The 72,089-nt window shown below is 46.2% G+C and overlaps 1 protein-coding gene across 1 annotated transcript; it reads left to right on the top strand.

The window, feature by feature from the left end:
* The first annotated feature begins 16,648 nt into the window (after positions 1–16,648).
* LOC119393660 (uncharacterized) lies at positions 16,649–41,210 on the top strand. The gene is made up of 6 exons (XM_049415027.1): positions 16,649–16,701; positions 16,822–16,943; positions 23,812–24,050; positions 25,067–25,189; positions 27,905–28,095; positions 36,187–41,210. The coding sequence occupies exons 2-6, from the start codon at positions 16,877–16,879 to the stop codon at positions 36,191–36,193; spliced, it is 627 nt and encodes a 208-aa protein (XP_049270984.1). The 5' UTR covers positions 16,649–16,701; positions 16,822–16,876; the 3' UTR covers positions 36,194–41,210.
* Positions 41,211–72,089: the final 30,879 nt, after the last annotated feature.

Here is a 72,089-nt window from a genome sequence, read left to right as displayed (position 1 = left end):
GGGGAGGAGGAAAGACCGCGAGCGCTGGTACAATATACGCAAAAGTTTAATTTACTCGTTTTAGAGCGCAGCTGTAATGCGTCCGTTCATGAGTACTTTATATAGGGCGTGATCGAGCGAACGATTGGCACAGGGGAGGAGGAAAGACCGCGAGCGCTGGTACAATATACGCAAAAGTTTAATTTACTCGTTTTAGAGCGCAGCTGTAATGCGTCCGTTCATGAGTACTTTATATAGGGCGTGATCGAGCGAACGATTGGCACAGGGGAGGAGGAAAGACCGCGAGCGCTGGTACAATATACGCAAAAATTTAATTTACTCGTTTTAGAGCGCAGCTGTAATGCGTCCGTTCATGAGTACTTTATATAGGGCGTGATCGAGCGAACGATTGGAACAGGGGAGGATGAAAGACCGCGAGCGCTGGTACAATATACGCAAAAATTAAATTTACTCGTTTTAGAGCACAACTGTAATGCCCGCGTTCGTCGTACTTTTTATATAGTGCGGGGTTCTCAATCTCACCTCAGCTAGCAGGCCGCAGTTACGAAATTTAGTCCCGCAAGGGCCGGGACAGTGTAGAAGTTAGGATCGGGGGGATGGGGGGAGGCTTGAAAGAAATGTCAACAAATGTTGCCATTTGAACGAACGGATTTCATTCCACAACACATATATGGGCCATTTCTGAAGAGGATTTGGTGTCAGGATTCGAGAAACGTATCATCGATATCGAGTTCCAGAGTGACTGAAATTTGGACGCTGATCTGGAATAGGACCGCCGTCACCAGGTAGAGCCCCTTCTTGCGGTGAGCAGCTCGGCCTTCGGCAACCATGGGCCACTAAGAAGGGACCTCTTGAGCCAAAAACATTCGAACAGAAACCCGTCCGTTGGCCTTGCCACCAAGCTCCTTTCTGGTGCGGACAGCTGTCCATTGCGGGTTGAAGGCTCATGAACATACTAAGAAAAAAATATGGGACGAGGACAATCATGTGCGGGCCGCGGGCCACGGTTGCCAGGTCCAAAAGACAAAAGATACCCATTAAGTTAGAAGAACTAGCCAAAATTTAGCCAACATGAGCCAAGGGCTGTAAAAGTATCTAGAAGTAGCCATGCGTGTGTGAAAACAACTGCGACGTTTTTATTTAACTAACTAAATCCGAGAACCTTTTGGTAGAATTGTAACTAAGTAGAGCAAGAACCCTTCAAAATTATAATTGCTGCGATTAAACAAAAAATTGACTCTAGCAATCATTTCGTGCAGGATGACGAAGATTCCTGCGTTGTTGCAGAAGTGACACTCTCTTCACGCGTATTGCGTGACTTTTCTTAAAAGGACTTAGTACCAGCCTTGCAGCGACAATAAAAATGGGCACCGCATGAATGTGCTCACAATTACAGTTGCTGAGATTGAAGCATAAATTGCAGACATTTTTGCAATCGTTTCTCACGTGATGGCTAAGTCCGAGCAGTTATTATTTCCGAGTTGCATTCCGTACCTTATTCTAAGAAAAAATTGGCCGCGTATCTGCGTGCTTCACTGCAAATGTCGTCTAAAGACGATAGAAGAGGCGCTGCGTGAGATATGGACGCAATCTGGCAATACGTCGGGAAACATGGTGCTGTGTTGCGGGCTGGTAGTCCTGGCGCAGCAGCAGGCGAAGACCGGCGGTGACCAACGCGACCGGCGGCGACGCCAGCCAACCCGAACACGCAGTTTGGCGTGAAGCGCTCAAGCAGAAGAAACGTCCGCACTCAACGAGTACTCTCCACACACTCTTTTATTTACACGTCGCCTGGGTAAAACAGGAATGCCAGAGCGGCGCCCCATGGCATTCGTACAGTGCAATACAGAAGCGAAACCGCAACACAACAATGAGCTCGTGCAGAGGGCACGGAGGAAGGCAAGTTTCAGTGCAGTCGCATTTTCAGCGCAGCTTAAGAAACTAGGGTCTTTAGAATTACGTATGTATGCATTTTCTATTAAAGGAACACACCACCTAATACTTACCTAGTGATGTTGCGCCTCAGATATGCGTAATGTTTGCTTTTTGATCGACAATGTACACAAGTATGAACCTAGTCAGCCGTTCAAGATGGCTGGCCCTTGGGCAAGTGGTTCAACTTTGGCCGAGTGGATGAATCAAGTGACATGCCGACAAACAGAAAGACAGACAGAAAGACAGACCAAAATTTCTCCGTTTAAGTATCCCAAGAAAGACTATCGTCTTTAATAACACGAACCGTTCGTCGGATATCCGATTTCCAATGGCGATCTGTGCAGAGCTTCCTGGGTGCGGAGCGCTTCCGATGACCTGTTCGCTTCCAGTTATAGTTTAAAGTCGCGTTAAGCAACAGGTGGTCTGTAAAATGGGGCCCCGTGCAACAGATTTCCCTGAGTATCGACCTCGTATGCAAAAGTATTTTCTTTTGAATAATGCAAGCGCCAAATTCACTTTCTAGAGCTGGAAACTCTCCTTGGCCGCTTGTTTTTTACACCGCATATACTTGAACTCCGACGGCTGCGACCTCACAAGGTATTGATAATTTATTCCAAATTGAGAGAACAAGAAAGTAGTCATAAAATAGCCAAGTAGCTGAGGTGTTTTTTCTGCCGCCACCGGCCTTAAAAAGTAACCGAATCGGCGCAAAGTAGCCAAACCTGGAAACCCTGCCGCGGGCAGGGTGGTAATCGAGCGAATGATTGGCATATATGGGATGATAAAAGACCGCTAGCGCTGGTACAATTTTTCTTGTGCAGCTCGCGATACTATGGCTTACCCTGGTAAGGTAACGTTTTGCGACTCTTTTCACTTCTGCAAGATCGGCCTCGTACTTTCCCCCATTCAGTTCATCCAAGGTGCAGTCGGCGGAATTTAGCACCTTGGCGCAGTTTGGCCGCAACCGGTGGAAGTGCATCATCTGCCACTGTTGTCTGCCGCTGCTGCTAAAGGAATTGCTCGAGCGGAGCCTCAGCGCCGATGATGCCTGAACCCTGCTGGACTCAAATTTCGCATTAGGGAGTATCGTAATCGCTGGTGATATTTTATTATTTTTTTTGAAGAGTCAACTCGACGAGATGTGAGACTGCCATTGCTCGGGCAGTAAAGAATGAAACAGGCTGATCACTGTATACATGTATACAGTAAGGGAATCAACGTTATGCGAGCTACTTTGCGGGTAGCTAGATAGTCGTGTTTGGGTTTCTGCAAAGTGTTACCCGACGTGTTAGTCTAAGGTAAACTCGCTGAATAAAACTAACACGAAGCCAAGGTTCCAGAGTAAATCTTTTTTTGCAGCGCATATGATCAGAAGAAGTACACACATTCGAACGAATTATCAATATTGCACGAAGCCTAGTGCATATGAAAAAAAAAAAGTCAGTTTCGCCGCAAGGGCGAAGCAATGAATGCCAGAGCACTTAAATTGGAAGGTTATTTGATAATAATAAATGTGGGCGTTTAACGTTCCAATCCACGATATGATTATGAGGGACGCCGAAGTCGAGGGGTCCGGCAATTTCAACCACCTGGGGTTTTTTAACGTGCACCTAAATGCAAGTACACGGGCCTCGAGCATTTTCGCCTCGATCGAAAATGCGTCCGGGATTCGTTCCCGCGAGAATGTTGTTCGAAGTATAGGCTAGCATCTATAGCTTTTTTAGCATCCGACTTGGCGTAACTTAACAAAACGCTGGCGTAAGGAAACGCGGCCGCTGCAGCGAGCGAAGCGACCTTCCTGCTGTCAGTCGCTTCAGTGCATACGGAGCTGTCAGAACAATGCACATGCGAAAGTTACGTATGAGCCGTCTGCTGATCCCTGTCAAGCAGAAAAACACTAATACTTGATGGATAAAAAGTTAGAAGCTGTCTAATTGGACGTTTCGGAAACGGATCTACAACTTTCTCATTGGAATTGTTTTGCCTTCAATGCGTCAAAGGTTCGTTAATTTATCTTGTTTATTTAAGCAATTAGGCAGAACAGAAACAATAGCGTGACCTAATCCATGCAACAGTCCGCAACATGCATTTGGTCGCGACGTCGTAGAGTGCGTTCACATATCCATAATTAAACTCTGGATAGAGTTAGCTGGGGCACCCTGTATGCTTGGCGCAGGGGCGTAGCCAAGGGGGGGGGGGGGGGGGGTGCGCGGGATACAATTCCACCCCCCCCCGACATTTTTCAGTTTTGCTTGCGTATATATACACGCACACATACAAACGCAAGCACGAACATACATAAAGTATGGTTGAACCCCCCCCCCCCCCCCTTGAAAAAAATTTATGGCTACGCCCCTGGCTTGGCGGCGGGACGACACATCGATGTCGTGTCAGCTGTCAGTGTAAATATAGGCTTGGACAGAGGAACTGAAAGCGGGATGTACTAGTCTAGATCACTGCTTAAAAAACAAAACAATGTGAAAAGCACGGCAATGGAGAAAAGTACATCATCACAAGTGCTGAACTCGCTACTAAAACGTCTATTCCAGAACTACCCTACCGTTTTGTTTTTTTAAAAGGCAGGCATGTATGAGAAAGATTTCTCAATTCCTTTTTTTAGTATTTCGGCACATTTGTCGTTTAACTGTTATTTTTACTTTTATTGAAACGGTTCAAGCATAATTATGAAAGATGACCGCGCGCACACTGAATTACCTAACAATCTTTGTGCATGTGACCGATCGAGGTAGACTATGTACAGTACGTATACGTGTCCATTGAATGCCTAATTGCCCCGCCACGGTGGTCTAGTGCAGTGGCGCACCGACGGGGGGGGGGGGGGTTGGGGGTTGTAACCCCCCCCCTGAGGCCGACCTGACCCCCCCCCCCCGTAACTGCTTCACGGTCATTGTCGCCGAGAATCCAGCGTACACGTTCACGGGCCTTTCAGACGTTGTTATTTCAATTCAAGAGGTGGTCTGAGGTCGATTTTCTCTCATTTACTCCAGAAATACGTGGTATTCACCCATCTACTCCTAAATTGAAAGAGCGCAAACCGCGTGCTCTGTGGCTCTGCGTTCACTTCCAGTGAAGCGGCTTTGGACGAAAGAAAAGATGCTTTCACGGGTCGTCAGTTTGACCCCTCTTCTTTTCTTGCCCCCTCTGATTATTGCAATATAGAGCAAGGAGATATTTCGGAATCTTCAGAACAAGCTATTGTTTTTTATTATTTGTTTGATTCTCGGGGGAAGTCTAAAAGGGGCTGTGTACAATGACAATGCGCCGCGTGACTTGACCACAGACGTCTGTGCACAGTGCATGTGACATGAAAAATATTACGTATAGCAGCTCATCCAGCTGTGTACGCAGTGCTACATACATGTTTGTCCAGAACAAGAGTTCGCAGTGTTGTTTACCGTTTGTAACGTTATTATCCGGTTCACACGGGCAAATCTAATGCACTTACCTGCGCACATGCAAATTATACCTGGTTCACTGGGACTCTTCTAATGTAATTAGAGATTAAGATATCAAGTGCCTAAATACCATTAAATTGTCGATGTCACATGGCTTGATTTATTGGCACTAATGGCGCGACGACGAAATTGCGCAATGAATATATGCTGGTTTTGTCTTGAATGTGCAACTTCTTTCAAATTCTACGTCATAAAACTCATTTTATAGAAATAACAAGCGCTTTCATGTACATTCAATGCCTTACTCGCCATGGAAACGAAACTCGCTTAAGCGTGATGAACATTTCCTGTTGCGATGCCGGTGGCATTCTCGTTACTTTTTCTTAAATCCTTGATATTATAGTGAACACGAATTGTGTCCGTCACGGAGCACCTTTGTTTTCCTTTAAATAGTCAATAATGTACGCTCTCCTTCCCGACAAACATTCTTTTTTCATCATATAGATGGGCTCTACAAAACCACGCCCTCTGGATGAAGCTTTTTCATCTAGCGGCCGTGACAAAACACAAAATGAAAATGAAGGCACTCATTCAACGGCAAGCTCTAAAGTATATAGCCACGTGTCACCGCTAAAATGCCCTTTATATTCACGGTGTTACCAATTAGCGCCACTTTTTACGTGCAGACGAGCTCTAACGTAATTCTAATTGGCAGAACCGAACCAAGGTAACTATCGATCCTCCAAAACGAAAAAAAAAAAGGAGAAAAGCATTTGAAGCACTTGGGCCCTTCCAGAGACATATGGTGCGAATCTTCTTTTTCTGCCTTATCACAATGCATTAATTTTGCTAAATATGCAAACTTTCTCATAAACGTTTCACTATTTGGAACCCTGTGCCCATGTCTGTCGCCATAGCAAATATAACAATGAAACACATCGAGGAACAAGCTCTTAATTCATTGCAGCCGCAGTCAAAAATCTTTCACAGATACGTCTCAACGACTGTCATTCGAGCGTCAAGAGGTCATAAGTCACAATTATTCTCTCATCTAAATTTATCCAACGAGTATTCAGTTCACCCTTGAAACAGAAGACTCCCTGTGGTTTTTAGATGCCCTTGTAACTTGCAAATGAAACTGTGCAAGCACACCTACACAAGTCGATATTTTCAGTTCACTTTAGAACCCCACAAAAATCCGCAATACATCAGTAGTAAAGAAGACCCGGAACGCACTGCAGCACACAACTTTAGAAAGAAAAACAAGAAAAACGCGATATATTCAGGAAACGCGCCAGGAACGGCTACCCAAAATCTTTTATTCAGGAAGCATTTCGCTTCCAAAAACACAACGACGCAAGCTGAGAAATCCAGTAACAGGTGTCTCCCAATCAACATCACGACAGAAAAAATTAGGGGACGCTTAAGCTTCGCCTTTAAGAGTTGAACGCGATAGCGATATCCTGCCCCTAGTGCGCACTTCGAACACTACGAGTGTTTAACAGAATGCGCGCACTAAGTTGCGTGCCTTATGTAATGGGTAGCATGCTTTAAACCAGGAGCAATTATGCGCGAGAAATTTAGTTGCGATGCACCCACTACGTGGTCTTAAGGGAATACGCGCAGTAATGTGTGTGCCTTTTGTAATGGGTGGCTGTCTTTAAACAACCAAGTCGTTATGATATTGACATGGTGTCACGCCCGATGGCAATGTACGCTTGTACCACGCAATATTACTGCGATATTACATCACGTACTGTGACACCTGTATACAGGACGCGTATTTTTGGGAAGCATGAAAGTTACTTTCAGTGCATCTCTAAGCAGAGGCGTGGCTGTGTGGTAGAACACCTGCTTGCCACACAGACGGCCTGGGTTCGATTCTCACTCGGACCCAACATTTTTATTATTTATTTTATTTGCAGCTTTTTCGATTTTTCGGTCACGGACAAGATGATGATATTTCGCTCACAACCAACGGCGCCGACGCCGACGGCGGAATTTTTGCGATACGAGCTCTTTAACGCTATCGCGTTAATACATATCTCCGCTATCCGTGGCGCCAGCAAAACCATCGCCCGTTTCCGCGGCCGGCTGAGTAACGTGACAGTAAGAACGCGAATGGCCCGTCGGCTCTTGCGCTTTGCCGCCTTTGTGCCATACACACGTGCAGTCCGAAACGGGAGGGATAAAGACCTGACCGAAGCCAGTTCGAAACCGCTAACGGTGGCGCGCGCGACTTCAAAGCGAAACCACATGTTCGAAAAGCCGCCGGCGTACTAGGCTGCCGAAAAAAGAAGAAAAAAAACGGTCTTGTTGACACCCCACTCCTCCGAGCGCGTGGCCCATAGCCGACGATGGGGACCGGCGGTTCGTGAAAATGTTTGCAGCATTACGAACACAATAGCGCGTTCTATGCCTTCTCCCAAAAACCGGCCACCGGAAGAGCGTACCCAAGCCATCTTCAACAAAACTGATTGTACTGGCTGCGACGCGAGCTGCATCAGCGGAACTGAGAGAGACGGAAAAGACGTCCCCAATCCATCGCAGCTGAAGCCAATTACCGGAAATGAATGCTGGCAGGACTTCGCTTTTCCCCGAGCAAAGCGCAAGAAAAAGAAAAGGAAAAAAAGATGTACGCGTACAGCCTCACAGTCCGGCACTCCAAGTATCCCCCTTTCCCTGTCTCTCATCTAACAGTGCACCTCGACACATCCACACGGCAAAGGTGCTCCCCACCACTTTTTACTCTTCAACTCATTCCCACCGGTCAATCCCTCGCACTCCTCTGTTCTTTGACCGAAGAGCACTGCCGCCGCCTAAAGCCCCTCCATGCGGGCAGTAGACGCGATGGAGGGGCTTTACCGCCGCCTACCTCACCCTTTCATACCCACCAAACAAGAAAAGAAGCCCTGTTCATCCCTCCCTCGACCGCTCAAGAAGGAACCGTATGTATTCCGAAAAGTAGGGAAAAATGTTCACTCAAAGTTCCAAAGATAAGAGGGCGTCGGCGGCGCTTCGAAAATAGTGTTTTTTGTTTTTTTCGGGGCTTGCGTTTTCTACAGGCAAATGGTGTCGCCAGCGGGGTGGCCGCGCACTTTTTTTTTTAACTTTGTTGACAGAGGACGGACGAGCTGTATTGGAGCGGCGAGAAGAAAGGCGACCTCGTACGCGGCTCGTTCGTCAAAGCGACAGCAAACCCGGGAGGCCGTACAGCTCGAGCACATGGCGATATTCGTTTAAGCACATACACTGTGGTTCCTGCATTTATGAGCAAGCCTTGGCGCAACTAGTGTGTGCGTCGACAGCCATGCCGCAGTACCGCGCGCACGCAGGGACACCAAGCAAGCACGAATGCTATGCGAAAATCCATACGTTGCGAAGATGGGAGGAGTAAGACGACGGGGCAGAATGAGTAATTGTTTTCAAGGACGCGTGACAAGAAAAAAGGGCTTTGGAAAGTGCGAGAGTTATATTGGGGTGCCACGTTTTCTTTCTCTTTTTTTCAGACAACTCTCGTTCTCTCTCTTTTCACCACTTCTTTTTTGTATGTTCTACATCGGACGGAAGCTACGAAGTTTGATGTGCCCCTATGCACACGTTCAGTTCGCTCGCTAGTACTTGCTTCTGTGTCTGCTGCGCGAATCTGCGTCGAATGAGCTACCACATCACAGGGATTTCGCTGAAGCGCCAGTCGAACACGATCCTCAACTACTTCCCGAAAAAGATTCCGTGTTCAGATTCAAGAGATGCAGCGACAGCACCGGAATGCCCGATTGCGGCCAAAAAGGAAGCGATGACTCAGCACTTATTGCCTTCAGATGCGTCAATCGATCAGTCACTTATCACTGAGGATACTTCAGTCGCCGAACCTGTGCACCCGAATGACATGGCAAATCGGTAAGCGTGGCTACAGTGCAGTTTATCCGTGAGCTGAGAATTGTACTGTACGTGTGCTGCATTGAGCTGTACGTATATAATGTTTATAATCAATGTCACAAAGCTTATAGTAAATATTTACGATGTACTTCCAGATTTGTAGTTTGGCGAGGCCTGAAGGAAGTATAATATAGGATGTTCTGCTCACATTGTGCACAAAATTCTCAGTTGCAGAGTTCTTTAACTGCTAAAGTTGCCAATGGGGCTTGTTTGTACGACATTTCCTGATTACTGTGGTAATCAGGCACAAGACACAATAAATGGGACACAAGAAAGGCACACGGCGCTGGGTGTCCTCGTGTGCCTTTCTTGCGTCCCATTTGTTTGCGCTAACATAGTAATAATTTTTTTAACAGCACTGCGCGACCGCCAGCAGGCCGGCACGTCAGCACCCTTATCACTACCTGGAGCTGAAGAACTAGCAAAAATAAGTATTTGCCAGGCATCTTTGTTGGAACTATATTACGCGTTGGTTTATACAATTTGCCATTTATTTTCTCCGTGCGCTGCTTCACTGAACAGTTTCTTGGCCCTCTCAAGTTTTTCAAGATCTTGCTGTAAAATGCTGAAAGATCATCATCACATTTGATATTATTATTATTATTATTATTATTATTATTATTATTATTATTATTATTATTATTATTATTATTATTAATATTATTATTATTAGCAGTGTTGTTATTACTATTTGGTATCTCATATTTTCTTTGTCGTTGCAATCCTCCAGCCTAAGCAACGAAATGGCGTTTTATGCAATGTGCCCGCACCCCCCCCCTGAGAGAATTCCTGGGTGCGCTACTGGTCTAGTGGTTATGGCGCTCGACTGCTGACCCGAAGGTCGCGGGATCAAATCCCGGTCGCGGCGGCTGCATTTTCGATGGAGGCGAAAATGTCTGAGGCCCGTGTACTTAGATTTAGGTGCTCGTTAAAGAACCCCTGGTGGTCGAAATTTCCGGAGCCCTCCACTACGGCGTCTCTCATAATCATATATCGTGGTTTTGGGACGTTAAACCCCAGATATTATTATTATATTAATAAATGCCTAATTATTTCATGCCAGTACTCGTCGAGCTCAAATGAGCCGTGGTTAGGCACGCGAAGGAAGAATAGTCGTTGGTTTATAGCATTTCGCGGACAAACGCGTAAACGATAACGCCTCAAGTGTGTCTATCTCGTCAGCCAACGCCACGCACAAAAGGGCACCCATCACACAGAGCAGCGGTGACAGCCATACACGCGTCCGATAAGCAACGATGTACGATAATGCTCATCACAAGTGCAAGCTATGTATACGCTGCAATCCACTCGAAAGTATAAGAAAAGGCTCGTGAACTATAAAAGTCAGCGTGTTTGCGAGATACAAGAAATATTACGAAGTTTAGTTACTCGAAGAAGCATAGGTCAGTGCAGAAGCGACACGCTCAGCCCTGATGAGCATTATTAGAACATTTCGAAAGAAATTGAAAGGCTCTCCCGCCGCGAAAATCTCATTGCCTATTTTTTTCATAGTGAGAGCAGAGCCCTGGACTCTGCAAGGTGCGATAGTGAGCTTGCACGTACAGTAGTGCGCAGCTTCTGAATGCATAGTATTCGCCGTGCATAGGCTTATTATCGGGGGGTCAACCCGCCAATGCTTGCCTCTACTGTGCATTTTCTTTCTTTTCCTTTTATTTTTTGTGGTTGTGTACTTCCGTATAGGTTTCGACCAAAAGTAAGTGCGTCGGCAGGATGTGTAGAAAAAGTCGCGTCACAAAACTGAATCGGAGTGCGAGGGGCTGGAGGAGCAAGGCGGGAGAGAATGTTGGGTTCTTTCGCGTCAAAGCACGCAACTGGCTACGTGTTTGTGGTGTAGCTCCACTCTCGCAGGGAATCACGCGCGCGTCTGGCGTTGAGGAGCAAGGCGAGAGAGGACGCCGGGTTCTTTCGCGTCAAAGCACGCAAATGGCCACGTGTTTGTGGCGTAGCTCCACTCTCGCAGCGAATCACGCGCGCGTCTGACGTCGAGGAGCAAGGCGAGAGAGGATGTCGGGTTATTTCGCGTCAAAGCACGCAAAGAGAGGATGTCGGGTACTTTCGCGTCAAAGCACGCAACTGGCCACATGTTTGTGGTGTAGCTCCACTCTCGCAGGGAATCACGCGCGCGTCTGACGTCGAGGAGCAAGGCGAGAGAGGATGTCGGGTTCTTTCGCGTCAAAGCACGCAAATGGCCACGTGTTTGTGGCGTAGCTCCACTTTCGCAGCGAATCACGCGCGCGTCTGACGTCGAGGAGCAAGGCGAGAGAGGATGTCGGGTTCTTTCGCGTCAAAGCACGCAAAGAGAGGATGTCGGGTTCTTTCGCGTCAAAGCACGCAACTGGACACGTGTTTGTGGTGTAGCTCCACTCGCGCGGGGAATCACGCGCGCGTCTGACGTCGAGGAGCAAGGCGAGAGAGGATGTCGGGTTCTTTCGCGTCAAAGCACGCAAAGAGAGGATGTCGGGTTCTTTCGCGTCAAAGCACGCAACTGGACACGTGTTTGTGGTGTAGCTCCACTCTCGCAGGGAATCACGCGCGCGTCTGGCGTTGAGGAGCAAGGCGAGAGAGGACGCCGGGTTCTTTCGCGTCAAAGCACGCAAATGGCCACGTGTTTGTGGCGTAGCTCCACTCTCGCAGCGAATCACGCGCGCGTCTGACGTTGAGGAGCAAGGCGAGAGAGGATGTCGGGTTCTTTCGCGTCAAAGCACGCAAAGAGAGGATGTCGGTTTCTTTCGCGTCAAAGCACGCAACTGGCCACGTGTTTGTGGCGTAGCTCCACTCTCGCAGCGAATCACGCGCGCGTCTGACGTTGAGGAGCAAGGCGAGAGAGGATGTCGGGTTCTTTCGCGTCAAAGCACGCAAAGAGAGGATGTCGGGTTCTTTCGCGTCAAAGCACGCAACTGGCCACGTGTTTGTGGCGTAGCTCCACTCTCGCAGCGAATCACGCGCGCGTCTGACGTTGAGGAGCAAGGCGAGAGAGAATGTCGGGTTCTTTCGCGTCAAAGCACGCAACTGGCTACGTGTCGTAGCTCCACTCTCGCAGCGAATCACGCGCGCGTCTGACGTTGAGGAGCAAGGCGAGAGAGGATGTCGGGTTCTTTCGCGTCAAAGCACGCAAATGGCCACGTGTTTGTGGCGTAGCTCCACTCTCGCAGCGAATCACGCGCGCGTCTGACGTTGAGGAGCAAGGCGAGAGAGGATGTTGGGTTCTTTCGCGTCAAAGCACGCAAAGAGAGGATGTCGGGTTCTTTCGCGTCAAAGCACGCAAATGGCCACGTGTTTGTGGCGTAGCTCCACTCTCGCAGCGAATCACGCGCGCGTCTGACGTTGAGGAGCAAGGCGAGAGAGAATGTCGGGTTCTTTCGCGTCAAAGCACGCAACTGGCTACGTGTTTGTGGCGTAGCTCCACTCTCGCAGCGAATCACGCGCGCGTCTGACGTTGAGGAGCAAGGCGAGAGAGGATGTCGGGTTCTTTCGCGTCAAAGCACGCAAAGAGAGGATGTCGGGTTCTTTCGCGTCAAAGCACGCAAATGGCCACGTGTTTGTGGCGTAGCTCCACTCTCGCAGCGAATCACGCGCGCGTCTGACGTTGAGGAGCAAGGCGAGAGAGGATGTCGGGTTCTTTCGCGTCAAAGCACGCAAAGAGAGGATGTCGGGTTCTTTCGCGTCAAAGCACGCAAATGGCCACGTGTTTGTGGCGTAGCTCCACTCTCGCAGCGAATCACGCGCGCGTCTGACGTTGAGGAGCAAGGCGAGAGAGGATGTCGGGTTCTTTCGCGTCAAAGCACGCAAAGAGAGGATGTCGGTTTCTTTCGCGTCAAAGCACGCAACTGGCCACGTGTTTGTGGCGTAGCTCCACTCTCGCAGCGAATCACGCGCGCGTCTGACGTTGAGGAGCAAGGCGAGAGAGGATGTCGGGTTCTTTCGCGTCAAAGCACGCAAAGAGAGAATGTCGGGTTCTTTCGCGTCAAAGCACGCAACTGGCTACGTGTTTGTGGTGTAGCTCCACTCTCGCAGGGAATCACGCGCTCGTCTGGCGTTGAGGAGCAAGGCGAGAGAGGACGCCGGGTTCTTTCGCGTCAAAGCACGCAAATGGCCACGTGTTTGTGGCGTAGCTCCACTCTCGCAGCGAATCACGCGCGCGTCTCCGGGGTCATTCAACGTTCCGACGTTGTCATGTGTAATGAGCGGCCGGGGTACGCCCGAGGAACAAAGAGCTTACGAAGAGAGACGGAGAGCAGCTAGAAAGAACACGTCCGAGACACCGAGCGCAAGCGGCGAGACGACGGCGACGACGTTGCCGATCGTTTCGCCGGTGCCAACGCGAGGTTTCGGAGAGACTTCTTCAGCATAAGGGAAGGGGGGAGGGGAGCTTAAAACGACGGTGCGATGCTCCTTGTATGTGATGGTGTAAAACTTCAACGATATCGCCGTTTCGCCCCACGCAGCTTCGCTGGTCGCCCATCTTCACTGGGTGGAATGGCTTAGAATTTTTGAACATACGACCAGCGCTGTAATTTTCCTGCTGAGCGAAAATGCCTTGAGGACAAATGGCTGCCTGCAATAGATGCGCCCTAAAGTGATACAGTGAATCTTCACTATAAGACTTGTTAATTAACAGTGATTCATTTCGCTTTCTTAAGCAAGTATAATATTGGCTTTTTTGAGCTATCCGGCTAGAGGAACGCACGCGCTGCATGACCAGAACAGCGAGGACGTTAATTTCAAAACGACAATTTGGGTGAGTTGGTAACTGAACACATTTTGTGATGTGTGCAACGCGACCCGTACGAAGGACAAAAAAAAAATTAAAGGAAATAACGCCATAAACGAGCACAACGCAAACGCCTGTGGGGTGTTCGTAGTTTTTTTTTTTTTTTTTTTTGTTCTCTGCCCTGGTCGGGATGCCCACATCGCAAAAATATGACATTAATTACTTTATGTTCGCTAGTAAGTTTGGACAATATTTCAGGAGGTTGTGACGGTGAAGAAAGCGGAATCCGGCCAAACAGGATTCGATTCTTTTTTTTTTTTTATTGGGCAAACCTGTGCCCACCAAAACGAAAACCTTACAGTACGATGATCTGATATATTCAGTGAAACGCACGTGCTTTTACGCGTCATTGTACAATTAATGTACATACATCTCTGGTGCTCGCATGTGCTCTGGAATGTACCACTAATCTGATCGTCCGCTTTCGTTCACGAGCGGCCAGCGCTGAACGATAACGTGTTTAAAAATTGTAGACGGTGAAAGCCGGTCGCCATGAAAAATAAGAATAAATACGAGTGTCAATGTCGCTACGTTCCAGCCATATGCAACAAGAACATAGCTCTGCAAATATATGTACTCCGGTTTGGTGATACGAAAAACAGCCGCGTTGTCAAATCGACGAGCGTGGAGGCCTCGCGCACGGCAACATGGTATATGTACATAGAGCCAGGGGCGTAGCCAGAAATTTTTTTCGGGGGGGGGGGGTTCAACCATACTTTTTGTATGTTCGTGCGTGCGTTTGTATGTGTGCGTGTATACGTAAGCAAGCAAAATTCAAAATTTTCGGGGGGGTTTTGAACCCCCCAAACCCCCCTTGGCTACGCCCCTGCATAGAGCGCTAGAGCGCTATACACCACACTGAACAAAAGTGTCCCTTTTTTCCATGGTGCCCATGCGCGGGTGCAAAAGGGACACTTGCCCCCCCCCCCCCCCCCCCCCCCATGCCACCAGCGCTCCGCAGCCTCCTCCCCGCCGCCATAGGGCGCTGGTTGCAACCCGGCTTTCCAGCATACTGCCGCGATTCCAAGTATCAACCGTCGAGGAAACTCTATCTTTCGCCACCAGCTGGACCATAGCATATTACCAACTGGGAATTGAATCTCACGTTCATATGGTAGCCAATTTGAAACTGGTGACTAATTGGTCATCCATTTAAATCGTATTGGAGTTTGCCAACTGCAACAAAACCCCACCAACCAGCTCAACTCTCTAAATTTTCCTCAACCTTTTTGAAAGAAAGACACCGTCTCATCTCGCCACTAAAACCCACTTCATATCCCTGTTTGCCGATGTTGGCCTCGTTATTGGTAAAGTAAAACAAATATAAATATCTAACTGGTGTGTGCTGCGTCGTGTCTCAGAGAGGCTCCTGTAGAAAATGAAGGAGTTTAGTGTTATTAATTTTTCTCACATAGAAACTACGGATGTAATTGTATGACTACATTGAGCGGTAGCACCCGCGCTATTTGGCTCTGCGGCCTTCTCTATTTTTTTTTATTGAAATGATGAACTAGGAGAGGTTGGTGCCTCATTGCCAAGAAATGTTGTCCGCGAGTATAGCCTCGTCTAACTTTTCTTGCGCAACCAAACCACAGAAGTATTCTAGTTCACTGTAGGGCTGGGCAGTATCGCGATAGTATCTTAGAGATACTTCTGAGTATCTATATTTCTGTACCAGATACACTTGAAAAATGCATTTGTATCTCAGTAGTGAAATATTTTTACGATGTATCGAATGTATCGTGATACTGTAAAACACGGGTATCTCGCTACTTTTTCGTTGGAATGGAGCTGATGTGTTTTTAAGAGGGAAAGGCAGACTTTTCTGTGCTAAGCCAAACAAAGGCATCCCGCCGGTCGGCGACACATGGACATCGGCGAAGAGTTCCCCACACGCACAGAATGGCCCATGTGGTAAAATGTCCGACGCCGCGGACCGCAGAAACGAGGAGGCAGTGCTGACGAACGTAGATCTCGCTCAAGGCCAGTGGAGCACCCCAATTTTTTTTTTTTTCGTGCGACAGTTCGGTATTTATTAGTTATAACACGAACTTGTGCTCGTCTACAATGGTAGATAGACTCTTCTATTTCGCGAGTCTTGTGTTGAAGCCGAACCGGCGCTGTCTAGAAGGCAGCAAACAGACGGTACGTGGTAATAAAGGTATACTTTTTTTCTGAATTCACTGGTGTTCATTATATTGATTCGAGCGATATAGTTGACTTGAGTTTTAATCCGCTGCAACATTATTCACCATATTATGCTGCACTTCAAAGAGTACTTGCAGAACATAAGAATCCACGTACCTTAAAAATGTTTCAGAATCTGTATTCTTGTATCTGTATTCCTGTATTTGTATTCCCGGATGCGTTTTTCGTCCTTTTGGAAAAGTATCTTCGAAATATCCCGTTACATCGTTTACAAATGTATCTCAGTGTCTGTATTTATTTTTTCTGGACTTTGGAAAACGCAAGGAACGGGAGTACATATGCTGCGACAATGCGGCTCCTCATCTGTACCAATAAGGTGAGAAGCCAAAGCAAAGCCAAAGACAGCTGTATCCAAAGCCATCGTTCGTTGCCGCCTGTTGCAAATTTTTCAAGTTTTAGGGATCTTTGCTGGTAAGTAACGTCTTTTTCTGCTGTTATGCTTCGTATTGTACTGGAGTAACTACTTCTGATCACATTTCCTGAAAGCACGCAGACTTTAACCGATTCATATTTGTTTTGCTCCGTTTTCAGCGATCTGTGGTCGCGATTGAAGCCTGGCGTCCGCGGCGTGTTGACTACGGTAACAATGGGGCCGGTGGAGATCTTCGTGCTCGAGCATGCCCTCAAATACCAGATGGGCAATGCCGTGAAAGGTGACGCACCGCCAGTTTTCATTCAGCTACGCGTCTGATAGTGTATCAAACTACGTTTTTTTTTCTGTTTGTTTATTTCCGCTTGACAGCACCGGGAGCCGCATGTTGTCGTGTCCCTTGCCATCATATTCCGCGTCTTCCCCGTTGATACATCCCGTTTTACAAAGCGCGCCTTTCCTAAACGTTTAAGCTTACCGTGGCGGAAGCTTCGTGTTGGTACTGTTCATCAATCGAGTGTTCGGAATGCCGTTGTTTTTACAAGCGATTGATGTTCGCGCCGATGCTGTTTTCCTCGGTTTCAGTGCAAGGAGTTTCTTCGGCATTTTGGGCATGCATTGTTTTGACTTGATCACGGTAAGTGCATCGAAAAAACGATGAACAGGGCATTAATGAGGACGCACGTTAAGTAACACCAGTGCCCCAATCAAACAGGTGTCCGCCCACTGACCCGATCACCTCTGCTGCGTTGGAAGTTTAAAAAGAAGAAAAAAAAAAAACAGCGCAGATCTCTCTCGCAGGCGTTGGAGTTACAGTGGAGTATAATACAAAGTTGGTGTAGTTGGTGAGCAGTCATCCAGGGGAAGAAAAAAAAAAAAAGCCGCTTTCACGGGACAGCAAAGCAAATACGGAACCAGCACTGTGTCCGTGTTTGCTTTGCTGCACCATTTTCGCGATATTTTTATTTAATTATGACTGGTGTGTGGCTCGGTGCGCTTGCTCACCTAAAGTTTCGATTCAACTAGCAGGGTTGGTCATTGCTTGCATGCATTGCCTGCACAGAACTATCGCTCTGTTTTGTTCACTTCAGACTACAGTCTCCCGGATTTTTAGTAGTAAGGTCTTTTTAGCAGTGCCGGTTTACCGTAAGGTAAGTACAGTCATGGTCGGCGCGTGGTTGTTGCAATCTGCCAGATCCGTATTAGCCATTAAAATCATCTCATCATGTTACCATACACAACGAGCAACTTGCACAGCTGAAAGGTTTTTTTGATCATGGTACATTTAACATGGAGCGGTCATACCGTGGCATGAATGGTATCGTATTACCGTCACAGTATCGACCATGAAGTATGTTGGCACTTTGAAATGGCGAGAGCGCCAATAATGTACGCGAGCACTTAGGGCACTTTTCGCTATGAGCATTGTCTGCTACGCTTTTTCCTGTCAGGTGGGCAGGTGTCCTGTCATCATTATTTGCACGATTCCATTCACGAGAAACTTGCGGGAGGGCACGTGTATGACTTAGATGCGTCACCAGCAATGCACTTTTGTTTTTGTTTTTCTCATTTGTATTGGTGCCCGCGCATGCACCATTAAACTAAAGATGAACACTGGAGAAAATAAATTTACAGGCGTGTAAGGTATTCAAAAAGAGAAAGCAGTCCATTGACTGAAAATTCTTCCGTGCACATGGCACGCCTATTTGTGGCATTGCACAGTGGGGCCTTGTGGATTAAAAAATGTCTTTGTACACTCATGAAGCCAACAGCACAGCAGGCAACATTCTCACTGGAGTGTACCTTGTGTGCCTGTGATTATTATCGTCTTACCACTACAGTTGAAACCCGCAATAACGAAATCGGCGGGGAAAGCACAAAATTTCGCTCTTGCGGGAATTTCGTTGGCCCGAGAATGAGGCAGAAAAGACATGGAATTTACAAAAAAACACAGTTTATTTCCAAAAGTCAGTAAGTTTGCTTTGGCGGGCCTTACCATGCAGCATTTTCGTGCCTCCCGATCGGGAATCTCGTTTGCCACGGCACAAAGTTCGCCCCCATGAGCTGGTCAGTGACGGCGGCACTGCGCTGTCACCAGTACCGTCATCAAGTGCCTACAGGCGAACCTTCTTCCGGCTCCGCTGGATCAGTGCGGATCAGCGCAGAATCGTGGACAGCGAGCTTCGGCGATGTCCATTTTTTTCCTGCCCTTTTCCACCTCACTGATGATTGCAGCCATATCTTCCAGCGTGATGAACTTCCGCTTTTTCGTTGGAGGAGTATCTTCGCAGGCAGCGAAATCGGATGAAGCAATCGCAACACACAGTTCACGTTGCACCAAGCGACCAAGCAAACTCTCCACAAATGGCTCCACACACGTGACCATGTGCGTGCAAAGCCGACAAAGCCAAGCACAGAGCCAAGCCAATGAACGAAACTCCATGAGGAATATGGATTTGGCTACTTAGTCCGCAAATAACGAGCAGGTGTTTCGGCAAGCCATCATCATCATTGTCGCCAGCTTTGTTTTTTTTGTAAACAATGATGGCAGCTGCTTCTCAAGTGCGCTGTAGCGATAGTTTTGCACAATTTAAGTGTAGCATGAATGCATTTCAGCTGTTTTCGAATGTAGTTAATGTTGCGAGAGTATATTATTTGTGCACTCTTGTTTCAAAAATTTCGTTAATGAGGGACTGCGGTATAAATATCTTTCGTAGTCGCGAGTTACGAAATGCATTGACTCCTATGGGCGTTCGCCGGTGCTCCGAAAATATTTCGTTGCGGTGAGAATTTCGTTCCCTCAGGATTTCGTTACCACGGGTTTCGACTGTACAAGTAGCTGATATTACATGCATATTAACGTTTGTGTGAATGTATACATACCTTCTTTATGGAAAGAAACACTGTATGGTGCGCTTGGCAATCTGTAGCAGCCACTTGTGTGGCCACAAGACTGCTGCATAAGTTTTTACAAATGCTAGCATCAACTTGACCTGCCACTTTGAGCAGTTCTTTACTTGGGCTGTGTTTGACATGTTGTTTACTCAACCGAAGCGAGTCATTCATAGGTGTTTTGATCGCCAATGGCTGACTATCATAATTAACTGTCAAGCTTCGTTAATGAGGGACTGCGGTATAAATATCTTTCGTAGTCGCGAGTTACGAAATGCATTGACTCCTATGGGCGTTCGCCGGTGCTCCGAAAATATTTCGTTGCGGTGAGAATTTCGTTCCCTCAGGATTTCGTTACCACGGGTTTCGACTGTACAAGTAGCTGATATTACATGCATATTAACGTTTGTGTGAATGTATACATACCTTCTTTATGGAAAGAAACACTGTATGGTGCGCTTGGCAATCTGTAGCAGCCACTTGTGTGGCCACAAGACTGCTGCATAAGTTTTTACAAATGCTAGCATCAACTTGACCTGCCACTTTGAGCAGTTCTTTACTTGGGCTGTGTTTGACATGTTGTTTACTCAACCGAAGCGAGTCATTCATAGGTGTTTTGATCGCCAATGGCTGACTATCATAATTAACTGTCAAGCTTTTCCTAGTGGCCGTTGGTGGTGCTACAAGCAGCTGATGTAGTTCACAGGCTATGCACCCATGTGTTTGCTTGGAGGACTTGTGAGGGCTTTTAGCTCACCGTGGCAAGCTGCAAGCAGTCGCCAGCCTATGATTGTGAGCTCCAATTGGCATCAGTGATTGATGTACCTCCAAGCATGTGGCAGCCCAAGTAGCTTCAGCTTGCCTAGACAGCACAGCACATGCCTAGTCCAGAAGTAGGGGCCAACACATCCAAAGCAGAATACAAGAGAAAATGCTCACAGACCTAACTTTTGGGTGAGGCCTTGCACTCTAGCCATCAATCCTTATGTACCTTATGTTCCTATATATAAGGTGCACCTTTTCTTCCTACATGTGCCTGGTACTTATGTGTAATTATCATGCGCACTTGCGCTACCATGTCCACACTTTGTTCTCGAGTATAATAAAATGTTCACAACAGCATTTGTAAAAAGAAATTTAATCTTCCTAAAACGTTCGAGTGACTTTGGCCTCAGATGTCGGCTGCTCGCTGTTTAAAGGGATACTGAACAAAATTTTCGCCGCCGAGATAAATGACTCAATTGAAAGATTGGGTGCTGAAATTTGTTGAAACAACCTTCATTTCAGCCAGAGACTAGCAGAAAATTATGAATTTAATGCATTTTTTGCGAATTGGCGCGTCTAGCGGCCGCGCCGCGAACTAGAGAGGAAGTGACGCGAAACTCCGCGGATAGTGACTCGCCAACCGTGCTCGCAGCAAAATCGCTTACCAATCGACATCGCAAGCCGCCACCCGCTGCCGCGCGTCTCTCCCAAAACGTGTTTTCACGGTCGGGAAGGTGTTCTCCGTGCGTGTTCTCAACCGGCAGCCAACGACGCCATTGCCGCGCTCTCGGCCGTATATTTGTTTTCTCAAGCGGAGCTTGCGCCCACGTCTACGAATTTGCCGTCTGTGTTGTGTGCTGCTACGTAATGTGAACGGTGAAGCACCTGACACAACGCAGAATGCCTCAACGTTGTTCTGCGCTAGGGTGTGCCCTGTCATACCTTTCCAACAGAGCCGAAGCTTCGAAGGATATGGATTCGCGCTGCGCGCCCATCGCAGCCAACGTGGGTGCCTTCAAAGCGTGACTTTTTGTGCTCCGAACACTTCGAGGATAGTGATTATGAGTTACTGTGTAAATTGCTGGTCCCGGCTGCCGACCCACGTTGGGCTACGGCGGCTCGTCTGGCTCGTCGTCCTTGCTGTCGCTTGACACAGCAGAACGGTCACACGCATATGGTTGTATTTGGCGCATCCGTTTTGGAGCCCTGTCGAACTCGGAGTCGCAATGACCGCTCGTGGAACCACTGTCACTCGCACCTTGCATCATTGCGCTCTCGCGACACGCTCGGTAGTTGTAGCGGTTTTTGAGGAATAAGCGCTATTTTGTTTCCTATGTGGGGAAAAGAGGACAAGGCTCAGCGCCACACCAGCCACCCTCGGTTCTTGAGAGGAGAGGTGGAGAAAGGGAAGTGGCAGGGCAGGAGAGAGCGTGCCGGTTGCCCCCCTCTTGCTGGAGCACTCGACGTCACGTCCGCCGACAAGCGCAGTGGCATGCAGCCGCCGCGCTCTCACAATCCACTAAAAATACGGCCAACTGCTCGAAATTACGTGAAATAAACGCTGCGTACAGGAACAGTCGTGTCGTCCGAGTCGAATGTAAGTGTTTTCGTAGCTTTTTCAAATTTTTGTTCAGTATCCCTTTAAGCAGTGCACCGGTTGTGAAGGTTATGGCCACAATAAAGGCCACCATTGTCACACTTACTATTTTGCTATTCATATTGTTTGTTCTTAAACAGAGCATTAAACCCACGGAACTGATGCAATAAATAAGAAGAGGGTATCAGAACGTCTCATTGTTATGTTGTAGCTCCTGTGGTCTACGAGTCACAGGATTGAAAGCACCACTTTATCATCATCAGTTTCCATATAAAATGTCTCTGTAGTCTAGCAGTAGTCACAGCTTCCATCTTCTGGTCGCCATTTATCTCTTATGTACGTGTGTTTAGGTTACTTTAGGTGCGGTGCAATCATTGTTTGTTATTTCCTGCCAAGCACATAATGTCGCAGACGCAACACCAACAATGTGCTTCAAGGTGCTTAAAACGCCATGTAACAGTCACTCGGAGACCAACAACTGCAACCCTGTGATGCTGCCAACGGAAGCAGCAGAACTTTTGACAGTATGCCAGAGGATGTGGCCTTCAGTGGCTTTGGGTGAAATGGAATAAATACAGTAAAAGCTCATTAAATCGAACTCAAAGGGGTGTATAAAATTGTTCGAATTAAGCGGAGTTCCAATTAGTGAGCGGCCGTTAGAATGAACGGACATCGCGCCACACTGCACGGGCAGAACCTGAAGAAGCCACCTCTGGGATCGTTAACGCGAATTAGGCAGTACTACATGTTTGTAGCAGGTGATTTCATAAATTAGGCTCATGGAGCTCTAACAGCGAACAGAATTAATTGATCTGTCAGTGATATGCCAGAAATAAGCACTGACATGTATTCATGTGAGCAGTGAGCTTTAATGTGAAATATATATGCTATTTATGCTCCAAAACACGTTTATTTACATGGCAGAGTTAACGGAATCAAAATTGAATGTAATCAGCAATTTGCATTTGCTTGCATTTCTTCTGTCGTGACTTCATGAGCATCGTTAGCAGCTTGCGCAAGAGCTCCAGTGCAGCATCCGAATTCTCATCTGCTGAAAAATGCTGCTGTTTCGTTGTTTTGCGTCTCTAGTAAATCTGGTTTGGTTTGGTTTTGCAACACGTTGTGATCACTCTGGGCCAACTTCTGCAAGGAGAAATGAAAAGCAAGGGCTCCCATTTTGAATTAATCGTTGTTGATACCGACGTGTTCGAACTATCAGGAGTTTTCCCCCATAGAAATACACAGGACTGTGCCGGGACCAGGGTGTCAGTTCGAATTAATGAGCTCTTACTGTATTGGTTGTGTATGCCTTAGAACAATGCTAACTACAAGTTTTATGCTGTTTATGGATATTCAGTGCCCTGTGTGACTACAACATTTCGCAATGAATGTACTCAGTGTGCATAATTCTGTTTTATCGTGTTGATCGAGCTAAAAATAGGTGCATCTGTACAGACGTGCATCTTATATAAAAAAGTTTTCTGTGAAAGTCTAAATGTGGGGAGAGTGTTCCTTATGCAAAGGTGCGTCTTATACAAAGGAAAATACGGTACCTTCTAACATTTTAGTGGGGATGAAAGGAGTGAGAAGTGTCATCTGAACGTGTGATAGCCACCTATGACTCAGCTTATATTTTAAAAACTCAAAATTTTTATGGCAGAAGATTCGTGCGGCAACCTAGTCCAATACTTGTAAGATAATTCTGTAGGGGCTTTGAAAGGACCCTTTAAAGGTGGTGCATGCAGGTATGTATGCGCTCACGTTGTGAAAAGTGTGGTCGTTCTATTGGTGTGTAGTAGTTTTGCTTCAAGTGTGCTTCCAGGACTAACAAAGATATCATTCGTAAGCTCTTGGTGCTTCTGAAACCATTTGTTCATTTTTAATCTCTCCTCTGCAGCTCTGCGTGGCCGGGGTAACAAGCAGACCATTGTGTACAATTTGAGCTCTCCATACATCTGCCTAATGTACTTGGTGCACATCTTCAGTGGCTACTTGACCTCATCATACCAGACAATCGCCACTTGGGATCCTGCAGTCCTCAAGGTGCTCGTAGATGTTTTCCAGGACATGTACTCTCGACAAAAGTTCACCTCCGAAAAGGTCCTTGTGCCTCTCATCTTGCGTGCCCGGCTGTTGGTACGTGGCATATTCTTCTTGCTCTTTTTTTTCTCCTTGTTTTTTCACTAGATGCCAGTAGCTGACTTTGTCCACAAGGCTTCAGCAGCTACATTTTTATGTAGGGAAATTGTAAAAACACTCCCTTACTGGGTTTTGGGTACACGCTAAAAAACCCAAGGTTGTGACAACTGTTTCGTAGCCCTCCCACCTATTATGCTGTTCCGGAATGTCGAACCCCATAATTTAAACACTTCTTATACCAAAATGTTCTTTGTGCAAAACTGATAACTGTCATTGCCAAATAGTAGAAGCTTCATCACGTTCACAGATACCTTAAACAATGGCCATTTTTCATTACGCTTTTAACTATAGATGTTCTTTATAATATGTAGAAATGTGTTTTTATCTGTATGCACATAAAGTGTTCCCAATGGAATAGCTGGAAGTATTTGGTGGGTGGGGCTGCATGGTAATGACCAGAGAAAAAAGCTGGCCAGGCAGGTGTTGTCATATCGTTTTATGGCACGTATCCTGTGGTAGTTAAAAATTCCATGAAGGGGGGCCATGGGAGTAAGGGGATGTGGGTATGTGTCACTGATTGTGGTTGTTAATGATCTAGGCTTTGGAATTCACTGCTCTGCTTTTGAGGAAAAATCAACGGACATTTTCTGCTGTTCGTTTGCTTTTTCGAAACTTAATGCGTTTTGGTGTACTATATCCTTTATGGAATACAAAAAATGTAATTAGCATTACAAGTCTAAATTAGTGTTGGTAGTGCCTGATGGCAAAATGGTGAAGCGAACAGCAACAAAGCATGTTTTACTTTGGGACGAGCAATGGGTGGATAAAGTACTCTTCATGCATGTAAAACTTTATGTGGATGTATTCATAAAGTTTATTATAGGTAGTTTTCACATATAAACCAGACGTCGCAGGCATGTGCATTGGAGATGTTGACTTCCTTGTTTTTTTTTTTCACATTTGCTGTAGTGTAGCTCTCATCTCTGTTCTTCCCACTTCTTTGCCCTTACCAGGAGATCATTGTCTATGCTGAGAAGGCCCTGCCCCCTGGCTTTGTGCTGGAGAAGTTAGACGCATATTTTCCACAGCCAACTGAAGCCGTCTGGAAGGAGTTTGCTCAGACCTACTCTCTCAGGGTAGGCAGTCATGTACATACTGTGCAGCTGTGCGCATGCTTCAAGCCTGCTTGTTGAAGGTGGCCTGTGGCCATGGAGAAGGAAAAGAAAAGCTTAGAGTTGAGTGTATTATTGATAATAATATACATACTCTAACTTTGAGGACCAATTACGGCGCGCATGACAGCATCAGACTACGTGACAACGTACAGCAAAGTGACCGACTTCATAATCCAGCTTCAAGGCTCTTCCGCAAGGCTGCGCAACATACCAGTTTTTGTTACTTTTAAGCATGATTTAAAAATGTAAGTTCTACTCTCAAAGCGAAAAGGATGCTGTAATCTGTCACTATATTTCACGGTCTTTTCGTTTCTACCAGGATCTAATCACACGTTGTGACCAGTTGTCAGTTCCTTTAACAGAGAACAGAGGTTTACTTACATAGTTACAAAAGGGAGAGAGAGCAGTTTTGTACAGAAGTCTTCGGCTTATATACACTCAAACCTCATTATAACAAAGTCTCATCTGCCACGAAAATAACTTCGTTATATCCGAAAATTCGTTATAAACGTTTATTTTTAACACTGTAGCTATGACAAGGCTATTCTTCATTTACTTCGTTATAACCGATAATTCGTTATATCCGTGTTCGTTATAACGAGGTTTGAGTGTAGCTCCGCGTCTGCTAACACTGAGACACTTGGGAAGCAATGGCAGCAGCTTCCGCCAACCCGGTGTCTTGCCGTCTTAGTGCTTCACCCACCAGAAAGAGTGAAGGGGGCCACTCAATACATTTGGTGAGGAGCATGGTCGAGATCAATGTCCAAATGGGCCACAACTGCACCACACAATGTCAACATACGAGTTCCACACTTTGAGTGACCCGAACCTGAGAACTCCCAATGAGGAGGATGAGTCTGAGTGGGGGTCGTCAACTTCCGAGGAGATGGCAGCAGCTGTCTTGAGCATCTGCAAACGTTTATGTCTGTGTTCAAGTGAAGACATGCCCTCGTTCGATGCGAACCGCTCCACGGTGCCGTCCCACGGTGCGGCCGCCTCACTCGCCCGCCCACAGGTGTCACAGGTGCATAAGCACCTCCCAAAAAAATGCGGGGTTCAGCACCCCTGACCAAGCGCCGATCCCTGGGGAAAACTTTCTGACTGACAGGTCCGGGCACTATGGTGTACACCATGATGAATTCCAGGGCCAGGCGTACCAGTTGTTGTAAATATGCATGCAAATAGACATGGGTCTTCCACCACAGCCCCAACTGTGAAGGAAATTGTGAGCCCCCATGATTTTGTCACGCTGCCATCCAAGATTTAGGGGCAATACAGTAAAAGCTCGTTAATTCGACACCCGGAAATTCGGATAATTCGGACGGCTCTATTGGTCCCGGCCAAAGTGCATGTTAATCTATGGGACCAAACCTTCGTTAATTCGTCAGAATTGGGCTCCGCACCGCTTAATTCGGACAAATTCTGACGGCTGCCGCTACACAAATGTGTGGTAAAGCAGCGCTGGCACCACTGGGGCGAAACCGAAACTTGAGTGACATCGCCATCGTCATCAACTAGTGGGGGCGATCGCGGCGTCACCGAACGTCGGCGTCTTCTTTCTTCGCTCCACTGCGCCTCCGACGCCATTTTCTCTCGTGTTGTGTTGGCGCCGTCTCTTCTTGCGGAGTTCTTGTTTTTCCCGTTGTGACCGTGTTTACATGTGAGGCCCGAGCATGCGGCAGTAGCCGACGGTGGCATCGACGAGGTGTCAGCCGAGTCCACCGACGGTTACTGCCCGACCTTCGATGCTGTCCTTCCCACAGATATGACCCTTCAGGACTACATCGCGATTGATGATTGTCTCGCCACGACTGGTCTCCTGCCCGATCAAGAAATTATTAATGATGTCGCGACCTCATCGCACCTCACGGGAAGTCTCGGAGGCGCTTTTGATATTAGAGGGCGTTTGCCTGAGCACTTCCGACAGTTTGCGTGCTGTTGTCCATTTGGAAAAGTTAAAAAAAAAATTGTAATGTAAGCCGGAATCTGCGTGAAAACGCAGACGACCATTACAAAATACTTCAGCAAATAAAGGTATGCTTCTCCAACTTGATTTTAATGTTGTTTTCCTGTTCATTCGTTAATTCAGCATTCGGTTAATTCGGACATTTTTTCCGGTCCCGTGAAATCCGAATTAACGAGCTTTTACTGTACTGTGCAAGCACCCCCTTCTTTACCCAGGTATGTTTGCAAAAACATCATTGTAGGAGTTTGCTTAGACCTCAGAAAATTAGTCATTGTAAAGAAAAAACAAAGGGGACAGGACGACGCGCTAGCATGTCGTCCTGTCCTCTTTGTTCTTCTGTGCCAATGGGTTTTTTTTTTTCTCTCTTTTTTTTCCCCCGTGCTTTCTTTAACTATGAATATACTCCAGCTGTCCCTGCTAGTTCAGTATTGTAAGGACGCTGCAGAATCTGAAATTGTTCGTTATGGTAGTAATTTTGTTGTAATGCTTGTCATAGGGGGTGTTCAACTGATAAGAAGACTAACTGAAAATTTTTATGGAAACATGCCAGTTTTGAAACATTCCTGCTCACAGCCCTGGATTTTCAAGCTTGCCTGTGATTACCAAAAAAGGAAAATGGTTTGTAGCTTAGTGTGAGCAAGTGGGCATTGCAGGCTTAAGTTTCAATGTTTTGTTGTTTTAATGGCTACAGCCGCCACTGCTCTGTACAGGGCAAGTCCATGTCATGGCTTCTGGACACTTGCAAGAAGTCTCGCCAGTACGTGATGAACCTGGTGATGAAGAAGAAACGCCTGGACAGTGACTCGCGCGACCTTGAAGGGTTTGTGGTGACTGTCAAGCGTCTCGTGGACCAGATCGCTGGTGACCTTCCACGACTATCCCACGGACAGGCCTGGAAAAGGTGCGCAACATGAAAGAGTCATATTTTCTCATAGAGGGTGGTAGGATAAAATAATACTAATTTGAAAAATATTTTGTTTTCTGATGATAATGGACACCATATTTACTCGAATCTAAGGTGCACCTTCTTGTTTTTTCATACTAATTGAGTAAAATTTCCTGCGTGTGGCAATGGACCTTTCCTAAAAGTCGTGCGTGGCACCATGCGTCAGCGCAGCGCATTACGGGAAAAAGAGTGCCGTACCCCTTCGTCTGCTTTAGCTGCGCACTCGGACTTGTGGTAATGCATGTGGTTAGTCGGGTCACACAGTCTCTCTGGACGCCATCATGCTGGTCATCGTAGGCTACGGAGTAAGCCACGTTGCATCTGTCAAGGCATGTCATGTGGTGCAACAGAAGTTAGCAGCAACAATGTAAACAGTCACTTTGCTCGCAGCTTACGCCTTTCATTGTGTAGTGCGAGCCCTTAGCTGCGGAAAACTGCTTGCTCGAACCGCGTTCACGCAGAGCGGGCTTATCCGAACGATTCACTGCTTATATAAATTATGTATCACGCAACAATCCTCCAAACTGTATAAAACTATATTTTCTCTAAACTTTCAATGTCGGACTTCGACTGTATGTTTGGCATTGTAACAATGAACATAAAAAGGAGATTTTTCGTTGTACTTTGTATCGCATTTTCATAATTGGAATGCATTAAACAGAATGCTTAACAGTGGTTATAACCATTAACCCTTTACTGCCGGTTGTCGCGAATTCGCGACATACCGAAAGACGCCGACCAAGTAACACACGAAACGCGTTGCTGCCTTCAACGGCGGCTGTCACGTATTTGCGGTGAACGTAGCTTTCAGCACGAGACATCTAGCGCCATTGCATTAAGGTATTGCAAGCTGGAACCCAGTGTTGTGTATCAGTTGCCGGAGAGCGCGAAGCACGTGCAACAGCTCTCACTTCTTCGTTGTTTTCTGCCCGAGGGACGTAAGTTCCATCTGCTATAAAAATTTTTCGGTGTGCACGCATACAAGAGGTTGCATACGACATGTCACGTTGTTTTCAAGTACGTTATTTCCTGCACGATCCTCGCTTCTGTGGTATGTCGCGAATTCGCGACATCCGGCATTTGAGTCAGTCAGTGAGGACAGCCGGTATGACAAGTTCACAATGAACTTCAGCTCATTTTATGGGAAAAAAGGCTTCGCACGCGCTTGCCACCCGAAGATAAAAGTGACGAGAGCTGTCTCAGTGACAGCGAATACGACAATGTCGATCCCGATCCTCCTGCACAAGCACGAGTGGTGTCTGCATCGAGCAGTGAGGATGAAGACGAAGATGTGGTAGACCAACCAAGCTTGTGCCTCTAAAACATGCAGTGTGATGGAGAATAAAATACTGCCAAGAACAGCGAAACATGCCACAGTGAAAAACTGCTCTTCCTCAATGGGACACTGTCCGAGCTCCTATTGAATATTTCGAGGAATTTTTTATGACACCTTCATGGATCCCATGGTTCAGCAGAGCAATCTGTTTGCGACGCAAAAAAAAAATCCGAACAAAGGACTGTCTCGTGGCGAGCTAGATCTATTTCTCGGTGACGTCACCTTCATGTCATTCTGTCGACTCCCAAGATACTGGGCGGCGGAGTTTAGGGTCCACACGGTGGCCGACACGATGTCACGTGATTGGTAGGAGGCAATAAAGTCAGACTTGCATTGAACGACAATGACGACGCCAGGTTACGTCGCCCTGAGCAGATCCGCTTCATTGATGCGGGGATGCCATAATTGCGTTGCATTGAACATATCCCTATATTGAACCACTATTGGCTTAAGTGCCGGTTGTCGCTAATTTGCGACATACCGCGAAGTATGCATTAAAGTTGCATTTTAGATAATACAACTGCTGATTTAAGTTAAGGTTGCTATTTAAAGCAGAAAAATGAAAAACAAAATTTTTTCTTCGGTGCTTTCATAATTCAGGCATTAAAGGGTTAAAACTTCCTGCAGCATTTCTTGGCCATAGGTACCTGTCTCTACGAGATATGTTGCGGTGCGCCCTCACGGCTTACGTTTTGATGTAACACATTAACACAAGTCACATATATACCGTGCCCTTCTGCGTAAAATGCGGTACCTGCTTGACGATCCTTGTTTTCTCGGATACGTGGCCACCGAAAGCGGAGTTTAAATTTCGGTCGTCGGCGTGCTAGCTTTGACTACGATTTGCGGACACCATATCCAAGCGTACATTCTTCACTTCCTGGAGGTATTAGGCACTACCACCTCCCATACGCAACGCTCGCGCAATAATTGCAAGGGTGTGTACTAGTGCCTCATCTATCTTTTTCTTCTCACTCTCATTTAACAGCTATGCTTAAACATCACACCGAGTACGACGCATGGCTTAGCGAACCTTTCATTTATGTCGCCGTACATTTCATGACTATTTTGTAGGTGTGATATCTCGGCAAGTGCCATTACTCTTTTGTTTCAAAGGGTCCCTAAATGTGCAGTTGAGAGATTTTCCATCGTCATTCTGCGAGGCCAGTGCTACTACCCAGAAAGCCAGACACGGTGCAACCAAACATGCCATTCCAGGCTACAGAAATTTCAAAGCAGACAAACCATCATGCGCAGAGGGTTGGCAAAGTGTAAACCGTCCTCTGTGTCTTTGCCGGTTTATTCACTGCACCCACACCTCTTCCGCTTCTCGTTTTTAGGGAAATAGGGGAACAAAAGGTGTGCATACTTCATTGTGTTATCACAACCTGGAACACAGCACGTCAGCGCGCCTCCTTGTCTTGTGGAAATTATTTCACTAGGACAAGCCACCAGTGATCACGCGGTACAATGATTAACTAGAACACATGAGCACACGCACAAAATTACTCAAGCTCGCGGTAGGAACAACATTGTATGGAGGGCAGCTCGTTCTCCCATGCACTTGCATTCTTTTTTTCCCACAGTGCTTTGCGCGTGCCAGGGGATAGCGCGGCGCTGTGATTTGCGGAAAGGTCCATTGAATACAGAATTGAAACCACGTTTGCTGGATTGCCAACTGCCTACTGTCATAAGTTCAGATGCAGTGTCATTGCCATCACAAAATGGCAACAAAGTATATTTTGTTGTGAGTTCGCGTAGGTTCATTTCATGCTTGAATGCAACCTATGTGGGTCATATCTGTTTCTAATGAAGAACAAATTGTGACACACCACTTTTGTCATGAAAGCCAAGGAAACTTCCGTATTTACTCAATTGTAACGCGACAGGTGACTTTTTGTTGTGTCTGGCAACGAAAGAAGAAAAACCACCAAAGTAACACGAGGCCAGCATAGGCATGAAAAAGTGCATTTATTTTTCAAACGCTGCAACTAAAAGCCATTATCTGTCTTAAAAACGTGGTGTTTTTGCTAGTCGTCACCGTCGGATGAGTTTGCGGAAAGAGAGTCCTTCTGACTCTCATCCTCCCAGAGAATTTAGTCTTCGGTGCAGTTGACCACATTTTATATTGAAGATTTTTTGAAAGCACGAACCGCCATGCTATGTGGGAGAACGTACCAAGTGGCAGACACCCACTAGGCAAGCAGGGAAGTGCTTGGCCACTTGGTTTTTCCCGAGGGTGTCAGGTTTTGATCTTCATAAATCCAATCATTGTAAAACTTGCGTGTTCTGTTCATAAACGGTTTGTTCAAGCACTTATGGAGTAGTTGCAGAAAGTTGCAGAATCATCGTCATCCCATCAAGAATGATGGCCAGGTGCGTTTTAGTCTCTGCCAGCTTGTTGACCTGGGAGGGGAGGTGTCTGCAAAACGAATCCAGTATATAGTACAAGGATTGATAACCGGTAAAGAAGAGCACCTGGTCACCAGCACCACATTGTGTGAATCCGTTCAAAGACTGAAGATACTTCATATGCATCCCTTTTTCTGACAGCGAACACTGGCATTCCTAGGAAAGGTTTCTTTTGGAATAGTCTTGCGATGAGAAATTGTATAACAGCAGGCTGTGGCCATCTGCCAAGTACACCAGCATTACTGTTAACCTGGTCTTTTCGTTCCCAGTGGTCCTAATGCGGACTTCTTGTTCACAGTCCTGGTCAAAGGCAAATCAAGGTACAAAGCAGTCTGATTCGCGTTGCCAATGTGCCCCAATGGCACATTTGAAGAACAGCACAAATCAATCAGAAAGCGCTAAAATTCCTGCAACTTTCCAGTAAACTCTAGTAATTCCAGTGCCACCGAAATCACCACACATGACAACACATGAACAAATACAAAGTGCGCACTGTCTTGAAACAGACTGAAATGAAGGCAATAGTTATTGGCGTGTGGTGGATTAAAATGGCGTTTGGTTGGCACATGTTGCCAACATAGATCACGAAATGGTAAAACTGTAGACTTTGATTAGAATTGGGTGCATCATTGCACTTTTTCGACAACTTGAATTTGTATATTCGATTCTGATGCGAGGGTAAACTTAAGGTAGCAAGAATCTGGAAAAAAGACTTGCGTTACAATTGAGTAAATACGGTTATTCGCATGCTGAAGATAGCTGTGTCGTGTCTTTTCTTACATGCCTGCGACATGTACTTGCCAGTGGCTCAAAAAAAGAAAAATATCATCAGCTGCATGTCGACCAGGAAAAGTTTCTGTGGGCCAAAAATACAAAAATATCCAGATGTTTAAGATTAGATAGCTTGCAGACCTTATTAAGGGGACCGACAACTGATTTTTCTCAACCCATTTTTTTTACGGCGCGACAGAAAGCCCACCTTTCGCAGTGTTTGTAGCTGCAGTAGTTAATCCCAAAAGTACGTAGTAATTTTGCAAGCAGTATTTTTCGATCTGAAAGGCTCTAAACACGGACGCACCTTTCTTCCAGCAACGCTGAGAATTGATAGCGATGCCGCTAGCCCTTCTTGCGATTTGTGAGAACTATCGTTGTTCTGCTTTCGCAGGAGTTCCTGTAACTAAGCTTAACCACCTTTATTTAGAGCTTTTCAGCTACATGTATTTTTTAAAATAACAAGCTGTTACAATGATATGATGTGGCGTTATACACCTTCCCTGTATTTGTACCGCGTTGTGTGCGCATGCGTCCAAGGTTGCCTGCGCCTGTGTCATGGGTGGCTTGTCCCGGCGTCGTTACTCTGTCGATGCACGAGCCTAGCCAAGTCATCAAAAACGTCACTACACATATGCGTGGCTGCACCGAGTAGCAGCACGCGTCATTTCTGAGACAAAGTGTAGGTACAGTCGAACTCTGCTACAACGAACTCCGCTTCAACGAAATTTCCGGTCCAACGAAAAATTCTCGGTTCCCCGTCAACAGTCCATAGGAGTCAATGCATAAATATGCTCGCCACAACAAACACTTTTTCTGCTGCCGTTCCGCTTCAACGAAATTTGACGATGCCATTCCGGGCTCAAAAATTTAATTTACCATGCAATAAACACTATCTCGTACATTTTGATGCATTTTAGAACATAAAAATATGAATTCAAAGTCTGAATCGCGTGTTAGAACCACCAGAAACCGCCGCTGTTGACTGAGCATGGGGGCCGCCATTGCTTGATAGCGACGGTGATCAGACTGCCCTGCTTTCGCAACTGGCTTGAGTTGCTTCTGAGTCGCAGACAATCCGAAGCCAAAGCTCAGTTGTCGACACTGGGGTGCAATCGCGAAACGATAGCTTTTCCGATGCCTTTCCAATACTTTTCGTGCTTTTCGCGCTTCGCTAGTGGTCAGAGCGACGGTACATCCGCCACATCCGCGTTATCAACGCGAGCAGCCGTGGGGTGCAGTCGCGGAATGGTGCCTTTTCCAATGCCAATGCTTTTCGTGCTTTTCGCGCTTGGCCAGTGCGACCGGTTGTCGGAGCAACAATTCGTCCGCGTTATCAACGGGATCAGCCAGCCGCGAGTGGTGGATAAGAATAGCATAGAATAATGCGTAAGTCATCGCTCCGCGATAGCTCGCCTGCATGTCGCCGTTGTCGGCGAATAGCTAGTGTTAGTGTATTGGTGCAACTGTGCAGTTCGTGTTGCGCGCCCGTGCCTGTTTGATTTGTTCGCGGAAGCCATTATTTCTGCGTGCTTTTCAGCGTGGCGTCACTATGCATATATGAGAATCGCGTCATAATGCTGCTGGGGACGCAAAGGAAGCAGCAGACACTTTTTGAATATTGGAAATAAAAGTTTCACTGTTCTACTAGCTCAGGTCAGCCATATTTTTTTCGATTTCACTACAACGAAATGTTCGCTTCAACGAACATTTTTCCGAGCACCGTCAATTTCGTTGTAGCGGGGTTTGACTGTATAGCAAGACTATGTCGCTCCAAGGTCTTAGCGACCTGGAAACTGCGTGCACGGTTGCATGAGCACGGTGAAAAGTTACTCAAGACGCGCTGACGAGCATGGGATCATTACATCACACAAAGGCAGCGCCACTTTAATGCGTTTTACTAACGCAGGCCTATATGTACATTTTTATAGAGTAATACCTTTTAATATAAAGAAACAAACAATATTTCATTACTGACAAAAACATCAACTGCGTACAGCAATCAACGATCACGTGGCCGGGTACATCGGATCGTTCATGTTCATTTTTCGCAACTTTCAATTAAGAAATAAAAATATATATATCCACGTCTCACGAAAAAAAGAGGGTTGATTTGAGTCAATGCGACGGACAATTTTTCCATCAGTGAAGTTATCTCATTTCATGTTCTGGGCAGTTGTCGGTCCCTTTAAAGCAGTTTGACTGGGCTTCTCAGCATAATGGTCCTGTTGCACATCTATACATCTCTCTCAGTAAACAAAACTCCTGTTAAATAGAACATACTTTTTGTGTGTGTGTGTGTGTGTGTGTGTGTGTGTGTGTGTGTGTGTGTGTGTGTGTGTGTGTGTGTGTGTGTGTGTGTGTGTGTGTGTGTGTGTGTTGCTGTCAGGTTCTATTTAGCAACATTCCACTGTATTCCATCATTTTATTAAAGGGGTACTGACACGAATATTTTCAGTTGTCGTTTTCTTGCGTCAAATGAAAGTCCAAGCCCTCAAGAGCCTAGAAAAGGTAGCGCTAAGCGCGAGTGCACCCTGAAAAAGTAATTACAGTATGTTTTTAAAGGCTAGTTTCGGTTCCTACTGTACCCTGACATCACAACACGGTATGAGCTTCTTGTCACGTGCTCGCACAATATATAGTGACGTTTCCACGGCCGCTCCGCACTGTGGCCTTGTTGGTGATGCACAAGTGGCCATCTTGGAAGTTTTGGTACCTAACGTCATCACAACTAGCCAGCCTGCTGCGTGAAGTCACCAGAATTTGTACTGTAGCCTGACGTCAGGCTAGTGTCGATGTCAGTAGGTGTGCCATGGAAAAATTGATTTTAATATCAAAATGAAATATCTTATCAGCATTTGTTGAGCTTCACACTTGCTCAGAGCAGTCTCTGTATACAGGAGACTTGTATGGCAGACCAAACTCGCCTTCGAAAAAAGGTGTCACTACCCCTTTAATAGTCACCACCAGTAAAAGTGGACTAGAAAAAACACCAAATCATTGTGTGTTAACATTGTGGTAACAGGATACTTCTTAGAGAAGAATATGAAATGAAGAAAATGGTCCCATGTCTTGGAATTTTACCCTGAAACCCTAGCACCGCTATTTCAGTGCAGCACTGGGGATTACGAGGCATTTTCTCAAATTTTGGTACTTTTTTCATTGTAATAGGGGGGTAATTTGATGATACAGCACAATTTATTCTTCTCTTTAGCGTCTCTTTAATGTTTACAATGCAAAGAAAAAGTACCTTTTTTTACATTCCTCATCGGATTATGCTTTTTACTTGTTATGCTACCCCTGTGTGATGCAACCTCGAAGTTTAAAATTTATGGAGCGCAGTTGCTTGCACGGTTCTTTGCTCCAATTTTGCAAGATGCTATGATACAAGCCACTTCTCAGATGAAAGCCAGATTCTGAATATTAATTTGATGTACTTTCTATATTGTTTTTGCGTTTTTAACCAAGAAGACTGAATGCAGCTTTTAGCTGTGGCAGCTGCTAACCTTTGGTGTTTTTCCCCGTAGATTCTAGCAGGAGAGAAGCTTCAGCTTGACCTGGACACCGAGCAGATAATTCAGACGGTGATCAACAAAAATCAGCCAATCATGGAGAAACATCTGCTTCATCTGCTTGAGCTTCAGGAGTCGGTGGAGCACCCTGTCGAGCTGAAATCCATCGCAAACGACAACCTCTGAACTCTTCTGCTGCCTGCTTCATCACCTTGAGGGGTCTACACCATTGCACTTCGATGTAAGATGACGTCTGTGCGAATTTGATCAAGCAGACACGAGGGGAAGTTACGAACTGCCATGTGGTTTGGCTTGTAATGTGAAATTGGTGTGTGTGTGAAGGTCCACTGCCACAAGTCTGCCCTAGCAAGTGTGCTGTTGCACCACAAAGAACGAACCATTTGAGGAGTGATGTCTGTCCACCTGCACCAGTAGGCATAGGCAGCCCAGTCATGACACATCTGGCAAACAGAAAATGTAGGGTTTCTGTCAAGAAGTGTGTTAAATTTTAGTCAATGTAAACATGCATCATGCTACTGGACATCCGTACTTTACATTTTTGATGGTAGCTTCAAGCTTCAAAGGTGAAAGTAAGTCTGTTGTTTGCGTGAAAAGTCCAGTTTCATATAGTAGAGCTGCCTTGTAAAACTTGATGATTGAAATGCAAGTGGAAGTGTCACAAAGGCTAGCAAAAGATTGCTGTTTTGATTACCGAAACTGAAAAAAAAAAAACACTGCCATTACCACTTGCTGAAATTGGTGCATGACCTACAATGTGCGGTCCCTCAGCATGCCTTTTGAGATAAGGGGACACTGAAGTATCTTCGAGACAGCATGCCTGGACCTTGTGACAACATGCATTGTTCACTGAGGTGCTCTAAGCTACTAACAAAATTTTGCCATTACGGGCTCTGATGCCTTGCGAAGATTTCTTCATTGGGGTATATTTACTACTGACTGATTACGAATTAAGCCAAAGTGAAATTTCATTGTGGTTGTCCTTTAGGAAAAACTAACTTTGTTGCACTAAATGAGCACATTTCATGCAATACCGCAGATCTCAACTGCTGTTCGTTAGACTTCTTTCGTGTTTTGTTTCTTGTATTTCATTTCTTGTAGTTGCTTCGTGGCTGTTGTGTTCATTTCATGTTGGATGGAAAACAGCGCCAAAGAAATGGCTAGAGCATATTATTAAGTTTGTCCTTTTCTCTTCTTCTTTTCCTCTGTTTTCTTACTTGCATGAAGGTGAACCACCTGAAGCCTACATTTTATTCACGGTGCACTTCTAAAAAAAAAGGTGTCAGGCTGGCTTTCCTGCATTGCACATGGCATGTTCTTGCTCTTGTGCATAAACTATGTGCCAGCTGCAAAGTAATCATTTTAACGGGCTGGCATATTTTGAGCAAAACATGCACTGTATGTAGTCCCCAAAAGCCAGCCTAACACTTTTCATTAGGATCCATTGTCCCAAAAATATGTGTATTATGTAAAGCTACCCTTTGGCTATAAGGGGCACCCTCAACTGAGAGGGTGCATGTGATTCTGCTTCCCTTGCAAAATTTCTACCTCTGCATGGTGGATAACACCTCGATGGCCTGGCAAGGCACTGGGACTCTACTGAGACACAACAGAGAGAGCACTTTTGCAGTCTAGAAAATTCTGGTTTCATGGTTGGCTCTAATTATTTCTCATTATTCCCACCGTTGCATTCCGAGAACTGTTTACTTCCCACCATTAACCCCGGAAAGCCGGGGCGTACCGAAGGCAGGCGGTCGTGAACACCACATCATCGCTTCATTTTCATTTTTGCATTCATTGCAAAGTTTTTGTTTTGTTTGTTTGTTTCGGTCTCGGCCAACGGAAGGGGCAGGGTGCTGCGGTGATGCTTGGCTCTCCCTAATAGAGAACTCTGCGCACGTCTATGAGCAGTAGACCAGGAGTAATCGTACTAAACACGTTTTTTGCGCATGTGTGGAAGAGATGGTATTCCTCAGAATATGTGACAAACATTGATTAGTTGGCATAGCATTGTCTGAAAAGCTGCGTCAAATTTAATTTGTGCCACATTGACAGATGTGTCACTTTGGTGTACATACTGCCAGAATTATCGCATGAAATTGTGAGTGCATTTTAGGGCAGAGTTTTATAGTATAAGTCCTGTGAGTGGGCTCAGCCACGCATCCCACAAGTAACAATGGTCTTCCACATGTGGCACTTGCTCCAAGCAGCCTTTAAAGCCATATTTCACTTTGCTGTAATCGGGTTTTTCACTGTCAAGTGAATTTGTAGTTAATTTTAGGACTGTAGCTTCTTTTACACTCTTTTATACCTATTTGAAATGATGTACTATATATATACCTTATATGAAAGAGGCTGGTCCAAGGGCTTGCAGGTAGTCAAGTAAGGCACCTGCCCTCATGTTTATCAGTGTATCAGTATTTCACGTACAGCTTTGCAAGTTATCCATTGCATTAAGTTGGAAAACATAATATGTACAAGAAGCATCATATTTGTATAGTTATCGTTCACATACCATTTGATCTCAGTTGAGTGTTCCCAAAGCCTTGTAGCCTTGTGGTTTTTTTTTTTTTTTTCCTTGCATGTGTGCGTGGGATGTTCCATGTATTGGAACAATGTATTACCATGACAAAAATTCTAGTGCTGTTTGGTTAGTGCTACATTGAAAGGAAAGGTCTATCTGTGAAACCTTAAGCCACCCCATGTGACTGCCATCAACACAATGTAATGTCAGTTCATCCAGGATGCAGGGGGAGGCTGGTTAAACACTGTTTAACTGTTTTAATGTTTAAAATCTGGGATATTTTTTTCCCCTTGTGTCTTATGGGTCAGCAGCCAAAGACAGCCTGTTTTTATGTGGAGGAAAAGTGCTCCTGTGATGTAGCAGGTGCTGTATACAGTGGATGTCATGATCGTGACGTCTTAACAGCTGCACATGTGTTCATCATGGGCAAACTTGCACACACTCCTTTATCAGACTACATTTCTTACAAACTTCAGAGTTTGTGACCACTCTGACAAATTTTTGTGCTTACTGTTAGGTACCTCCAAAGTGGTTGAAGTTCACCTTTAAGGAATGTCCGGCCTATGATAAGATCTTTGTCTTCCAGCACGACAGCCCAGTGCTCTCTCCATTAGGCTGCAATCACATGCATGATTCTCTCTTGCCAGTGTTGCTCCTCGAATAATCTGACACATGCGTTATGTTCCATTTTCTCGCGTTGTTTCCTCGCGAGAGCTAGTGCCTTGAGATGCTGTGTCATTAATAAGACTGCAGTGCATTTGCGACCTGCCCATACTTTTTTTTTTCAGGGTGATGTGATACCAGAGTGGGTGAAGTTGCATTAAAATAGTGTAAAAATCGTTTCTTTTGTAGGAATTTTATTCTGCATACAAACGGAGATCTCTTTTATGCAAGCTTCTTGTAATACAGTCATGAAACATCATGGCTAGCAAGCAGAATGCACTCATTATACTACAGTTGAAGCATACATAACAAGGTCTCAGCTGCCTCTAAAATTGCTTTTTCATGAAAGCATGCATTAATATAGATCAGGGGTTCTAACACTTACTGGCCTTGAGGAACCCCAACAGCTTTTCTCGAGTGCCGCGGAACCCTTCGCCTCTTATCGCCTGTGTGCTTTTCGCATACAGAGAATGAAGTGGGGGTGGGGACAGAGGCACGGCATTACGTTTAAGTCCGCCTAACCAGATATCACCACCAGGTTATCTTTAATCTCAAGGGCCATCACCTGTGATGGGGACCTCACAATAATACACAAGACAGGCCTTTTTTTTTCCCCCTTCGGCTGCACACTCCGTGTCATACAGCGCCGAACGCATGCGCATACAGCGTCTCTATGCTAAAACATAGTGTCAGGAATACGAAAGATTGTTTTATTTCTCTTAAGAGAAAAGAAGAAGAGTTACAAGTCAATTGTGCTGCAGAACAGGTCGTAAGGCTAAGTCTAAATTCTCATGTAATGTACTGCTGGCATGGAGCAATGCCTATCATGTGCATCGAAGTGCTTGTCAAACATTTTGATTAGAAAACTGACTTAGTGCGATGGCAAGCCAGCATGTGCAGAAACTGTGCCATGCGAACGCCTGCGTGCTATACAAGCCAAAGTTGAAGCATTTCTCCACGCATGTGTTACAAATTCCTCTCTCGAGCATTATCAAAAGCATTCAGGGCGCAGCCATCGTGGACGCACAAATCATACAAATTTCAAGGTACGCATCATGAAGAGTCTTTAACGCAGCTGCCTCGTGGCTCTCTTGCTGCTCACGGACCTCTGATCGATGGATGCAGTGTGCGATATCTCCATTAGATCCAACAATCTATAACTTCTGTTTTAATGTGGGCAAAAGTGGGATCAGGTTGCATTCATTTTGACCCTTTATGGAACCCTTTTTGTGAAGCCCTCGTAGAGATGGAAAAAAATACAAGCTAGCACCTTTAATAGTGATGTTGTGTGCCGGTATTGTAAGCAATCTGGCGAGGAAAGTATTTTCTGACATGTACTTTTGGAGATGTGAATATGTCAAAAGAGTCCTGCAGTCTCCTTTCTGAATAGCAGTATGAAGCTGCACTCTGTATGGAGTGGCATGTGCCTTGCACTCTGGCTTTAATTGTGCCTACATTCAACATTCAAAACAAGTGCCTTGAAGGGATCCCAGTTTGTGTGCTATGTTAAAGCTACCAACTGTATACAAGTAGTACTATATACAACATTCTTTGGTCCTCTTGCGTAAGTGCACCACCACATTCAAATACTGTCATCTTTCGCTATCGTAATGTTGGAATGTCAATCTTCAAAGCTGTCCCAATGAATGTCTTGTTCGTTTTTGTGTCATTGTGGAAATGCTCTTCTCACCTTTGTGTGTACATAAAACTGAAGATGCTATTACGCACTTTCATCCAACTATTACACACTCAGTTAAAGGTTATATGATTTTAAAACTGTTCTGATTACTCTGTAAAAATAAAGATGCTGTGTATGAGTTTTGTCTACATCCAACTTTTTTTGCCATCTCTTACTGCCTCTTTGCTGCCCCTCTGTTACCCGCGTTGCCAGTGAAATTCCCCAATTTGCATATCTTTACTGACGCATCTTGTTACAACACAGTTTGGTTGCTACTACTAACTAGTCTAGCTTGCGTTAGGTTGAAGCAGTCTATACATAATTGAGAACACAATAAACCCAAAGCCACTGTATTTTTGCTCCACTGGCATAAGCTCATTGGATTACAGACCCACAACCTTCGAATTCGAAGGTTGTGGGTTCGTTCCCCACCGACGGCAAGTTGTTTTTTCGTCCACTTTAATTCATTTTCATTTATGCCATAATAAACTACATTACTGCCAAAAAATACGAATGATGTCGCCCATTCCTTCCTTGGTGCCGTTATTTTACGTCAACTACTAGTCATTCAGATGCGATTATGCAGCCCAGGCAGAGGGAATGTGAAGGGGGGGGGGGTTCTACCCCCCCTCCCACGCGAAGTTTTTCAATTTTGCATGTATATACACACAAACGCACGCACGAACATAGAAAAGGTATAGTTGAACCCAGGGCTGGGCAGTATCGCGATACAAGAGTATCGCGATAGTATTTCAGAGATACTTTTGAGTATCTGTATTTCTGTATCGAGATACATTTGAAAAATGTATTTGTATCTCAGTAGTGAAATACATTTACGATGTATCGCCTATATCGCGATACTATGCAGGACACGGGTATCTCGTTACATTGTTTTTTTGTGTCGGAAATGAGTTGAGGCGTGTTTCCAATGGGGGAATGACGTTTTTTTTTTCTTTTTTGTGCCAAGACAAGCAAAGGCGCGCCGCCGGTCTCCGACAGATAGGGCGGCGATGGTTTCCCCTCAAGCACAGAATGGTCCATGTGGTAAAGCGCGCGACGCCGCAGACGGCAGAATCGCGGGGGCAGTGTTGTCGGCCTCTGCCGACGAAAGTCGCTGTCTCTCAAGGTCAATGCAGCAAGCCTAATTTTTTTCGGGTGACAAGCCATTACTTCGCGACCCCCCGCGCGGATACCGCCTTGGAACAGGCTTTGCCATGCTTCGCGTGCGTTCAGTTTCCAAAGCGGCGGCACTTCCAAAAGCAGTTCCCGTAGTCGCGGCGGAAGTGCCTAGAAGATGGCTATCTTTGACGCGCTTTCAGCCACCTCTCCAATGTCAGGGTGCGTTCCTAATTGATTACATGCGTGAAACGGTCTTTTGTGGTAGCAGGCTCCCCCACCGCCGGAGCCGACTAAGCCTGTTGCGGCTTTTTGAAATGGGTGCTGGTAGCGTCGGTGGTGGTGAAAGCTTCATTGAAGCCGACAGGGTCAGACGGCTGAGGATTCCGAAGATGGGGACCGACTTCGGATTCTGAACAGTCAGAACAACCCATGTGAGGGCGGAAGTGTTTCGGTATCTAGATGACCCGAGAAGAGATATCGCCGCGCTGCAGAGCAATCCGGCTATGAAGGCGGTATTTATTCACTATAACACGAATTTGTGCTCGCCTTCAGCGGTAGACAGCCTTTCTTTCTTTCGCGAGTCTTGTGCTGAGGGTGAACCGACGCTGTTAGAAGACAGCCCATATGAGAAGCCTACACAGCAACCTTCTCAGCAAAGCAGATCTTCAAAATAAATGTACCTTTGGGCGCTCTTTGGCCATCATTGGCCCTTGCGCCACAAAACAACACATATCATCATCATCATCAAAATAAATGTGTGCTTTTTCTCAATTCACTGGCGTTCATTAGTGATCCGAGTGATTTGCTTAAAGTGGGCTATTTCTAGAATTGCTTAGTTTGTTCGCCAAGTATGTCGATTTCGGTGTCCAATCCTGGTTACTGTTGCTGTGAAATAGGGTATTTTTATTGCAATTGATACTTCTAATTATATCATTATTACTAATTATGTACTTTGTCCGCCCCCCCGCCCCCTGCCCTGCAATGTCTTAATGGCGCTGAGGGTGCTGTTTCACTAATAGGTGTCTTTGAGTAGTATGAGCATCCTTGAATTAAAAAAAGTATTGCAGTATCTGTATCGCTGTAACTGTATTCCGGAATACTTTTTTCGTCTTATTGCAAAAGTATCTCCGAAATATCCCGTTACGTTATCAGTATCTGTATTTTAGGCTTCCAATTCATGTATTTCGATATCTGTATTCCGGAATACTTTTCTTAGTATATCTGCCCAGCCCTGGTTTGAACCACACATACAAAAATCGAAGCGCTGGTCAAGTGGTTAGAGCGACCGCCTCCAATACGGGAGTTACTGGGTTTGCTCCTTATGCCGCCGGGCTTCCACGGATTTTTGTACCCCGGCCTGGCGCTCGACGTTGCAGTGCTTATACCTCGAGAAGGCGGCTTTCCAATAAAGAAAAACTGATTTCGCTGGCTCCCCCTGTTAGTGCACGCACCCCCCCCCCCCTTACGTCCCGATTCGCTTCATCGAAGAGTTGGTGGTAACCCTAGTGGTGACAGATTCACTGCTCCAGACATAATTCACGATAGGCAAAAACCAAGCTAGCATAACTATTCCCCCTTTTTCAGCGACCTTCACTGTGCCTACGCAGAGCAATGATGCGCCGTGGATCGGACAAAAAGCTGTCGGACGGCCTACGCGTCAAGGCGGCGTCAAGCAAACAAAACTAAAGGCCCGACCACACGTACGCGTTGCAGCGCGTCAACGCGTGACTGTTTGACGCGGCGCCGCGCCCTCTCCCTACGGGGAGAGAGGGCGCGCGGCTACGCGAAGCTGCGCGCCCTCTCTTCCCATAAGGAGAGGGCGCGACGCCGCGTCAAAAAGTCACGCGTTGACGCGCTGCAACGCGTACGTGTGTTCGGGCCTTAATGCCGCTCGGGCATAGCCGTGCGCAGGGTTCCTCATCAAGGGGGGGGGGCAAAGGTTCATCGCAGCGCCCCCCTACCCTACTAAGTCAATGTATGGGGCAGATTTTGCGCCCCCCTCTTAGGTAATTAGGGGGGGCGCCCCCCCCCCCCCCCCCCTGTGCGCACGCCTATGTGCTCGGGGTCTGACAATAACCATCCTTTTTGGCGATCTTTGTTCCACAGCCTAGAAGTGCTTGTTACGAAAACCTTCCCAAGACCTGGGTGACTGACAATAACCGTCTTTCACGGCGCCCGAATAATGCCGTTCCATGACAGTTTCAGAATGAAAGCTCGCTGTTGAAATAAGTTAGCGCTAATGCCGTACTAATGTTTTTTTTTTTTTTTTTTTTTTTTAACAGCACAGCTGTTTAAGCTGGACGTATAAGGCCGTTGATGTCCGCACAAAGCTCGGCGGGTATGTGCCAAGGAGCTCCTAGCATAGCGGGGTACATTTTAGCGCGAACTATGAAAGAAAGTCACGAAGTAGGAGAAAGCAGAAAGGTCGAGGACCTTTCTGCTTTCTGCGACTTCTTACTCGTGACTTTCTTTCATAGTTTGCGCTAAATTTGTACCCCTTCGATTTCAACCAACTTGTCCAGCAACAAGTCTTACTCATCCTAGCATAGCATAGCCATGCATAGTATAGTATAGCAAGTGGGTGGGAAAGGGAAGTGAGGGAAAGGAGGAAATGAGAGGGCAAACCATAGCATAACCATGTACAGTATAGCATAGCAAGGGGTGGGAAAAAGAAGCGCGGGTGATTGATGTGAGACTCTCACTCTCTCCTTATTTCCCTCCTGTTAACTCTCAGAGTTCACAGGATGGAAAGGAGGAGAGAGGGCAATATAAAAAGAGATACAGGAAGAAAGAAAGAAGAAGATGGAGAAAGAACTCAGTCTGCGTTCGCCAGATGGCGGCGCTTGCTTGCCAGCTCGTCCGCGATAGAAATAAGTAAGAGACGGTTAGAGTATTGGTGGCAGAAAAGTAGAGATAAAGTACAAAAATAAATAATGGGGGGGGGGGGGGGGAATAAGGTCATTCTGCCTTAAAGGAGTACTGACACGATTTTGAAGCGCAGCAAAACGGACGTTTTCGGTTTCCTTGGCATGTAGTGTTAACGCTCTCCCCACACCGCATCCGGGAAACACGTATAAATATTTAAGTTTGATTTTAAAGTTTTCACCTCCCAGCATCTGCAAGGCAGCTTCACCGCAAGGAGAGCCCTATGACGTTTCAAGTCAGCTCAGTTGGTTTGCGAAGTCTGGGTTCTGCATGCAGCCTAAATCACAGAAATCGCTGTCGGAGGCACTGGACGACAGTTCACTCATCATGAACCACGTTCGACTGACAGCAAGGGACAGCAGGTGCATATTTCGTGGGTTGCAGTCTGCCCATGACGTCACGGGCAGACTTGACACGTCACTATGAAGCCGCCCTCTCGAAACCGAAACCGAAACTGCTGGTTGAAAGAAGCGGTATTAAAAATATATGCAATGCATCCCCAGGCACCACGACACTCTTTTTAGGGTTCTCGACACCCGTGCTTTCATTTAAAGCAACAACCCGAAAATTTTTAAAATTCATGTCAGTGCTCCTTTAAGAGGCAGAGAGATAGACCGTGAATTTATAATTTTTTTTGGTATGATAACATAGATTTAATCAATGTAGATAAGGTATCAGGCCAGCATAAAACAAGGAAGTTTTTTTTTTCTTTTTTCTTCGAGCATGGTGGCAGACATGTCACCGCCCCGTTATAAAGGGGACGCTCATAGCATCCATCCATCCATCCATCCTCCGCTGTTTACTCAGATTGCGCCTGCGTGAAACTAGCTTTAATTTTTTAATATATTGTGTCTTTCATAAACCAGGTAAATAATAGACCCTTACAAAAATCACTTCGACCTTTCTGTGATGACCAGTAACACTTGCTGTCAGCCCTGTTATCTTTCTGTACACAGTCTATGTTCCTGTCGTACATGCATGCTGTAGCTTTCCTGCAGAATTGATTCTGCTGACTTTCTGAGGCCTGGGTATGCAGACATTCTGCCATGGAGGAAAGAAACTAGGAGCGAGACTCCCCTAGCCTCGGAAGGCCAACGTCCACTGACGCCGCCATCTCCCGACCAGTGCGCGGTGCCTCTGGGTAGGATTAGGCCTCTGCAGCAGACGCAACCAAAGCGAGCCGACTAATAGTAGCCAGTCATGCCACAGTAACTCTTTTCTATCACGTAACCAAGGCCTATTCAACTTTAGGGTGGCCCACCTTACCTTCCTCCTCAAAGGCAGATGCACAATTGCCCACAAGCCTGCACCAATGGGCACGCACTCCAAACTGACGTCATGAGCCGGACGGCCGGTGACCCCGCCTTTGGAGAACATTGCCTAGTGCATGAGCGGGACTATTTCTTTAGTCGCGGACGCGATCGGCTGCCGCGATTCGGTCGTCTGGGCGGGGCGTGCCTCTCCGGACTTCTTAAGTTGTGTCCGGGTTCAAGACTGTCACGTAACGCTGCCCTTTAGAATTTTTTGTTCCTCCTTGCATTCTGCTCCCTTTGTGCGGTCGCCTTCCAGGGGCGTAGCTTCCCTTTTCGCTTAGGAGGCTGGGCGAGCGAATTAAGGGCCCCTAAACCACTTTTTTTAACATTTCAAGTGAACGGGCGCATAGAGTTCAGAATGCCAACACGATCAGCAATGCCAAACGTGGCAGCGCTACGAGTTGCGGGCGCCCCACAAATTCCAAGGAACAATTCTCCTCTCCGTGACTTTCGGCATTCGTCATCCCCTCAACGTTCGCCGCGACGTCAATATGTCTGCTCGTCATCAACAACACCTGTTCATCCACTGAAAGACGTAGCAATATATAGCCATTTATGACATGCGCAGACACAGTTACGTCCGCTCATCAGTCTAGTGGGGCAGCCACTTTGTCGAAGAAAGACATTTATGATTGAAATAATCTGATAGAGGTGTCATTGACACAAAATCACTTTTCTTTCTAATAAAGTACGCTTCTAATAGCTCTCGAGCTGTTTGGTCTTGGCTTCTGCCCAGATTCTTCATCTCCTGAAACCGTGGTTCACACGCGCAGTCTTTACAGTGCGCAGGCAAGTGCGCCAAAACGTCTTTTTTTACCTTTTGCTCGTGTTCCCTGGCTCGATCATTTAGGCAAGTCCTACGTCTGCCCTATGTAGGACTTGCCGCACGTCAGGGGGATTTCGGTACACGACTCCTGTAGAGCACTTTGCGTACGGCTTTACATGGTTTTTACCACAGCCGAGTCTTCTTTTAGGTGTTCTGGAGGTACGGGCAGTACGGGGGCAGAGCCGCGCCAGCTTGAAGGGCGCCGAAAAAACAAGGGGGACACCATACCTGCCTGCCACCTTCCTTAGGTTGTGGATGACCTTGTGTATATAAGGCACCGCTTCAGGTCTTACGGTAAGAGTGGTCGTCCTCATCCTTGCCTCCCTCCTCGAACCTTTCACCTTCTGCAGGAGTTTCCACCACTGGCGTCACCATCGAGTCAGGGAACCCAGCCGTCTTGAGACGAGAAATCTGATTGTCAAATGCATCCTGCATTTTGTGAACGCACGACTTCCTGAGAGCCGACTCTAAACAGAGCATAGCAACTCCCCTTTTCACAATCTTTGACTGGGAAGAATTATATGGCACCAAACCCTTCTGTGCCCGAGGAAAATACTGCCAGCAGGCATGACCATTGCCAAAAGAAATACGTAGGTCCAAAAAACGCAGGGTATTCTCAAGTGGAAGCTCATGAGTAAAGGAAAGACCTTTGCCAAGGCGTTTAAACATATCCAGAATGGCATCACAGGTGGTTAAAGTTTCTTGCTCGTTAAAAACAATTAAAAAATCGTCCATATGTCTAAAAACGGTTAAAATGTTTAAAAATGCATTGCCTTTAAAAGCTTCCTCGAGCGCCTTGTCAATGCAACCTAGAAATATATTACACAGTAGCGGCGCAATACACGACCCGATGCAGATGTCACGCTTCTGTAAAAAAAAAAGCTGTTCGTCAAAGCTGATAAAAGTGCCATTAAGATAAGTCTCTAAAAGCGTTAAAAAATGTTCCACCGAGATACCAACTGCGTTCTGGAAAGGAATCGAGCCATTTTCTTCAACGCACATCCTAACCGCCCTAAAGGTCGCTATGTGGGATGGAATAAAAAAGATCCTCTACATCTACAGAAAAGGCTGGGCCTATGGCCTGGCTGTTCCTAAAAAAAAGGCAACAACATCATCCGAGCTTTTAGTCAAAAAGGGAACGGTAATAACAAGACTGTTCAAACTCTTAAGAATGAAGCGACTAACATGTATACCTGCCAGGTTCCACGCTCGCTAACAATTGTTCTGAACGGAATATCGCGCTTATGTGTGTTCGCCGTGAAGAAAACACTTAAGGCCTTACTCGTAGTGCTACTGATGTCTCTGGCTAATCTATCTAGGTGAAAAGACTTGCACATATTTATAACCTTGCTCTTTACCCTAGCTTCAGAGCTTTTTATAGGTTTAAAATTCTTCCTCAAGGCCACAGAGGCCTTTGCGCCAAACAGCCCCCTCGGAAGGACTACAAACCCTCCTTCCTTATCTGCTTTCAAAATAACAAGATCAATATCCTTACAAAAGTTCAAAGTCCTATGTATAACAGATACAGTACGATTCGAAGACGGGCAGGAAACACTCTTGGTAAGACAGTCAACACCTTCTAAGAGGCACCTGTCATGGTGTTCTTGCGGGGCCTTTTTCGCCACACGTCTATTCAAAGCAGCCAGTTCATGGGCAGGAACCAGCGCCTCGACGCTGAACTTCGGACCTTTCCCAAGCAAGGCGGACATGTCTTCTGGGATATCAACGCTGCCCAACACGAGAGGCTTTCTTGCTTGCTCCTGTCCGGCCCTCGAACCTTTTGATGCTCTTAGAACATGACCAACCACGTTATTCCAGTAGTACTCACTGATGTGTGACGCGTCTAGCAGACTTCAGATTCTTTTCCGCGGACCACTCGCTGTCTCTTGCGAAGCATAAGATGCGTGCGAAGCCAGTCGTTGAATAGTCTAACTTGCCGCCACAACTCGGCGAGTAGAATTTTGCACATGCGCTTTATGTGCCCCCAGGACGGATCATGCGCCGTTTGGTAGCTACCATACTCTCCTTCTCTTGCGATGATGTGTTCAACATTAGATAGCCACTTTCTTCATAACTTTATAACCAAAGTTCTTTATAAGTGGCACGCACAAGGAAACTAAAACATACTGCCCCCTGATTTCTATCGTAGGGTTATTATTATTTTGTCGTGAAACTTCTATTTCTTCTTGCTATACTTCATAAGCTAATCTCCGAGCTTTCAATGCGAAGTCTGAGGTCATAAAAACAGCATACCGAGAATAAAGAGTTCGAGCGATTTTTATGAATTCTTCCCACGTAGCGGTAGGCAGCCCAAGGAAATGTATTAACATTCAACTGCTGTAGCCTGCTGTCAGACTGGGAAGTATGTCTTACAATAAAGATGCTAAGTAGGTGTTTTGTTTGTAAGATACCTTTTGTGCTGCATGCGAAAAATATTTCTTTGTAAAATTAAGTCTTCGCATGGCAGCTTCTAAATTGAACAACCAAATGGCCTACCTTGAGTTAGGCTGCTCAGTTTGGTTTTGTAAGTGCAACAACTAATGTGAATGCAAGAAGTCGTAAATTGAATTAAACTTTATCTTTATTCCCAAAGAAAATTGTTCCGGCGCTCCACCATCCCGTTCTCCAATAAAAATTAAATAAAATGTAATCTCAGAGATAGCTCTTTTTTGTTATCATGGTGCCCGCCTCTGTCATCGTCTCCTGAATTCTGCGGTGAAACCACCCCCACCTGGCCATACTCGTGTCCGTATACGCTACATATAACTTTGATTATGAACCCCCAGACGCACATAGCTGCATAGCTCAATATTCAATCATTAAAGACACACATCACGCATGCTGCGCAAGCTGAGACGTAATGTCGTTCGTGATCTGTTTAGGCGATTTTATTTTTAACTATTTGTTCACAATGCGGTACATCGAGGTAAGCCAATATTCGAAATTTTTTCAACGTCTTAGATCCCTTAATTTTTTTTCTCATGCCTCTGATGTAGAAGTACGTGCGTCTGCGTTCACAATCAATGTATATAAGTTGCAGAGTTTTGCTTTCATTGTTGTCTTGTAACTGTTACATATAAAAGTGGTCGCTCGCGTATTCTTCTTTTCCAACGATGGATGACACAGCCGATGAAACGCTTGGTGTACTTATTTTGACGAGCTAATTGACTATGTTTTCCTTTTTCTTTTTTCCGATGACAAGCGCAGCCTCTCTGGTCTTACTATGGAGGCTTTGTGGTGGTAATAGTTGAAGGTGAAGGTCTTACGGCAATAATCTTGATTTTCTCAAACACGCTAGTAGCAGCTGCCAAACGAACAAATAGCTCAGTCATAAGCGAGATAAATCCTCAGTGTTCTTTCGGAGCAAAGATAATGAAACGAAAGCTTTCTTATTTTGGTTATGTCATGGGAGCCACCAGTTCATTGCAACGGAAATGTTTAGCCAAAGCGCAAGGTAAGCGAAAGCAAGGACTGGACGGCCCTGCACAAGATGGCTATGCAGATATTCTCAAGTCCACAGTGAACCATTTTGATGAACTCAATGAGCTTATAATAAATGTCTCACTGGCGTTTTTGGTGTCATCAGGAGTTGTCCTCTAGTGACTCAGTGTTACTTACAGTTCAACCGACATGGTACTCCACATAATTAAACCGGAGAACTTGAGGTGCCACCTCTCGCATTGCGCCTTCACTTTCGCCCTCCGCAGCGGCACGTGGGAAGTTTAATAGAGGTGTGGTACAAAAACGGCACGTAGTAGAACACTCTCAGGGGGGAAAAAAAGATGTCCTTTGACTACTTTTCGCTACACACGTGACTCTGACATGTATAACTCTTGTAGCGAAGCCTTGGAACTTAGTAATGGGTTGCGCTCTGAGCTCTCCAGCGCCTTCTAGTGGGTCGTCCTCTTTGGCTTCTCCTGAAAGGACGCCGCTCGCGATGAGAGTCCGTGCTTTGCCGTGACCGTCGCCATTGCGTATTGTCGCTGAGTGCTGTCAAATAAGCACCTTAACACTCTCTTTACAGAGACATGTTGACTGTCTTTAGAAAAGTCGTGGGTTGTTTAACTGTCTTTAAAGAGGCACGCTAGCTCTCTTTTGGAAAGTCGTGCGTCCCACGACTCCCCTCAAGGAAGTCATCGTGACTCTCTAAAGAGAGTTATAGATGTGAGAGTCACATGTGTTGCAAAAAAGAGTCAAAGGACACCTTTTTTTTTCTTAGAGTGAAGGGTAACCGGGGCGAGGGGCGTACAATGAAAGGCCTTTCCGTGCTACACTCTAGGAAATACAGGCTTCTAGAGTTCAGTACGTGCTTTCACTTCTGCGCTCGAGTTACTGTCCCTCACCCGAGGAACAAATGCGTCCTCGGGCTACCCCTCTACAAAAATTTGCGAAGAGTGTCCAACGGAAGGTCCTTTCGTTCCGGTGCAGTGACATGGGTTCAGTTCCATTTCAACTTCGAAATAACCCATCAATGCGGCTAATGTCCGTTTGCACTGCCTACAGGAGAACAGCGCGGATATTCGGGAGAAAAACTAGTAGTGTTCTATTGTTCATGTCGCAAGCTTATACACGCAAGAAAAAAAGTTTTTAAAAATCTAGAGACGCACTTCTGAAACAATGCGTCCTTCCAGTTTACGCACCAGTCTAATCAAAAGCGACCGGCAAGCCTCCTCGCTTCGGCTAAATATGTTAATGTAACCTGGTTGTATAGACTGCAATACTGCATTAAAGGCACATCCGACTCTAAAATAATATGCTAGTGGAATGTTAGACAGCATGTGTGGTAGAAATAAGAAATGGGTCAAGGGCTCGCTTTTTTGTTATTAGACAAAGCTTAATTAGGCCAATAGAGAATGAAGCCAAGGGAGGCATAGGGGGGCATCATTTGTAGTTTTCAACTGAAGTGTAGTGTAGTGTAGTGTAGTGTAGTGTAGTGAAGGCCGCTACTCGATGTTACAACTGTCAACGATATGGCCATGTCGCCAAATCGTGCCATGGACAACTTCGTGGCAATATCTGTGCCGGAGCGCATGATTACAAAGACTGCACATCGAGGAAACATCCAAAATGTGCAAACTGCAATGGAGACCACGTAGCATCGTATGCTGGTTGTCCAAAACATCAGGTGGCTACTAGGCTTAAGCGACAAGAAATTTTTCTTGGAAGAACTCCGAAAAGGGAACCTTTTCCAAATCCTGAAACGGTGAACCCACTCTCTGTGACTTCAACATCACAGAAGAATACGTCATCGTTATCATATGCGATGATAGCCAAACGTGCTTCAGCTCAGAAAAACAAGAGTGGAACCAAAGTGGACCGTATACTATAGAGGACGATCACCAAGTGCTCAAAGGCAGACAAGCGACAACAGGACAGCGAAACCTTCAGCAAGTCAGGATCACCACGAGTCTACGGCTTTCTCCTCTTCAAAGCCAAGGGCACAAGAATTACGCGCACCGAAAACAAGCGATGCCGATATGGTTATGTCGATGCTCTTCATTGCTTTGAAGGCAATTCTGCGAGTATTTCCACAGGCCAATGTATTCCAGAGGTGAGCGCCGTTCTTTCATTAGAACCTCTAGTGGTACAACAAAAAATTGTTGTCTAGCACAATGGCTCTTCAAATGGACAACTCTTTCCGCAACACTGCTGGTTGGAAGCTGGTTCCTCAATACAGCTTCCCCATCTTGTGTCTAAATGAAACCAACGTAGGCCCTGACTTTAGAATTTCTAATTATGTGACATATGCATCAACAAGAAATTCAGGCTTGAGCAGAGCATTGTTATGTGTTCGGCGCGACATACCTTCTTGTTTTCTATACTCGTCGGACGCGGACGTGCCTGAATTTGTAGGCTGCAAAATTCAATTCAGAAAACTCATCGTGACAGTAATTTGTGTTTATTTGCAACCATCGACACGCATCACCGAATCATCTCTCGTTCGCTTTTTAGGAAAAGTCCAGGGGCCAGTACTCATCTGTGGAGATTTTAATGCCCACAGTACCACATGGGGCAGTACTCACACTGATTCCCGTGGGAGATCACTTGAAAAAGCAATTGATAGATGTGGTCTTGCTGTACTGAATGATGGATCAGTGACGTTTTTAAGGGGTTATAACTATGCCAGCTGTCTAGACTTGGCTATAGACTCTCCTGACATTGCACGAGATATGAGCTGGTGTACAGACCTCGAAACACGAGGGAGCGACCATTATCCGTTCTCATGCAACACCCACGAATCTGAGTGCCAACAAAAACATTTGCCTCAAAACTAACAAACTGACAACTGTTTCGTGAATATGTCGGACGTGACTTGGAAGGAGTTCATGAATTGGATACATTTATGTCCTATATTCGAAGCAGCTACTCCTGTACGACAAGGTTTACAGCCGTCCCAGAGGGTCACTCCAGTGTAGATGCAGACTATGAGCGCCTTCGAGCAATTAGACGATGAGCAGAACGTCGTTATCGCCGCACTGGAAGGCTGGAAGGTTACAAAGAGAGTCAGGCCACACACGTCAAATCTAACCGGCACATGCAGAAATTGGGTCAGAAAAAATGGCGTGATTCTGCACCTCATTGACCACATTTACCCCGCTTCCTAAAATCTGGCAACTAGTCACTGCTTTAAGCCATCCAGTATTCCAGCGGAGCCCATTCAGAGCGTTGGCCATATCCCTTGGATTATCCGAACGTGATGTTGCTAATGAGTTTTGTTTCATTCTTACTTGAACTGGACAACTTGCTTAGAGTATTACTGCACTGCCTAATTCTGTAGAGAAGCAAATCTAAGATGCTTGTGCATTACCACATGCCCAACTGGATAACCCGTATTCTCTACTAGAACTACGAACTCTTTATCACTAACCCGTGTAAGGACAGCAGCTGGTCCAGACAACGTGTCGTACAGCGTTCTGAAAAAATCTTGGCCCCAAAGGCACGACAGTTCTTCTAGGGATATATAAAGATATGTGGACAGAGGCGTACGTTCCGTCGTGTTGGAAGATGGCGAAAATTGTGCCACTGCTAAAGCCCGGTAAATCACCGCTATCCCTTGGCTCATTTCGCCCAGTCAGCCTCACTAGCGGCATATCTAAAGTCATGGAAAAATGATTGACATAAGGTTGCAGTGGGTGGATTGAAGCTAACAACACTCTTCCAGAACAGACGGCTGGCTTCAGACGACGAGGACGAGCTACCTATATGCATGTGTGTGTGTGTGTGTGTGTGCAAAGCCACTAAAAAAAATTCAGAAAAAAGTCACAGATCCGCCGCAACGGCGAAGCAATGAATGCGATAGCAATAAATTGGAAAGTAACGCGAAGAACGGAAAGCAGCCCGAAATTGCCAGCGCGTCGCTAGGGCCCAAATGACGCACGAAAAGAACGCACACAGGACGAGAGCGAACTAATGCGTCACAGCTCGACACTTGAAGCGCACTGCTCAAACATAAAGCAGGACGAACGAAACCAACGAACAGGTACACACAGGACGAGCGCGAACTAATTGTCACAGTTGTTACTTATTTATGTATGAACAGCGCGCTCCTTTCGCAAACGCAGCCGCTGCACTGAGCGAAGTGACCTTCGTACCCCCCGCTCCACCCCACCGGTCGCCCCTTCTTTCCTCGAGATAAGCGCACGAAGGCAACCACGCCCTGTAGGGCGAAGAGCAACGGCGTTCGCAGGAGCGGGGCGACGATCTTTAAAGCACACCACGCGCGCACATTGCGCCATCTATATGGTTACTAAGAAAGTATGCTGAAGTAAATGGTGTATACAAATAGCTTGCCGTTAGCAGGCTGGAAGACGGCACTGTTAGTGGTCTAACCGTCTAACGCCGCGCGCTGCTAAGCGAGAAGTAGCCCGTTCGATTCCGCGCGTCGAAAAGTTTTTCTGAATTATTTTTTCTTTGTGGCTTTTATATATATATATATATATATATATATATATATATATATATATATATATATACGGTGCATGACGGCGGCGACGGGGACGGCAAAAATCAGCCGAGACTGTCCATGTAATTGCTATCGCAATAAAAGTATTTTCCGAAACACGCGATCGGGGATTCGAACCTGCGACCCCTCGCTCCGCAGCGCGCGGCTTTCGACGACTCGGCCACGGGGCATACTTCCTTCCCCTTAATAACGACGAGCTATTTATATACACCACTTACCGCTCGCTGTACGCGGAGCTCGGGGGCGCTTCAGCGTGTTCTCTTCATCACCAGCGAGATGGCGCGAAGGGTGCGCTTTAAAGGTCGTCGCCCAGCTCGACTTTCACTGAAGTTGCGACACGCGCGCCTCCTACCTTTACCACCTGTACTTTGCCCTACAGGGCATGGTCGCCCTTGCGCGCGCGCTTATCTCGTGAGGGGGGCGGTTTGTACGTCTTGTTCTTTCAGCGCAAAGTTTGCGTTGAAGTTGCAGAGCGCACGAAGGTCACTTCGCTCGCTGCAGCGGCCGCGTTTGCGAAAGGAGTGAGCTGCTAGCTAGAATAGCCAAAGTAGGGGCAGTTGGTTGCGTATAATCGACACTTGCAGGGTGCTGCTCAAACACAAAGAAGTAGCAACTGTGGCAGTTGTTAGTTCGCCCTCGTCCTGTGTATACCAGTGCGATCGTTTCGTGCGTCCTTCTTGTGTTTGAGCAGCGCGCTGCTAGTGTCGAGCTGTGACAGTTGTCAGTTTGCGCTCGTCTTGTGTACGTTCTTTGCATAAACTTTGTGCTTGACGAGCGCGTTGCAAGTTTCGAGTTGCTTGCCGTTCTTCGCGTGACATTCCAATTTGTTGCTATCGCATTCATTGGTTCGCCCTTGCGGCGAAACTGTAACTTTTTTTCTTAAAAGTTCAACACTCCTAGTAGGTATTCTAATAGCCACTTCACCACTTACACGAATGCATACATAAAGTCCCACTTTTCCCAGAGAGAGCTCTTCGCCTTTGTACAGTAGTTCACGTGTTGTGCACCGTTATTTCGCATAACGAAATATATACGTTATACGAAATATATACTATATACGAAATATATATATACGAAAATATATATACGAAATATATATCGCTATACGTGCAAAACGCATATGCGTTTTGCACGTATAGCGATATATAAAGAATTTATAAGGGGAAAAAATGACAGAAACTTATGTTTAGGTGACACTACATTAGTAGTAGGAAGCGTAAAGAACTTAAAACCCTTGATGAAATCCAGAAGACTGATCCCTTTCTAAGCATAAAAAGACTAAAGTTATGAAATGTAAAAAACCGATGATTCTGAAAAAAAAAACGACGTGTTAGATGTTCTAGAGCATTATGACTTCTTATATATTTGGAATATACAGAGATGGCAGCTCTACAAAAGAAATTAGAAGACAAAGATGTTAGCCTCAAAACTAAAATGCGCCTTGTTATCGCCCTGGTTTTTCCTACGGTGTTCGATGGGTGGAGTCGGGCCTTGCAAGAATACTTAAGAAAACCACAAGATTCTTTTGACCTATGGTGCCGGTGTTGAGTTTTGGAAATCCTCTGGACTGAAAAACGAAGTAATATCTTAGTCACAGAAGAGATTAATCCCGAAACTTCATTCGAAGTCAAGGTCATGAAACTAAAACCTCCTTATTTTATTCGCGTCATAAGGGCGGCCGGTTCAATGGAGCTAACACTAATCATAGCCAAAATGGAAGCCAATGGAAAACAAAGTCACCCACCTCAGAAACATGCCACGCCGAAAGTTCAGGCAAAGGGGAACTGAGCTTAAGGGACTTCTACTAAATAGATATCAATGCTGGCCATACAAACATTGAGCCAGTGTCGTCAGCGACGCGGTGATACTCTTAACAACAATAACGATTGTGCATGTTTTATTTTGCACCCGCTTGAAATTGACTATACAACCGCAGTAAGCAAGCACGGTACTACTAAATAAAGCAACGTGTACCACAGGCATTGCAGCAGCTAATTGGATGTTACCGAGAAACGAATGTTAATTTGTATACATTTAGCAAGCTTCAATATATGGCTTCTTTAGTAAAACATTGTTGCAGTGTTTAACGCAGAGCCTTGAGCCACAAACATATAAAAGGAAACAGACGCCTAAGCACTCTTTCGTACAGCTGTTGATATACGAAAGGTTCGTTTTTCATAAAATTCACTGGTGTCATAATTATAGAACAGTCGCTATGCTGTTCGGTTAAAACAGACACGCTCTAAACACGGAGTATAGACATGAACATGAGGTCAAGGACGCTCGATGCACTGCAATCGTAAAGCAAGATACACTAAATTTTGTGCAGATGTCATGCGCACACTATAACTCGCAACACAACTACTTATATAATTTTATATATTGCTTCCATGCAATGACACCACTCATCTTGTCCCGAATAATTACGCAGAAGTTCATACCAAAATAGTTCGGATGGATAAGGCTACTTCATAAACATGTGACGCCGAAACTCAGACCAAGGCCGTCGACAAGGTGCAGAGGCTCCTCCTGGCAGATGGCTGAGTGTGCAGGAACTCCCAACGTTCACCCTCCCCCCAACCTCATCCTAGACAATTAATAATGTTATTCTCTCTCTCTCTCTTGAGGCATCCATGATTATCCCACGAAGGTGTTGTTCCAAAAGTTCTGCCTCTCGACTTCATGCGGCAACTGAAAATTGGTAATTCTGCGGACCATTCGAATATATTTTCGCATTGTTGTGACCGTGACGACTTGGGCAACCAAGGCGTCAAATAAGGATTTAAATCTTCATTAAGGCTAGCTTGTGCCCAGCAAAGAGAGTAACATTACCAGTTCAATGATAGCTGCGAGCACAGTCGCTAAAATCTGACCTGCGCATCTAATGCTTCATCTATACCTATATTAGTCATGATAGATTCTAACGCAATAGCTGGTGATTCGGCTTATTGGAGATTGTGCTCCGTCATTCACCTCGAGCAAGCAATCTCATCAGAACAACCGATAACATTCGAGAAGGATCCGGTAATTCCGGTGCAATCAGGTGTAGCTTGCACCGAGAGATAACAAGTGCAGAAGTTGGAACCAGGTAAGTTTGAAACTCGGTCACAGTGAAGGAGATAAAGCACGCGTGCCCATATTGATGATCAATGCATATTCAGTCAATTAATCAATGCATATTGCAGGATCAATGCATCGGCCGAGAAGAAAAATAAGCTGACTTTCGCTTTCGAGTCATCTTAGACGAATGTATAAGGGACCCTGTGAGTATTTTTTCTTGTTCTTTTTAAGGGCGCTGATAGCGAGATGGTGAGCAAGTAATCAGTCGTAGTAAGTTCCTTTTTTTGTCGCGAACACCATTCTTATTTTGAGAAACCCTACGCCAGGCGCATAACGAGATAGGTTTTCGGGAGGGGATAGCGAGAAATGTTTACTTAACATCTACAAGTTTCCACGCCAAGCATGTGTAATCAACGGACTTTCTCGTAAACAAGCGACGCTGCTGTACCGCAGAAGAACCGTCTCCGCATACACCCTGGCTTGGTGATTGAAGACTGGGCGATACGCTTCCCCGTTTTGTGCCTTCTGCGGTGACATCGGGGACATTGAACATTTTATTTGGCTTTGCCCGCAGTTTGACGTGGAAAGAGCAGGGATGGTCCGCACCTTGCAAAAAGGTTGTCATAGGCACCGGACATTTGAAGATGTCATTTTTCCTGAAGGGCCCGCGGCAACGAGGAGGAGCGTGCAACGAATTTTGTTGGTCTTTCCGCGAGACACTGGCCTGTTCAACAATTGGTGACATACCCCTACAATTCAGGATATGCTCAGGCGGAACAATTGCCGGCCATGCAGGCCAGGCTAACCCCGCCTGCTACAACATCATCACCACCACCACCACCACCACCACCACCTGGGTACGGAAGCTTGTCGTCTCATGTAAAAAAGGAAGAGCATTCTTAAAACACAATAATTCCGTCCGCAGATTACTTCAAAAAGATGTTTTTCGATTCAGCAGTCTTGCTTTATGCAAACAAAACCTATATTTGCCCGGCTAAGGTTGTATGTAAAGTAAACGTTGTTGAATTGCTACAATGCATCTTCTGTTCCGACTGCCAGCTTTGGGGTGAAAGGAAACTCTGAGAACATGAAAGCTTCCCACCACTCGTGCTCGTGCTTTCTTTTTTTTCTTTTTTTTTTCTGAGAATCCACACACATAAAAGTGCATAGTCCGTGGAAGAGAGAGTTTGCTTAGAAAGCAGCCGTTCCAGGCAGCGAACACACTGATTCTTCTGTGAATGAAACAGGATCGCGCTGTAGCTCCAATCATTATTTAATGCTGAACACATTGTACACGGAAAGGTGGAGGTACTTCAGAACAAGTTAAATGATAAAACTTTGTGGTTAGCAATTACCTACATTATTGTCGACGCAGCATACCGAGAAGAACGTCAGCGCTTTCGCTCAGCATCTCAAAAAGCTCCACGGCCATAGCCTTTCTTTTTTTGCCAAGAAGTGCTATTTGCGTTCCCCAGGGCTGGGCAAAGATACTTTGAAATTGTATCGCGATACGACACAAGATACTCAGGCACGAAGTATTTGAGATACAGATACAAGATACCACAACGCCGATTGTATCCGATACGATACATTCCAATTGTATCTTAAGATACTTCGATACATTCGGAAATTTGTTACTATATATCTGTCTATACGGTAATATAGCACTAAACGCCAATGCACAATAATGTTCGCTTGAAAGTTTATTAACTGCGACCATTTTTGTTTCATTTGAATGAAATGTCTGTTAGTATCTCAAAAGTTTTGTATTTCTTGCTGAATGTATCTTACTTTCGTTCTGAAACAACTTATTGGGCTTGCTTTAGCTGTATATCATGACAGCTTTTTATACACTTCGCTGATAACGGTTTTTGCTTGCCGTTTTTGTAATTGGGTGGAGTCTATGCTCTGCTTGTCGACCAGCTAGCGAGATGCGATCTAATCACAAGAACTTCGATAAGAAGCCTCCGCACAATGGTGCAAATACCGTTGTTAAAGCGACACTAAAGGCAAATAACAATTTATGTCAGAGTGAAAGTTCAATGTATGACAACTTCTAAAACGGCAATATTAATAACAGCAGTGCCCTACTTACCGAGAAATTAAGCTAAATGTACCACATGATGAGCGCCACGAGTGGGACATTTTCGAAGTGATCCCGATGACGTATGAGAGTCTGCCTACAATAAATCACTAGTAATCAAACTAGCAGCAATAAAAACAGGACCTTCCGTGCATCAAAAGACGTAATAAAATGCTGCTTGTTCGTTTCCGTTTGATTCATGGGAAAAAGAACCTCTGTGGCGTTGCCATGGGGAATGGCGCGCGTGGTTCAAAGGTTCCGTTTTCGCCGAACTGCGCTTTTGCCCGGCGCCCTGCTTCGCTCACGCGGTCGCGTCTCAGTGGTAGTTTCGGGATCGCGTACTGCCGCGTGTGTTTTGCGCGCTCGTGAAAGTCGCTCTGACAGAAAGTTCGACAAAATGCCGCATGCAACGACGCCGGCACTACGAGCCTTCAGCAGCATACCGCGTTCATCGGGGCTCAAGTCGATGAATTGGAGCCCAGCGCCGCGAGCCAATGTCTCGTTGTCAAGTTCTCCGTCCACATCCATTGCGGCGCTTGCGGCAATCTTCGATGGCTTCGATGGCCGTTGTTGCAGCTGTGGGTCCCGCTACTTTCGCTCTGCTGCTACTATAGCGGCCGCGCAGTTAAGGCGGGCAACGATGGGCACGGCAGCAGTGACGTATGAAAGTCGGATTTCAGGCGGGTGATTGGAAGTGCGCTAACGAGATGCGGACCAATAAAACGTGATTTTATTTCAAAATAAGCACTTCCTTGGCATAAAAGTAGCACTACGAGGTTTCTGGACCGCTATTTCAACAATCAACGTCGACTTAATATTTGCCTTTAGTGTCCCTTTAAGTTCTACCTTGTCCGTAAACGTAGCACGGTTTTCACAATACCCGACCCACCGGAGAGGTGTACATCAGCGAGAAGCTGGAAGCGACATTCTTAATTGTATAGAAACACGATACAGGCGGCACCCCCAAGAGCCGCCTGTATAGCGTTTCTATACTTATTCGCTGTGTTTTATGCGTTTACTTGTTGCGTTTAGCGTCCCACAGAACCACGATATGATAATGATAGATGCCGTAGTGGAGGGCTTCAGAAATTTCGACCACGTGGTGTTATGAAATTTAGATATAAGCACACGGGCATCGAACTGCGGCCCGCCGCGACCTACGGGTTAGCAGTCAAGCACCATACACTAGGCTACCGCTGCGGGTAATCCCTAATAGCTATGACAATTAGTCATTTAAGGTAAGACCACAGAAAATTCAGTGCCTATGTAAAATAGCGTAAACCGACTCGATGCGACGCTCATAAGAAAAATGGAGCATTTTGTATAACAATATTTCTCCAATCCCTTTGCTAACATCTTTGAGATGGCTGCTGATAATTTACGTTATTATAATGAAAACTCAATTTCGCTATTTTACTAAGCAGTAAGCAGAATTTTTGTTACTGTATACTCAAGCACGCGCAGATTATTATATATTTGTTCTCAACGTCGCCTTCACGTAACAGTAAACTTAAGTAGAGTATAAGTCTGTAAACAATAGAGGAAATGATGCAGGCAGCTAAAAGTAAGAATAAAGCAGAGATCTTGAGCTTACCTTGCCAGCACGTTAAAGACATATTTCCGTAAGCAGACCAGAAAAAAGCAATACAGAGACGTAGGTAATGTAGGGGATGGAAAAGGACAGCTTAGAAAGAAGCTTGTGCTCACAATCCAATTATGATTTTAAAGACTCATTGAATAAAAGAAAAACAGAGGTACGCCAAAATAGCTTCTATTAAACGAATGCTTGTTCTGTTAAATCCAGCATCGGTACCAGTGGTGCTATAGGTGTTTGAATCTCTTTTGCATATAAGTCAATCTCATTGCATGTAAGCCAAACTTGCATCGACGAGGTCGTTCAAGTCGCCGATGTGTGAAAGCCACGAGACGCAAAGCACCCCCCTTTTTTTTTTTGCTTTCTTCAGGCTTCGTAACGAAGCACAACGCAAGAGGAACTTCGATAACGACACTACAGCGGCATCAGACTTTGTGCAAAAGACACCGCACGCATTGGAATACGTGGAATAGGACAGAAAAGAAAAAAAAAGAATCCGTGAAAACAAAATGTCCTTTCGGCGTAGACGTTCGCGCGTTTGTCTGTCGAGACGACGCGAGCGCCACCACGTGACTCTCGTCCCTCAATAGGGACGCTCAGAGCTCATTCCTACCCTCACTGGAAAACTCTGGCGAAAAGATAAAATAATGTCACTGTCTTAAGTTTTACTCTGGCGGCTTAGTGGGAGCAATATCGGCTTGAGAAGCGGAGTTTCAGTCAACGTTTATTGTTTCGCATCGTGGTGTTGCGATCGCAGTATCTTGTATCTTAAGATACGCGATACATTCTTCAATGTATCGGAAAGACAGATACTGATACACGTCTCGCGAGACGTATCGCGATACAGATACAAGATACCCAGAGAGTATAAGATAGTATCGAAGATACATGTATCTTCGATACTGCCCAGCACTGGCGTTCCCTTTTGACAACTCCCACATCGTCTTTCGAATTCAGCAGGGATCAGACTGTCCTTACAGGCTCTAAGGTCTTTTTTTTTTTTTTTTGAAAGTGCTTCAGCTTCCCTTCAAAGCGATAATTGGGACATGTCGCTGCGCAGGTAACGGGAGATGTAAGCCCTGTTTTCCAATCAAGAACCGAATTCACAAATCTTGATTGTGAATTCGGTGATTGTGAAATCTTGACAGTGATTTTCGCCATTGGCCGCCTTTACGGTCAATGGCGCCTTTGCTAATTGTATATCCAGCTTCAAGACTGGTTGAAATTTCTGGGAAAAAAAAAAAAACATTTCCCCTTCGCAGCCAGAAAACACGTGATATTTGTCTCACTCAGCTGGGAGGGCCGGAGGTATCGCAGCTACCCGCCCTTTCTGCTGCATTCCGTGATAAGAGTACGTCCATTGTTTTGCTGATAAACATTCCACGATCCACTACACAGTTCAGGCAACGTCGTGTGAGACAGGGCTAGCGGCGAATACGCGATGAAGTGCGACGCTGTTATCATCATGCTTGTATGACGCCTGAAGGGCAGTAAAGAAGGCTGCCTTTCGAAGCTGACACGGTAGACGGTTTGTGACATCTGAAGATGGGAAGTAGGCAAATTTAAAAAGAAAACGAAAGCAAAGTTCGACATCGAGGCAGTTCTTATCGGCCTGAGGTCAGTATAGTACAGTTTCATATACTACCGACATACAAGAACGAGTAGCATGAAAGTTGTTCCAGTAATTTCACTCAAATATACCTCAGAAGGCCCCGTCAAATGGCGGCCGTCGTCGCTGTAACGTAAGATCGGACTATTTCTTTTTTTTTTTCTGTTTCGAATTCCCATTTTGCCCTCCGCAACGTGACGTAACGAAAACCGGAAAAATCTCCCATTTCAAAATCGCATTAACAGGGCGCTTATGCACGATTGCGTGGAACGCAACAGAATAGATTACTTTCTATCCCGCATCTTGTCGCTATTAGTCCTGCACTAAGGTGAAAACTATTTAGGCCCGCGCCAATATCGGCTGTTCGTCACCCGACATCCATAACAAAACTGTGAATACTCATGACGTTAAAGTGATGCCAATGCGCTGAACAGCGCATTAATAGGCCGAACAAAAGTACGATAATAATGTCGGCGTTTTACCTCCAAAAACCACGATATGATTATGAGGGACGTCGTAGTGGAGGGCTCCGGAAATTATGACCATCTACTGTTCTTTGACGTGCGCCGAAATCTAAGTAGACGGGTGCTCCGGCATTTTCTCCCCGTCGAGATGAGAGGCCGCCGTGATCGGGAATCGCACCCGCGTAGTGAAGCTTATAGTGAGTGCGGCACCTTGTTTAAGCTGCCACGGGGGTCTCGATTAATCTATACTAGGTAACGCTGTCGACGCACTCCAGCATGTATATGACAGCACTCCGTGGCCAAACTACAGCCATAGATTGTAATTTTCTGAGTTGTCTCGGCTCAAAACATTTTTCAATGTAATGGGGATCCGGGGGTATGAGGGCATGGGCCGGAAGCCGTCAATTTGAAGTTTTAACACGCCCTCCACCACGATCCTTCAGTGCAATCGAGAAGGCCTTCGGGAGCGACCCACTCCTATTTAGCATTAGCTCTCTTGTTCACAAAAATTAACAGAGGAACCCCGACTACGAAAAAAAAAATGAAAAAAGAGGTTTCGGCTTTCCTGGCGGGAGCCTTGCTCTCAATGAAAACGATGACGTGTGAGTTGAGGATCTCAGTTAAAAGAGAGAAGTTATTGCAGCAAGTAGCTGCGAAGTGGGGTAAAAACAAGGTGTACAGACAATAATGGAAAGTTGAATGCGCAACATTCTTTGGTGAGTTCTCCAGCAATTTTGGTGGCAAAATCGTGCCTGAAGCGCAAAAGGCGTGGCACCTTTCTGACAAGAATACATAAGGCCCCGTAGAAAACAAGTAAGGTTGGGATGGGCAACTTGAATTTGGGAGTGAATGAAGCTAATTTTGGCGTCGATATGGAGGTGAGCAACATATGGGCAAGGTGGCGGGAAAAAGGCGTCATTAGCCGCGAACGTGCACGGGCATTGCGTCTCAGTGAGCGCTTTCTGGAACTCGTCGAACAACGTTCCGAAGCAGAAATCTTCCTTGCGGAAGCGCTGGCTGCACACGAGTGTTGTAGCCCGTGGCTGTATACCATTTCTAAGTTTCACAATCCAAGCTTCACGCAGCTTCTTACCCTGCGGATACGTGCTGACACTGGGCTCCATTGCGTACGTCCTGCACTGCGGCACCGAGTGCTGGCCTACCATATAAGACGCCTTCAAAGACAGCGACTGCATATTGCAGTGATTTCAAATGTTGTAAAGCGCAGAGCCGAAGCGGATAAACCCTCCGATTTAATCAGAATTGCAGAGCAGGTGACATTCTAAAATTTCGTTTTCAGCGAGCGTCAGTGCTTCCGAAGCAGACGACGCTAGAGTGTACCCTTGTAGTACACTCGACGATGGCGTGAAGGGACCAGCGACAGCGTTTGATTACATAGAGGAAACAAAAAGATTACCATGCTAGTATATATTGGCTTATTTTCATTATTAATTACAACCCGTTGTTACATCGGTCAAACATCACATCTGATACTCTGACTGCTTGCTCTAGGGAATTTTCAAGTATTAGCTATGTTTTTTTCTTCTCTTTTAGTCTGAAGTTACAGGGTTTGTCTTTAGCTTCATAACTATTTAACTCAAAGATCCTGCCGCCCGCTTCTTGGCCCATCCCCCTTTGTGGGTGAGCGCCATCAGCAAGAGGTCATCATCATCACCATCATCACCATCTTTACGTCACGCGAAGACAGTACTGCTCGTTGGGTTTCGGTTCCGGTGTTGCGCTTTTCCGCCTATTTGAAAATATTTTCCAATTTGCTGTGTATTTCTACTATCGGGCCCGTGACAGGAGCGTCTCAGGAGCATATCGAAGCACCATTACTTTGGCTTCCACAGTACGAGGGATCTGCCGCAATTTTTTTTCCACCGATCACGAGCGCACGTGTGCAAAGCCTAGACGACGATAAAGAAGGAACGCCAGCGCGTGCATGGAAGGCTTTGTCTGCCGAATGCAACGCCGTGACAACGTCCAACAGGAAGTCATTTTCGTTCAAGTCCAGGACGACCTGAACATTCCTCAAGGGGTCATGAAGCGAGAGAATGCCAAAGCCCGTCGTGCACAGCGGCCTCCAGGTCGGCAATCCCTTCATCACTGGGATTTCAGGTGAGAATCCATTCTGACTCATCTTCCTGCGAGTGCCGGACGACTGAAGAAGAACAACCGCTGCTGTTTCCCCCGCAAACGACGCCAGCTGCAAGGGGCTGGACAGCATGGTGCACACCGAAGGGAGCTGCAGCCGCTGCTGGCAGCGCTACGAGAAGGACGACGCCGGCGGAGTGGCTGCACCAACGTCGCGCCTAGCGTCTACAGCAAAGTACACCTGCACGAGCACAGTGGCGACAGCGACCGGGGCGTCGTGAGCGAGCGCAGTCAGAGGAAGACGACGACGTTCGGGCCACGCGACTTCCCAGACAGCTGTATCGGCGTTCTCAACGTGGTGAGCCGGGCATGCCTTCCTACCATGGCTACCTCAAGCGTTCAAGGCCCCTGACGCGATGATGCTGTGATGCCGCCGTGGCTGCAGGGCCCAACAGTCTGCAGGACGACGATACCGATGTCACGCCTCTGCGTCAGTTCGCTCAAGGACCGGCGCCTCGGCGGGCACAAGGAGTCGGTTGGATGGAAAAACAGGGGTCCTTGGGGTGTTGGTGCTGCCGAATGGCAGCACCAACGCAACTAGCGTCTGACTTTAAGCTTTAGGATTATGTTTTTGTTAGTGTATTACTTAATTTTTCTGCACTTGTTCAATAGTATATGTATACAAGCTAAATATAACGCCACTTTGCGTCGAAATAGTGTGTTTTATTCATGCCCCCGTGGTGGGTCGCATTCCTAGGCGTATCTGCGTGGGGGGCAATGGAAGCGCTAACCCCCTCCCCCCCTGTCGACAGTGGTCCCTGTCGGCTGCACACTGGGAAACGAACAACTGTGGCGAAGTTTTCCTTCAAGACAGCAATCACGTTATTATATAAATGAAAGAAGATTACCTTTAAGGGCTCGTTTTCTTTGTTAGGCAATATTAATAACTAACAGACAATAATGCCAAGGAAAGTATAGGGGGTGTTATTTGTAATAAGTGGGATATAAATGTCAAATTTGTCCTATGCTTCTGCTGTGAAAATTGTCTTCCGCGTCTCACGACCGGGCACTGCAGGCTATCTGCGGAGCAGGCCGCGTATGCGACGCTTTCGCGCCTTGCGCTCCAGCATTCTAAATGAGGCATAGGTCGGCAAACTCGCTCATGAGTCGACTCACTCGGACTTAGATCTGGCCGCGAGTTGAGTGAGTCCGGGTGAGTAATCTTTTGGTGAGTTTGAGTCCGAGTGAGTCCGGTTGAAGAAAATTTTAGTGAGTCTGAGTCTGAGTGAGTCCCGTTGAGGAAAATATTGAGCCCTTAGCACAAGATATATTTCTTCAGTGATCCCGAGTGAGCTCCACCTTTCGTTGCCGACATATGGTCCTATCTACTCATCCTCAGCATTACTGTCAGCCTTATATTGGCTTACGTTTATACTCAAGTCTACTTCACGCATATCTCGGTACACTAGCATTTACGGGCCACCTCAATATTGATCAGAGGCGTGAGTAGGGGAAGGGGTGCCATGACTCTCCTGCGCAAACTCTCTCTTGTGAAGTTCTTGATAAAAATATCTCGTGTGAGTCGCGTATTTCATTAAAAAAAAGTCAGTTTCGCGCCGCAACGGCGAAGCAATGAATGCGACAGCAACGAATTAGAATGTCACACGAATTCTAACGGCAAGCAGCTCGAAACTTGCAGCGTGCCGCTCAAACGCAAAGGACTCACGAAAAGAACACACCCAGGACGACCACGAACTAACAATGGTCACAGCTCGGCACTCGGAGCGCGCTGTTCAAACATAAGGAAGGACGCTCGAAAAGAACGCACAGGTATACACAGGACGAGCCCAAACTAACAACTATCACCCAGGGCGTAGCAGAAAGTGTTTTTTTTTTGGGGGGGGGGGGGGGGGGAGGGCGTTCAACCATACTTTATGTGTGTTCGTGCGTACGTTTGTATGTGTGCGTGCATATATACGCAAGCAAAACTGAAAATTTTCTCGGGGGTTTGAACCCCACCCTTGCTACGCCCCTGCTGTCCCAGTTGTTACTTCTTCGTGTTGGAGCAGCGCGCTACAACCAACGCTCAGATTTTTTTTTTTCTTGAAAACTGCGGCGCGTGGAGTGACCCCTCCACGTCTGCTGCCGCGCGGTGGCGTTCGACGTATTGTTTACCAGGCGTTCCATATCGCGAGTGAGTACAGAAATGGGCCACTTTTTAGTGCGCGTCTCAAGAGCAGTTTTCAAACTGAAGGAAAATGTAGGAGCGTTGCTTTAAACCGCGCCCTTCGGGCAATCTCGCGGGTGATACTGCACACGCTGAAGCACATTTGAGCTGTGCGTGCCGCCAGCGTTAATGATGTATATAAATAGCTCGCCGTTAGTATCCTAAAGAACCGGCGATGCGTCGCCGTGTTGCGCTGCAGATCGAGGGGTCGTAGGTTCGAATCCCATGGCGCGCTTCGGTAACATTTTCCTCTGATTTGTTTTTCTTTGTGGCTTTTATTTATATATACATATGCATAATCGGTACATGACGGCGACGGCAAAAACCAGCCGAGTGCCCATATAATTGCTATGACAATAAAATGTCCTTACTGGATCGATATATGATAATTATGATGTACGATATATGATAACTCGTATTTGAAGGTACAAGATCAAAGGCATATCGTAGAGCACTGATTATGCGAGATATTGGCGTTAAAGAGGATTTGCACCATGATCGATAAACCTAATTTTACGCCAGCGGACTCACGAGTCAACTCACTCAGGCTCACTCAGAGTCAGGTGAAGCCGAGAGTCTGAGTCTGAGTGAGTCCGGCTGAGTATCATGTTGGTGAGTTTGAGTCTGAGAGAGGCGGGCTGAGAAAAAACATGGTTGATCCCTCCGTCATAGGAATCGGAATAATACGAAAGTAAAGCGTGCCCTTACAGAAGTAACTGAATGTTTACTGTACATGGATATAAGAAAGTTTGCACAATGTATATTGATGTCTGGCAGCTATAGCACGTTTAACGTGGATGTGCCCACTTTGACGATTGTTGGTACATCTCCATCCCGACGACTCACGTCCCTACTAAACGATTACACAAACCCTTGTGGTAGCTGTAGTAGTTAACGGTGAAAGCGTAGTCAGAGAACTAGGTGTGATAGCCAGAAGAGCGTCGCATATTGGACGCAGAACTTGGTCGCCATCCCACAGCCTGTTAAAATGTGATTAACACCATGGCCGAGCGGGAAACGCAAAGCGCGTCGTGCCGCCCCGGTAGCCCGGCCGCGATTTTTCTAGGGGCGAGCGCGTGAGCGGGGAACGCGGTTTTACAGCCACGCGAGGCAGGCGCGCGTCGCAGAGCTGTGAGCGAGGCCAACGCTGTTACGACGCTTGGCTAAGGTCGCACCCTCGCGGTATGGTAAGGCATTGACAAAATTAAACTTCTATTGAAAACGCGCCGAATGGGAGGGACGTGTAACGCGTTGCAGGTGGTAATCTCGGAGGCCACAGTACTGACGAGAGAGAGAGAAACAACATGTATTGAAAAAAAAATGGTTCATTGCGGGTGCGGCCCTTCTTCCAAGGCTCCACTGGCTATAGTGGCTCGGCGGGCCTGGGTTGCCAGTTGGCTTCCCAGAGTCCGTTCGACGAGTCGCGCCTCCCACGACCACGTGTGTGTTGGGTGCGTATGTCCTGTGTCGACTGTAGCTGGTCGCTCGGGGCAGCGGTAGGTTTTGTGTGTCAGTAATGGCGAATTACTTTACTTTAACCGCTCCCAGAGGGCAACCACCACCCCGCCGATCGGGAGAGTGGTAGATATAAAAGACGCGTTGTAAGACGCGTGGCTCTAAAGACGCGTGGCTCCAGAGTCTGTGACCGTGGCGCAGCGGATAGCGTGCCCGGCATCTTTTGTTGTGACCGAGTGGTCGTTGGTTCGATGCCCGTTCAACGGAATTTTTTTTCTTTGCCATCTAATCGTGTATATTTTTTCGACGTCATTTCCGTGACGGAAATACGTCAGTGAAGTCTTGGTGGACCCTGGCATAAACACTTTCGTGTTAAAAGCTTAGTGAGTCTGATTCCGAGTGAGTCCGGTTGAGGAAAAATTTCGGTGTGTCTGAGCCAGAGTGAACCCTCAGGGCAAAATATATTTCTTGAGTGAGTCTGAGTGATCTCCAAATTTTTCTCTTTTTTTTGCCGATCTATGGCTACCGCTCAGCATGGGCTCTACACGTTAGAACACTCTGTCATGCTTTTATTCTGCTTTACCTGGCCTGAAATTTACACCATCGACGACGCAAATACGGGCGGGGACCAGTAAACGCTTTATAGACAGATGAAACGCTCTCCTGTTTCAGGATATCCATTTTCTTTCATCTAAAAGGAATAGCACCACCTCTGCTTTATATCCAAGCTGCTGTCGGTCGATGACAGTGCAGAAGTGTTGAGTGTTTTAGTGTTTTAGTTAGGCCGAACTGGGAGAGCTAAAAAGGTTTCCGCTTTTGTCTCCGATCAACCTGCTTCGTCTTGCTTATGGTAGCTTCAGTGATCGCGGCGGCTTGCAACAATGCGACGAATAAGGCAGTCGACTCGAGCAGAATGGGAAGCCCAGCTTTCAAGCTTGCCCCGCAACTACCACATCGCCTTTCGAATTCAGCAGGGATCAAACTGTCCTTACACGCTCCAAAGTCTTTTTGCTTTCTTCAAAGTGCTTCAGCTTCCATTTAAAGCGATAATTGGGACCTGTCGCTGCGCAGGTAACGGAAGATGTAAGCCCTGTTTTCCAATCAAGAACCGAGTTCACTAATCTTGATTGTGAATTCGGTGATTGTGAAATCTTGACAGTGATTTTCGCCATTGACCGCCTTTGCGATCAATGGCGCCTTTGCTAATTGTATATCCAGCTTCAAGACTGGTTGAAAATTCTGGGGAAAAAAGAGATATTCCGTTTCACGCCAGAAAACACGTGATATTTGTCCCACGCAGCTGGGAGGGCCGGAGGTATCGCAGCTACCCGCCCTTTCTGCTGCATTCCGTGATAACAGTACGTCCATTGTTTTGCTGATAAACATTCCACGATCACTACACGTTCATGCAACGTCGTGTGAGACATGGCTAGCGGCGAATACGCGATGAAGTGCGACGCTGTTATCATCATGCTTGTATGACGCCTGAAGGGCAGTAAAGAATGCTGCCTTTCGAAGCTGACACGGTAGACGGGTTTGTGACATCTGAAGATGGGAAGTAGGCAAATTTAAAAAGAAAACGAAAGCAAAGTTCGACATCGAGGCAGTTATTATCGGCCTGAGGTCAGTATAGTACAGTTTCATATACTACCGACATACAAGAACGAGTAGCATGAAAGTTGTTCCAGTAATTTCACTCAAATATACCCCAGAAGGCCCCGTCAAATGGCGGCCGTCGTCGCTGTAACGTAAGATCGGACTATTTCTTTTTTTTTTTTCTGTTTCGAATTCCCCATTTTGCCCTCCGCAACGTGACGTAACGAAAACCGGAAAAATCTCCCATTTCAAAATCGCATTAACAGGGCGCTTATGTACGATTACGTGGAACGCAACAGAATAGATTATTTTCTATCCCGCATCTGACATGTCGCTAGTAGTCCTGCACTAAGGTGAAAAATATTTGGCCCGTGCCAATATCGTCTGTTCGTCACCCGACATCCATAACAAAACTGTGAATACTCATGACGTTAAAGTGACGCCAATGCGCTGAACAGCGCATTAATAGGCCGAACAAAAGTACGATAATAATTGTCGGCGTTTGACCTCCCAAAACCACGATATGATTATGAGGGACGTCGTAGTGGAGGGCTCCGGAAATTATGACCATCTGCTGTTCTTTAACGTGCGCCGAAATCTAAGTACACGGGTGCTCCGGCATTTTGTCCCCGTCGAGATGAGAGGCCGCCGTGATCGGGAATCGCACCCGCGTAGTGAAGCTTATAGTGAGTGCGGCACCTTGT

Source organism: Rhipicephalus sanguineus, chromosome 1, assembly GCF_013339695.2.
Source record: "Rhipicephalus sanguineus isolate Rsan-2018 chromosome 1, BIME_Rsan_1.4, whole genome shotgun sequence".
Taxonomy (NCBI): Eukaryota; Metazoa; Arthropoda; class Arachnida; order Ixodida; family Ixodidae; genus Rhipicephalus; species Rhipicephalus sanguineus.
This window is presented reverse-complemented; position numbering and strand designations above follow the sequence as displayed.

Bases quoted from the DNA above. Each gene is read 5' to 3' on its own strand.
- LOC119393660 (XM_049415027.1), top strand. From the start codon at position 16,877: ATGGGGCCGGTGGAGATCTTCGTGCTCGAGCATGCCCTCAAATACCAG. The intron at 24,051-25,066 runs GTACGTGGCATA...TGCCCTTACCAG, and splicing joins TCTTGCGTGCCCGGCTGTTG to GAGATCATTGTCTATGCTGA. The intron at 25,190-27,904 runs GTAGGCAGTCAT...TGCTCTGTACAG, and splicing joins CTCAGACCTACTCTCTCAGG to GGCAAGTCCATGTCATGGCT.